Below are 51,012 nucleotides of genomic sequence, written 5' to 3' on the forward strand. Positions count from 1 at the left end.
GACTTAACTATCATAAACAAAATAAATTTTATAGTATGATCGTGGAAACTAAGTCAAACCCAAAGGAAATCTCGTTTTAATCTTCCTACAATATACTGAAATGAGAAAAGAACAGAGGATTTGAATGGAAAATTCAAGAAACAATAATTCCAAAATAATAAATTGATATGTCGTTAAATCAGCTCAAGAGTCCACACATCTATCTTTTATAAATTTGTTGATCATCGAAGTAAAATAAATATTATTTCATATTAAGCAAATAAATTTGATATCTCTTAAAGTTGAGGGAAATCAATAAGATTACAAGTACATTAATTAAGAAAAAACTCTCTAATCAATTTCTTACCACCAGGCGAATGTAATATTTGAAAGCATTTCATTCAATTGGCAATAGTCTTAGGCATAAAATTTATATATTTATTCTAAGCAAACGTTCAAAAGCTTGACAATATAACTTAGTTTATTCTTCCCTAATAAATCAAGATGAGAGTTGCAGCAATCAAATTAATTCTTTTTTCTTCTTACTCTAGTTCCTAACAACAATTACGGATTGAAAGAAAACTAGAAAGGCATACATGCCATCTTAAAACAATTCAATAAAGCTTTGAATGACAATCAATAGCATAATTCTGACCTTGTTTAACATGCCATCTCTTTGAATCAAATTCAGGAGTTTAGTTCATAATTGATGGAAAATTAAAAAAGCAGAGAGAAGAAAGAAATGTTTTTCGGACCCTGTTTCAATTGTGTTTTGCTTTATTCATCCTCTCCATTGGCTGCTGAATTTCTTTAGGATTATTAGGCTAATTAGAAGTCTTCATGACACTTAATTCTTTTTTTTTTTATTTGGTCCTTAAGGTTGGATAAATCTCTCAGAAATTTATTTGAAAATTTGACTCTATTGTTGTCAAAACTCTGTTGTAATTTCAACTTTGTTGCAACTTAGACTTTGTTTCTGACTTGGTTTCTTGCAATATTCGATCATCCTAGCTGTATTAATTCATTCATGGCATGTTAGAGGCTTGATATGTATCTTTTTTGGGTCCTAAGGCTTACCATTTTTATGTTAGACTTTTAGTTGTAGTGGGATGCTTGACACCGTTAGTTTTCTAATTAGAATATAAGACCCATCTCGTCCTTCAGGCTGCGTCTGGATTTTGGTCTTTAAACAATTTTATTTGACTTGGAGTACCTATGAAAGTTATTGTCCTAGATGTGTAGATAAATTGGAGCTTTTAAATCGTCTAATTTCGGTATCTAAAGCTCAAGATATTTTCATTTGAATATCTAGTATGTTAAAGTAGAAGAATTTTGTTGCGAGTATAATTCTAGTCCAAGTTTGCAGGTCTCATTAGAGATCTAAATGAGATCGGATTTTTGCCTATAATACCTTCCTGGAAAGCTTGACATGTGTACTTCAACTTAGATAAAAACCCATGTTCTCATTCGAGAACTCTAACATGGCAAAAAACCTGTCACAAGAAGTTACATCCAAAACATAAAATGCAGAATTTCTTATCTTTAGTAATTAATTCACAAAGTCTTTTAAGCATGCCAACTCATAAAAATAGCTTCCAATAAATTCAAATAAGCTCAAAATATATTAAAAATAATACTGTAGAAGGAGTAAAAACATATATATATATATATTTTACACTTATCATATACCTTTTAGGACCAGGACTATAATCGCAACGAAAATATTATTTTGGTTGGTTGCACCCCAAAGTGCGATGGAAATGTATTATGGTTAATAACTAGAAATGCAAGTTTCTTGTATATGAATTATATTGTTCAAAATAACAAATGCTTTCTACTTTTTGTGTCTCAATTCTTTCAAAGATAGGATAAGTTTATCATTCCTAGTGCGATAACATATTTACTTTGGAAATAATAAATGTCTTTTTAGTGCCATAACATATTTTATCTTGGAAGGGATCAACATGTTCTTTCTTGTTTAATTGTATTTTTCTCTGAGGATGGAATAAACACTACATCAGCAATGAGGATAGATACAATCTCCCTAGGGTGCAAGCCTCTCAAACCTTCCAAAGATGAGATGGATTTACCCTCTTTAGTGCAATAACATATTTACTTTGTAAGTAATGAATTTCATCCTGGTGTTATGACATATTTTACATTGGAAGAGATCAACATGTTCTCTTTAGTGCAGTTACACTTTTCTCTAAAAATGTGATAGACACTGCATCAACAACGAGGATGGATACGGTCTCCTGAATACGCAAGCCTCTCAAACTTCTAGAATAAGATGGATTTACTTTTTCTAGTGTGATAACACATTTACTTTGGAAGTAATGAACGTCTCCTTAGTGTTATGACATATTTTATCTTAGAAGGGATCAACATGCTCTCATAAATGCCATCACACTTTTCTTTAAGGATGAGATAGACACTGCATCAACAACAGGGATGGATACGATCTCTTCAGGGCACAATCCTATCAAATATTTCTAAGATGGGATGAATTTACTCTCTTTATTACGATAACATATTTACTTTGAAAGTAATGAACGTCTTCCTAGTTTTACAACACAGTTTACCTTGAAAGAAATTGACATGTTCTCCCTAATGCTACATCACATTTTAGCTTGAATGGGATAAACATTACATCGGTAATAAGTGAACACCTACAAATGATATCCCTTCTTAGTTCCTAGAAGGCAGAACCATCATAAACCTTACTAAGGTTAGATGATTTGTCGCTCACCATTATAAATGATCTTCTAAGTATAGGCGTTAGACCTAGAAATAATCCCTTTAGTATAAGCGTCAAACTAAGAAATGATCTTCTAAGTATAGGCATTAGACCTGTAAATGTTTAACTAAATATGGGCAATGAACCCAAACAAGAACTCTACACAAAGACTCTAAACTTGTGAAAAGCAATATGGAGATAAAAGAATTATATTATAAAAGAAATGATGTATACGACAGAAGAATACATATATACATATAAAAAGGATCTAAAAATCCAACTTAGGCTCCTAAGATAGCTACTCTTTTTGCTGGGTTACACTAAGACTGACTAGGAATATATATGTCAAATCAGGGACTAAGACTAGATGGAAGGTCGTATTAAAATCTGTTTGCATTCCCTTTGAAAGGTTAAAGAAATACAGGTTAGACATGACAAGGAAAATCTTGTCTCCCACCATCTTGGTCAAAGTTGTCAAACCCCTGAAAGATTATTTGAACTCCTTAGGAGAATTCCTTAAGGCCTCAAACTTTGAATGGAAACGTTGGGCTTCTTTCCTTACAGCAGTAAGCTCAACTCGTAGACTAACTTGGGAGGCCTTAGTTTCAAGAAGCTCCTGCATCAGGGGAACCACCTAGTTATAGGAGGCCTCAATCACTTTTTTCCTGGAACTCAACTCAAGGGTAAGGCTTTGTGCTTGGTCCTTCAGTGTGGTATAAACCACCTTAATGCTTCGTAATTTGGCCTCTATAATGAATTTTTCCTTTGCAATCATTCGAATGGGGAGTCAGGTTTGCTTCTTCCCTAGATAAGGAAAGATAACGACCCCTAGTTTCTATGTGGTTTATGACCCCTATTGTTATCTTCAAGGAGGTAGGGTCCTTAAGAGCAAAGAGTTTCCTAATAAGGATGAAGGAATCTCTCCTTCCCTTTTCACCTTTGTCTCCATTAGTGACACGAGACAAAGACCCCTAGGCAAACTCTTTATAAGAGGTTCTAATGACGTATCTCCTTCTTCTTCAGCTATTAGTCTTGTAGGGACAAATAAAGGTTAAATTTTGAAATGATGCGATAAAGAAACAAAATGGCAGAATGGTTTTATACTTACAAAACAACGTGGTAATATCCTTTAGCCATTTTGTCAATTTCATAGTTAGTGTGGGTCAAATTCAAAAGAGGGACCCTTTAGTAGAGGGGACAACCTTAGATTGGTTGCAATCTTTCTCAGCGATTGACTGTCCTAATATATCTTATGACTAACCATTTCCCCTTTAATTTATTGACAGGCATTGACTTCCTAGCTAACATGATTTTTAAATCACCATTGCTTCTATTAGCAAAGGTGAAGAACCATATCATGTTGTTGCTATAATCAGTGCTAGTGACCAATTGGTAGCAAACCATGAAAATATTTACCATGGGCTCAAGCCCAACCATTTTACATAATGTTTTGAAGGAGGACATGATTGTCCACCTGTTGGATGTAGCTGGTCTGAACCTAACTGATAGTAGCTAGACAAATCTCTCACAAATCCTTGGAGAGGAAATGAGTATCCCATCGTATGCATGTAAACGAGGGCAATAATTTCAAAATAACCCTAGGAGGTGCCTAGGGTTAGTTGGTTGATGCGATCATTAGGGTGAGGCACTTGGGCTACATACTTATCAGGTTAGTGACAAGCCATGAATCCTATGTTTGTAGCACATATGTTGTTGGGGACGTCGTCCTTAGAGTTTGAGGCAACTTTATTCTTTCTTCAAAGTCTCTAGTAGGGGCAGAAGATGGACTCCTATGAGGGGATATTCTCTTATCCTTCTCATTAGAGAAGGTCGCTAATGTGGCACCCACTCTTACTCTGGAACCTAATTTGAGGGACCCATATCCCTTGTTACTCCTTCCAGGTTTTGGTTGAAACATGAACTCCTTATCAATAGATGTGACACATTTTTTTTTTTTTGTAGATGGGTTTAATGTTCCTGTGCTCCATTAGTTTTGATTAAAAAAGAAAATTTTGGAAAGAGGTCTTATGGATGGCTATACGAGTTTTTTCTTAGATTAAAGAAGAGGTGACTTTATGTTTTTTTATGCGAGAGTAGTTTTTTCTTTCAGAAATCAAAAGAAAGTAAAAATGAAAGAAAAGTAAAATCAAGAGCGATTAAGGTTATAAAGAAAACATCATTTTATCTCCACCATTGCATAAAAAACCTTTCATATCACCATATATCTCAAGAAGACTACTTAAATACTACATTGAAAACCAATCATCTTTTCATTCCTCGAGTCAAACCTTCTTCTCGTAAAAAAAAGACACATGGACTTGAGGATCCCAACAGTGTCATAAGAGGTGCACACATTCTTATGGAAAAGATAAAAATGGTCCCATATACTGTTGATAAATGCTTTTCAAAATCTGTTTATAATACCTAATGATTTGGGGGGCTATTAATGGATCAACATTTATTATTTTTTGTTTATGTGGGACTATCTTTCAGAAGTATAGACAAATAGAGGGTTATAACCCACCATCTCTAGGCTTAACCAAGCACAATCTCATACATGTGTGGGTTTGAAGAGCTACTAGACCTATCATCTCTGGGCTTAACCAGGCTTTGAGCCTAGACGTGTATAGGTCTAGTGAGCTATTAGACCCACTAGCTCCCAATGTCTATAAGTATAGAAAGCTATCAGATCTATAGATGCTAGGCATATGCTCTCTTTAACTTTATAACCGTGGGTCAAAAATATTTTATCCTGACTAGTTAGAGATATTTCTATCCTGATAAGTCAGAAATATTTTTTACATTAACAAGACAAAGATATCTTATCCTAATACGTAAAAGACTTTTTATCTAGACAAGAAAAAGATATTTACTAATACGTCAGGAGAGATCTCATGGGTTATAAAAAAGAAGAAGAAAAAGATAACCTTCTATCAGGTTTAACTTTTTACTCTTTATGTTTCCATGACAGTTATTTTGCAGGTAATAAGCATGATTTACCAGCCACTTCGCCAAGAAATGATGGATCATATTACCAAAACCATGAGATTAACAATCTTTATCTTAGGCCTCAACTTGGCCTTGAAGCCTATAGGATAAAAACGGACTTCAACACACCTATGCCAGAATATTATTTTCAAGTTAAAAGTTTAAACACTAGTATTAGTAGTAATATAAATCAATTTTGGGATTTTAACCAATATTTTAAAAATCTAGGATGATAAAAATTCTTTGACATAGTATTAGAATTTTAAAATCTTATAAATTTTATTCTTCTAATTATAATTAAATGTAAGAAAATGTTAATTTCAAGCTTTTAAATTAAGATAGCGTTTTTGAAAAATGATTTTATATTACTCGCACAATTAAATTAATTGATGTTTGGTTATCAAAGCTACACTAAGATGTTAAAAAAACCATTTCAATTTAAAATTTATGTCTTTTAAAAGATGTTTCCAAAAATAATTTCTACTTTCATTTCTCTAAAAAATACATAAACTTCAATTATCTTTTTTATAGCCAAGCCAATATAAAAATACATTTTATCACTGGCTATCTAAACCAATAAAATTATTAAGTAATCATTCTTTGTTCATATATTTTTAATTATTATTATTAAACTTTGTTTGGTCGAGGAAGTTAATCCAATAATCCTTCGATACAAAAGCCTGACATCAAGACATGAGATAAGTTTTTTATTGAATTGGATTGTAAGTTGATTCGTTTGAATTCAGGTAATTTAGCAGGTCAACCTACAATCTAATTGATTTAATCAAATATAATTGAGAACATATGAGTAAACTCCAATAATATTGTTTTTTAATTTATTTTTGAAAACAAATTAATTCAGGTTTTTTTTTTTTTTTTGACTTCATGTCCAAACAACATCGTTTCTTTTAAAAGTCCAGAACAAATTGTTTTTGATAAAGATGCAGGTTGACTTGGGAATTGACCCAGTCACCCAGCCACCCGAGCCTTGAATCGGGTTAAATCTCAGGTAGGCCTCGGGTCTAACTCTGACACCTGTGCACCACATTCTCCAACACATTCCTTTCACCCCAAGATCCAAAGAAAAATGGATAGATAGATTCACCCAACACAAACGTCAATGTTTTTTTCGGTTTTTCTATTTCAAATCAAATCGTAAACAAACAGCTCCCCACGGTCACCGCAAGATAGAGAGAGAGGGGGTGAAGACTGCCAAATCAAAACGATAAGAGCAACAGTAGGAAATGGTGTCGTACATGGGTGTGTTGCTGTACGGAGTAGGAGGCATAGTGGTAGCAGGGATGGCTTTGCTTGTAGCCTTTCAAGAGAAGCTTGTCTACGTCCCGGTGTTACCCGGTCTCACTAAATCCTACCCGGTCACTCCTGCCCGACTCCGTCTCCTTTACGAGGACGTTTGGCTCCGATCCTCCGATGGCGTCCGCCTTCACGCGTGGTTCATTAAAGCACTCCCTGAAAGCCGAGGTCATCACTCCAATTATTTTCGGTCATTCATTTATTTCTTAAATCTCAGCTAGGGTTTAAATAGGCGAACATGAAATTGGAATTTAATTTAAAGTAAAGGATTATTATTTTTAAAAATTTAATTGGGATTAGGTTTAGTTTAAATTTGAACGTGTCATTTCTTTAGTTGCATTCATGATAGTATAAATTCCGAAGCTCAGAAATTAGTTTTGATGGTTTTGCAGGTCCGACTGTCCTGTTTTTCCAAGAGAATGCTGGAAAGTATCCTTACCATGATTTACCATCATATAAGTATTTGTCCTGTATTGGGTTAATTCAGCTTTAAGTTTTTTTTACTTATTGGCTCTCTGAAACTAGAGGCCTTAACAATTAACCTTCAGACATTGCCCATCGTCTTGAAATGGTCCGCATAATGATTCAGAGGTTGCAGTGCAATGTGTTCATGCTTTCATATCGAGGGTATGATTTTGCTAACCACTTTCTTTTTGTTTATATTTCTGTATTCTTGCTGCTTGTCTGATTGAAAACAAATGCTCCGTCATTTCTTTTATCTAAACAGTTATGGAGCAAGTGATGGATATCCTTCGCAGCATGGAATCACAAAAGATGCTCAGGTGTGCTGTTCTCTTGGCCCTGTTACCTTTATCTCCCAATGGTTACATGCGTAGACTATAGCTTTGTTCTCAGCCCTTATATGCTTTTCTTTCTTTGGGCAGGCTGCTTTGGATCATCTTTCACAGAGGACTGACATTGACACATCTAGAATAGTCGTGTTTGGGCGGTCACTTGGGGGTGCAGTTGGGGCTCTGCTCACAAAAAACAATCCTGATAAGGTATTGCTCCAGATAATTCGATTAGTACCATATGCTGTTTATTTTTGTAGTTTAAAATCTTGTTTATGTTTTTCCCTGAATAATGAACAAGCTTTTACTAATCATGTCATGTGGCTTCATGTATTTATGTAGTTTAAAATCACTCGTATTGTGCTTTTAGGTTCTCATAAATTTTGATGATACAGTCTCTTGGTATTCATCTTGTTGCAGATGCTATTGTGATGGCTAGGACAGTTCTTTATTCTTCTCCTTGTATTTTGCTTTCATCTTGCATTTCTTTCCAGTTTAAAATATGATAATCTTGATATGCTATACCTTCATTTTCTTTTTCTCCCAACTAGTCATTTCATCGACATGAAAGAAACCAAATAAAGAAGGTGATTTGTCCAAGCTCACTGCAATTCAATTAGCACACTTACGAGTTACTATTTATCTTTGTTACTGTTTATTGGAGTTATTGTAATTTATTCACATTCCATTTTGAGTATTAATTTGTTTTTCACCCCTTTTTTTCTTGTGTGTTTGTCATCATCTTTTATCTGGTCTATTCTTTCAGGTTGCTGCATTGATCCTGGAAAACACTTTTACATCCATTCTGGACATGGCTGGAGTTATACTGCCCTTCCTAAAGTGGTTTATTGGAGGCACGAGTTCAAAAGGGCCTAAACTTCTTAATTTTCTCGTACGTTCTCCATGGAGTACCATTGATGTTGTTGGCCAGGTGAGGTTAAATGTCAGTGGAATGTCAAGCTTTTCATTATTGACTATTTGTGAATGCAAAGCACTTGTGCATATGAAAACGAGTGGAAGACCATGTCAATCATTTGTTGCCACCCATAGGACATCATCTATATCTTCTATTATTCGAGAATATATATTTGGAGTTATAGGCTGGATGTGTCCCCTGCTTCTCTTTGGTTTGTGGAAGAATTAAAGTGCATGTTCCTATCCTGTATGATTTGCTTATACAACACAGGTTGTTGAAGTTGAACTAGCTATTTTCAGAATTGCGTTTCTGGAAATGGCAATTACAGTTCGGTGACTCTTTTCTATTTTTTTTTTTGTAATTTCCTCTTTCGATGTGTCACTGTTGGATTGACCTTCTTAATGCAGATTAAGCAGCCAATTCTTTTCCTTTCTGGATTGCAAGATGAAATGGTTCCTCCATTCCATATGCAAATGCTCTATGGTAAAGCAGCTGCTCATAATAGAGAATGCGTCTTTGTGGATTTTCCTAATGGCATGCATATGGACACTTGGCTTGCTGGTGGTGATCACTACTGGAGAACTACTCAGCAGTTTCTTGAAAAGCATGTTCCAGAGATAAAGGAACATGATTCATCCCATGATGACAAAGGTGATTCCTTTTCTTCTTGAAATCTTATGAAATTATGTCTGGAAAAAATCCCCTTTCATGTAATAGCTAAAGAAAAAACTGGTATCTGATTATATTTGATGGGATGGACTTTGCCCCTGGATCTGGGTTTTTCTAGTCTTCTTCTTCTACACCATTTGATGTTTACTTTTGCGCGACCCATGGTTTGGATTTTTAGCCTTCATGAGAGAGCCTGCACAATCTCTCTAGCTTTTCCTTTCTTGTTGCGCTTGATGACCATTACAGCTAATTTCTTGTAAACAAAAGATGATCTGTCAGTTTTCAAGCTTTATACTTTGATGGTCCAATAAGCTTGTATTCAATTGACAAGTCTTTTTTTCCGCCGCAGGCACTTTCATTGTATATGAAGACTCTGTTTACCTGAGAGAAACCACCTGATGCTTATCCTTTACAGCCTGTTTTATGTTGTGTTACCTCGTATTATACATTTCCATGTTATTATCATATCATACCCATCTTAGGATAGATGTGGAATAGCCAGCTCTAGAATCTGAGTTGTGGTGAAGATTCTTATCACTGCTGTGTTGGCCGAAGCTCAATACTCTCTACACACTTCTTGATGAAGATTTTTATATTTCTGCTTCCAGATATTGAGGGGAGGTGATTCATTTAGAATTTTGAGATGTTATAAATTGGCTCAGGGCAGCACCTCGAACTCAAAAGTATCGGTACCTCGACTCTGTTTTTTCCGTGAAGTTGCAGAGTAAAAGCACTTCGTGGGTTTGCTCACAGAATAGTGAAATCAGTCCAAGGCATTCTGGTTTTCTCAGAGAACTTTTGTTGGTCTCACAAGCCTCAGCAGATGTTCAGAAAATATGAATGCCCACTGGTATAGTGTACACCATCCTGATATACATCTCCTTAGCTAGCAAACTCCTCCGGCCTGCTGTGATTGTATGAAATAAGAAGTCTCAGAAAATTGAAATAAGTTATCGGAGCTCAGATGCCGGACTGGTTGTATGTTTCCACAAATCTAGGTGTTTTGAAGTTTCCTCAATGCTAGTTATTTATATTGTTTGGAGGCACCTCACCTATCTTAACCTGCGCACTTGATCACTAGTTTAAGGTTCTCAGCGGAAGGTCGATCTATAAAGAGCCAAGGAGACTAGTTTATTAATTGTAGTTTATCAATCTTTTATGAACTTTAATTATGGTTAATTAAGAACTTTTATGGCATCGCAATGCCCGGTTCTATTTTCCAGTTAATTAAAATAGTATTTATTTTTTAAAATTAATTTTTAACATAACATATTAAAACTATCCAAAAAAATTAATTAAAAAAATAAAAAAGTTTTAAACACATTTTTCAAATAAAAAACAAACGTACTCTGAAATTTGGAAGTCCACGGGGCAGGTTAGGCAGGTTAATATCATGGCAACTATAATTGAGTTGGTTGTCCGTGCCACATTAGGGTATATTTTATTTTTGACTTTAAAAGTATTTTTAAAAATATTTAAATTTTTTTATTTTAAATTAATATTTTTTAAAACATTTTAATGTGTTAATATTAAAAAATAATTTTAAAATTCCCCGGGCAGGTTAATAACACGGCAACTATAATAGAGTCAGCTGTAGGTGTTATAGTAATTTTTTTAAAATATATTAAAATAATAATTTTTATTTTTAAAAATTAATTTTTTGATATGGTATATAAAAAAAATAAAAACAGTAATTAATAAAAAAAAATTTAAAACGGAAAACAAAACTGTATGTTTTCTAAAAAGCAAACAAGCATGACACGTGTATGACAGGTACGTGATCTTCAATCACCGTAAAGCAAGATGGCTCTTGATTGAGATCTCGTACTCTTCTCCCTCTTTGATTCCCATCTTAATTCACAGGTGATAGAGAGAGAGAGAGAGAGAGGAGTCCTTCAAAGCACAGGGATTAGAAAACCACCCCAGCTCACTTCAGCATCCCCAATTTAATTCTGGATTTGGATTCAAGAAATCTGTGTGCTCTGAGGCTGTGTCTGTGAGCTGAGTGAGCCCCAACAACATCACATCATGGATCCTCCAGCCGAGGATCGAATGCGACGTGGATAACGAGAGTCTCTATCATCCACGTCAAACTTGTTTTTTTTTTAATTGATTTATAAATTTCCTCGACTCGTGGGTTGCAGAGAAAGGCAGACAGGATCTAGTTTATACTTTATATTGAACTCGGCTGGAGAATTCACCTCAATTAGATGTCTCAAAAGCTAGCTTAAAATCTGATTTGAAGGATGGAAGAACACCCTCTCAATCTCAGATGTTGATGATTGTCAAAGAAATATTAAAAACTACTACTTGAGTTGAAGGAAGGAAGCAAACAACAAATTAGGTGGGACTTGAGTTTTTTCTTTCTCTTAATCAGTGATAGGACCTCTACAGTTAGAGTGATGTTTTAAATCCTTTTTTAAAATATAAGGAATTCACCATCACTTGACCAGAAGTTTATTAGTCATTGGGACTAGTTTTTTTTTTTTTTGTGGCCTGTCCCTGTCTACACTCTCCTGCTTCTGCTACCAAGTACTGAGAAAAAGAAAAGAAAAAGAAAAGGAACTTCTTTTTTGGATTCTTCATAAATATAAATACCCCTCCAAAACAAGATAGATTTCCTTTATTATCTCTCTCTCTCTCTCTCTCTCTCTTTTATAATAATTAAATTATTTAGTATTTATCTTGGTCTATCTGCAGCACAATTTGTTTGTTTGAATTGTACGGGAAAATGGACGCAGGCGCCCAGTACAACCCCCGAACTGTAGAGGAGGTTTTCAGGGATCTTAAAGGCCGTAGAGCTGGAATGATCAAAGCCCTAACTACTGGTTCTGCTCTCTCTCTCTCTCTCTCAATTCTCTTTTCGGATTTTAATTTCGCATTGTGAGTTATGTTACGTCTGTTTGTGGTGGTTTTTCTTTTTTCTTTTTTTTGGCAGATGTAGAAGAATTTTATCAGCAGTGTGATCCTGGTTAGGGTTCTTTTATCTTTCTACCATGCTTTTTAATTTCTGTTCATTACTTGGTGGTGTTCTGTTGTTTGAATTTTTGTATATTAAAAACTCTATTAGGAGTAAAGTTCAACTGATTAATAAAAGCATTGCTATTTTTTTTTTTTAAATAAAAAAACTGGTTAGTGCGGCTTTAAGCTTAAAATCTTCTTCTTTTTTATACGATTGTTCTACTTCACTTATTTTCGGCTTCGCACTTGAGATTTAAGTTATTCTTTTCAAACAGTTATTGACGTTACTTGATTGTTAAGAAGGAGAAATACTACATGCATTTTCCATAAGCTACGTTTCAAGCCTCCACAATCTTGAGTTGGGGACAGAGAAGTGTTTTCTTCAAAAATTCAAGCAAACTTTGTTTAGGGATCCTTGAGCGAATCATTTTCTGTTGTGCATTGGAACATTTGGCATTGATCTGGGTGGATTCTTCTATTTGTGTCGAGATGAGTTCTATTTGCTGTATTTCTGTGAGTTTTTCAACTCCTACTTACACTCCACTTGTTTGTTATGATTCCAAATATCGATATGCTGGATTTTGTATTATTTATGGTTTCAGATTTTAAATCCAGTGGTTGTCTAAAACAAGTTGAAATTTATACTACCTTAGAAGTATGCTTGATTTGGTTTCAAACCACAGAAAAATTAACTTTGGACGTAGAACTCAAACGATCTTTTATATTTGTTCTTACGATTATCAAGCTTCTCTATTTTCATTCATTTGGTTCTGCTAATTAACTTTTCTTGACGTCTATAACAAAGTCAAGGGTGATAATTAGGAGCTTTATTTTTCTTACGTTTCAGTGTGGCGTTTCTGTATAATTTCTTGTATGCCTTCTATTTGCAGCTTAAGGAGGAACTGCACCTTATCACTTCCAATAGCATTTTCACCTTCCAGCATCTCTGATTGCATTTGATTTTTTTGAGATGCATGCTGATATTACTGTTTCTGTTGTGATCTTTGTTTGCCGAGTGATTTGGATAGCTTGCGAAAGAGAAAAATAGAGTTATAAACTTATTGCCTCTTATTTTATTTTTAATTATAGTTATAGTCTCTCACTTCATTTTAACAGTGGATGATGTTCAAATATACATGTAACTAACTAGTGTGCCCTACAGAAAAGGAGAATCTTTGCCTGTATGGGTTCCCTAATGAACAGTGGGAAGTCAATTTACCTGCTGAAGAAGTGCCTCCCGAACTCCCAGAGCCTGCACTTGGAATTAACTTTGCCAGAGATGGGATGCAAGAAAAAGATTGGCTCTCTCTAGTTGCTGTTCATAGTGACGCATGGTTGCTTGCTGTGGCTTTCTACTTTGGCTCTAGATTTGGTTTTGATAAAACTGATAGGCAAGTCCCCCCCCCCCTCCTGCTTCCAACTTTGGTGTTTCAATGTCTACGTAAAAGAATCTTTTGTTTTTTCTAGTTATTTAGTTTTCCAAAAAAGAAAAGAAAAGGGGGATCAGACGTCCATGCACTTTCATAGTCGTGCTCACAATGTCTGTTATGTTCTACATATTGTAATTTAACCGAAGCTTAGGATTTGGCTTTCTTGTTGGGAATTTAAATCACCCCAGATCCAGTTTATGGAGATTTTTAATAGCATTGTTCTCAGAGCCCACAATTTAATGTTTGTGACATCTTGAATAGAAGAGAAAAGGGTATGTAATTAAGAATGATCAGCTATTTGTTTTATGGTCTCATCTGATTTCAAGGTCTGATAGGTTGAGATATGCTCATATCATTTATCAAAATTCCAAAGTAATTATTTATTTGCAAGAAAATTGTTTGACATTTTTTTAATACAATTGATTTAAATTGTAGAATTTAGAAACTAAATTCTTAACAACCAAGTTAATGCTGCATGCCAATATCTTTTTTATACCGATGCCTCTACCTTTTTTAATAGCAGTATTGTGAAGTATAGATTTTTAACAGAGATTTGTTTCTTGATGCAGTTCTATATGAAAAGACATTTTCTCCTGTCACTTTAGTACAAGACGTATGAGCTTGTTGTGTGATAAAGTAGTTTGTGTTTTTAACTCTTTGATGGCCTCATCTTGGTGAGACTGCTCCTAAAAGCGATGAAACAACAGTTGCATTAACAAGATTTTTTTTCCTCTTGAAATTAGCTTACTCTGCTTGAAAGATTTTCATGGTGGAGCATAGAAACTTGCCTCTCTAGTGTTGTGTTTGTTTTCTTTTCTTTCATTCCTTCTTTGCAATACGTGGTTGCCAGCTGATGTGAATTTGTCTATCAACTTTCATTTCCCAATCATATAATGCAAGTTGTGACACAGGAAACGTCTTTTCACTATGATAAATGATCTCCCAACAATATTTGAGATTGTAACTGGAGCTGTGAAGAAACAAGCAAAGGAGAAATCATCCGTCTCAAATCATAGCAGCAACAAGTCCAAGTCAAACTCAAAAGGGGTAAAATTACTCTATTTTTTTTTCTTGATTGATTAAATGATTTGGGAATATCAGCTACACCATGTAATTCCTTCAACTGCTGAATTCAAATGGATATATTATTTTTAGCCTCTGATAAGAGGATTAACTAAAATTTAATCTTTGGTTCCCAACGTTACATTTTTTAAGAACTCAATTATGAAATTTAAAAGGTTCTGTTTAACAGTGACCAATTGTGCACTGGACTGATTTCTTTGCCATGTTTGATACATGTTTATTTTACATGACACCCCCATCCCCCTCCCCCACTTTATTTAAAAAAAAAAAACTTTTTGTGAAAGGTGCATGGACATTTCATTCTCAGTTCACAGTGTCACTAGGTTTGGTTTGGTATGTTCAAGGGTGGACCTACAGCATTAGCCGGGGAGCCATGACATCCCCAAAGTTAGAAAAAGTCTTCATTTTAGAAATCCTAAAAATGCAATATATACTTGAATTTAAGGTTTGTTTCATAAAAATATACAACCCCCCCCCCCCCAAAAAAAAAAAAAAAAAAAAACAAAACAAAACAAAAACAAAAACAAAAAAGAAAAATTGTTAATTTTATTTCCAAATGTATACTAATATATTTTATATTGAACACCCCATACCTAAAATCTAGTTCTGCCCCTGTCCGTATTATGTTTCTTGAATTCATGACGTCTTCACTACTTTTGTCAAACCCTGCCAAAAATATGGGTATACTAACATGTACAAGGGTTTATCCCTTTTTCATACGAAGCTTGCTTTCAAATCCTAATTTAGTTCAGATGGTTTTGTGCATATGGAAATCATCATGGTTCCTATTGGTAGTGAGTCTGCAATGGTCTGATGTAGTTGAAGATAATAGGTTGCAAGGGTATCACATCTGTTTTGTCTGAGCCAATGATTAAGATGTTAAAAAGGAAATGATATGATTGTGGACTAGCAACCCAATCCTGAATGCTTAAAAATATTATAGGAGCACGATTCGTTGTAAACACTAAGTTGTTTCCCACCATTGCAAAACTTGGTGTTTGTGTTTTTCCTAGAGACAAAATTGTCTTTTCCAATATGATTATTGATGTCATGATGTGATGTCAAATGCTAATTCTGGTCACTATTACATGCTAATTTGATGAATATGAAAACAGCGAGGATCAGAATCTGTCAAGTATTTGAAGGGGCAACCAAAGGATGAGGAGGAAGGACTGGATGAGGAGGAGGAGGAGGAGCACGGGGATACTCTGTGTGGGGCTTGTGGAGAGAACTATGCTGCAGATGAGTTCTGGATTTGTTGCGACATATGTGAAAAGTGGTTCCATGGCAAGTGCGTGAAGATCACTCCTGCCAGGGCTGAGCACATCAAGCAGTACAAATGCCCATCATGCAGCAACAAGAGAGCTAGACCTTGATATTAATATGGGTGTGGACCCTCACCTCTGCACTCATCTCATGCTCAACTCAGCTAACTCTTTAGCCAGTCAGGTTTTCTATGTTGTGCCATGTTACCACAGCATGTATGTATTCAGTACTTTGTTCTTGTGGACATGATGTTATTTTGTGTATTTAGAGTATTTGGTAGCTTAATTCACTGTTGATACCATATTGGGATCTATGTAATTTCCCGCGCGTAGGAAATCATATTCTGTGTCATAAAGGAAGAATGTTCTAATCATCCACATCCCCTTGCAAATTTTGGTAAAGCAAGAGTGGCTTTTTTTTTCTTTTTCTTTTTTAATTTGAAGTTTAAATTTCAGGGTATGACATTTCGCTTATGTGAAACCATGGTTTTCCTTGCAGGTAAATCAACTAAAGAAGACATTATATAGGAATTAAAATGAGAATTCTTATCCCACTGTCGATTCCTTAGCAAACAAAGCATTGAAGTGAGTAGATTTGCCAGATAAGGTCTGCAGCATAACAAAGCTCTTTCAAGTATGTGTTCGTCTATATATAGTATGTATGCATGCATGCATTTTTTATTTTTTGAGAAAAAAATAGAAATAAACAATCTGAAAAGGAAGAAGATCCAGCTTTCAACTTCCCAGAAAGCCAGCCATTCATCAATGAAAATTGTAGGGTGATGCAGGCTTCTTTCCAAAGAATGGAATGGTCTCACCATCAATCTCCATTGCCAAAGAACCAAAATAATATCTGTCTATTTCATAAAAAGCATGACTAGCAACATTTTTTTCTTTCCATCCTTTGTGTCTATTGGCAATTCAAATTTCTATCCTAAACTGTCTCGATTGTGTCATCGACAAACCGAGGTATTTTTCTGTCTTGATGATCGAATTCTTTGATATTATATGTGCAAACCTACTACAGAAGACTTGGTTCGAGATTTTAGCAACTGGGTTGACTGTGATAAGTTCGCTAGATTTTCACAGCTCGTGTCTCACCATGATAAGAACTTCAATCCCTATAATGGTGCTTGATGATGTGAGCTGTTTGATTCAAATACCTGTTGTAGTTGCAGGAGGTAAAATTGTTGAAATCAGATTTATTAGCAACTTCTTGTATCCGTAGCATGTCTGCAAGTTGCTCGCTGCTCACATGGGAAAAGAAGATATTTGCATTTCATGGAAAGAGAGAGTATAGCATGTTTTCGCTTCCCCTACTGATTAACAGTAAGGACAATGATTCGATTCTGTCAATTTCTTTGTACTTTTTTTTAACGAAGTTTTTCCATGCAACTCTTGAGAAATTAATACATGATTTTTTTTACATTTTATTTTATTTATGAGTAATTAAATTCTAATCATAACAAATAATTAAAAGACTGTTAATTTGCTATTAGTTTTTGTACTTGGAGTGGACAATTCATACATTTGATACGACTGCGTTATACATATCATCGCTCATCAACCCAATTTCATGTTTTTTTTCCCTAACCACTGAATTGGGTGTGGGATTGGATTATGACAGAATGGAATATTGAAAAAACATATTGTATGGGATTGGATTATGATAGAATGGGACAATAATAAAGTTAACCTCCATAATTTATTTTCTCATATTTTTCTTCTTATTCAATTATTTTTCTCTTTTTTACACTCATCACTCTTCTTTTCTATTTTTTAACTCGCTTGAATTTTTTTCTCATTTTAACTCAATTGAAAGAAATTAAAGTCTGGAGGTTAATTTGCAATTTTAAAAAGTTAATTTGATCAAATTAGAGGTTTAGTTGTATAAATATTGAACTTTGATATGTAATTAGAGACTTGATTGAAAAAATCCAAAATTAAGGACCAAGTTGAAAAAGAAAAGTGATTATAAGAGCTGAATTTAACAAAATCAAGGGTCAAATTAAAGAAAATTGAAAGTTTGATGATCAATTAAGGGTTTAAGTGCACAAATCAAAAACTAAGAACAAGGATTAAAATGGTGCTAAACTTTGGAGTTGATGATTAAGTTTAGTAAGGGTGAAATTACATGAAATTAAGAGTTAGAAAAGTAATTATGGTTGCAATTAAAAGTAAATGTAAGAATAGGAACTAAAATGAAATATGTTAGATCCCAAATTAACAACATCTTATCCCTAATGAGCCATCACTGTATTTCAAATTATGGGCTGATGCAGTTGGCACTTTCAAACAAATAAATATGGAGCTACAAACCTTTAAATTGAATAAGGTTTGATCCAAATAAAAGATGTGCACCCTCTTTATCAAGATTAGGTGGTCTTCTACGACAATTACGTCAGAGTTACTTTAACAAAGCTTTGAAAATGATCAACTCAATCATCGATAAATGTGATACTCATTTCACAACACCACTAATTTTTTTTAGTGTGTTCACACTTCAAGCCTTAACAACATGTTCTTATCAAAGGTTGGTCACATTTCTCTCAAGATCAAAAGGCCATAAACAAGCTCCTTGATTTCTAAGTTTGGAAAAACTTCAAAAACAAAGTTTGTTGCAAAACCACTATTGAAAAACCAGCATAGATATAAAGCTCACAGCTGTGAGATGTACTATAGAACCCTCTTATTTTTATCAAAGAGCTAAGCTTTGACCAATCTATATTTGAACCCATTAAAAACCATAGAAAAACTCTATAAATACCCCAACAAAACTCTATAAATACTCGTGGAAAATCATAGCAAGGGAGAGAAAGAGGAGAGGAAAAGATTGATAAAGGAACTCTAAAGTATGAAAGTTTAAGAGCCTAGCACAAAGATTTCAATAATTTTGAGAGAAAGTAACAAACTTAGAAAAGAAGAAACTAAAGCACAACAGCCATTGTTTGAGCTTGGAAGGTATAAAATATTCATTTATCTTGGTAGATGATGTCCACGAGGCATATCTCTAGCCTGATCTTTCATGTTTTATGGTGTTTTTGAATATTTGTTGCATTATATTGCTTTTAGCTTTGATTTTAATTAATGCACAAAATATTGTTTTTTTCTTTGTTCGATCACGTTTGGAGTTGTTTGTTAATGTTGTTGGATGTTTAGAATATGCTTAGATGTTTAGATTAAATGAAATATAGTGATTTGAAAATCTGATAGTAAGGTTATTTACGTTTTTTTCTAGTTTGTTAGTGTGTGTTCTTGGTTCCTGAGCATGGTTTTTATTCCAAGTGTTTAAAGAGTCAATTTTGAATCAAAATTTGATATTCTTATAAGTTGTTTTAAGTTGTCAGTTTTGAAATTTAGAACCTTTTGCATGATTTTGATGTTATTTGTTAGTGTTTTTTATTCAAACATGTTTGGTTATAGTTATGTAACTTGTTTGAATGAAGAAAGCATGTTTTAGAAAATATAAAATGCTAATTTTTTAGGCTTGACAGAGTGTTGGGTTTCTAGGTTCTTGAACAATGTTTTTGGAAAGAAAATTATTTTAGCTCTATGATTTGAATCAATTTTGGTTCAATTATTTGCATAAAATCCTTTAAACAACTTTATTAACTAATAATCTAGCATTTATTTGCATCAATAACATGTTTTTAGTAGGTTTTAATTCTAAGATTTTGGTTTTGAATCGAAACCTATTTTGATAACATTGAGTGATAATATGAAATGAAAAATTACACTAACCCTCCCAAAGTTTACTTGATTTTTCACTTTACCTCCATTGTTTCAAAATTATAGTTTGCATCATTGGTAAAAAAAAAAATTTAAAATAAAATAAAAATATAAATCTACCCTCATAATGTAATATAACACAAAAAAAAAACAAATCAGTTTTTTTTTCTCCCTTATTTTCCCCCTCCTTCTTCTCTTCTCTCTCTTCATCTATTCTTTCCCTCAAAACATCAGCAATCAACAATCAAAATTCATGCCTAAATCTCATTGAAACTAATAGTATATTTTGTTAATCAAAAGATAGAAATTGCATACAAATTCCTTGACAAAAATACGAGTATAATTTGTTCTTCTCTATTTTTGGGTTCGCTAGATAGGAAAACCAAAACACCCAATGAAGCCATGATTTCATAAAAGGTCTATTCTTGTAAGCCCAATAGAAGAAGAGGAGGAGGAGGAGGAGGAAAGTAGTGGGCTTGAATTGGGTTTCACAAATTGGCAAAGAATTTCTTCTTCTTCCTTGAATTTGTTTTTATTTTCATGAAGCGAAAAAGCGATATTGCTAAATCAAGATCGTTAGTTTTTTAAACTGCAGGCGTAAGAGATTAAATGCATTGCAAGGACCTTTGCTTCTTATTATGGAACCAATAAGATTTCTGTGGATTACTTTTAAATCCCATGCATCTTATGTATTTTTATTTTTTCTGGAGATGTTGATGTTTAAATTTTTTCCTCTGTCTGGTTCAGTTGCTTAGCCATAACATGTGCAAGAAATGTTAACAATTTCACTTCATTCAATCTAGGAAAACTGAGAAGAAAGTAAACAACCTCATACCTCCAAACGTGACCAATGGCAGAAAATTTAGATGACTTCGATGATTCCTCTGGAAATGGAGGAAAGAGGCCAGCTGCAAAGGGGCAGTAGGAAGCTATCAAAAGATCTGGTGTTCTTCCTCCACTGCATAATCTTTGTATTTGTCTGGGAACGATCATCCAAATTCATCACCTGGAAGGATAAAAGGAAATGAATATTTTAGAAGCTATTTAAGTTTAAGAAAACTGAGCAAAAGAAAAAATAAAGATAAATTGTTTTACTTCCCCTGCGTAGTGAGATATGGTAAAGCTAGTACGAGAAAGCTTAGGCTTGATTATAACCAAACATGAATAAACTTTAGTTTTGATAGAATTCTGCAAGCTTCATAAAATGTATGAGCAGTGATGTATCAAGTAGAATAAAAAGCTAGCTGCATACCTGGAGATTCATCGAGAAGTGCTATGATACCCCAGGTTTCTGCAAACGATTGAACAAGCAGTTAAAACTATGAGAGACCACGAAATAGGGAGTTGGACGATTCATATATGGATGAGAGAATATAGAGGGATGACTCAACTAGTAAGGTCTTAGGTTTGTGTTTTAATAGTCACAAGTTCGAGTTCTCTCAGAACTACTGAAAACTTATATGATTGTTAACTTTAGGGCACATAAAATTAATTGAGACACGCACAAACTAGTCAAATACCCATGTTAATAAAAAAAAAGTATATACATATATACTGCAATTGGACACAGGTCCACCGACTATCCAATGCTCTGTCAAGCATGATATTATTCAAATAAATGAAATTATAGAATGAAAGAGTGTAAAGCGACTGTAAAAGACCTTGTCAATCAGATCCAGAGCATCTTGGATATCAACAAATTCTGTGTAGCTCCAGTTGATTTCTTCTTGCAAATACAAGATGAGTCACCATATACCAAAACTCAGCAAGGCCAATAATGCAAATGGGTGGCCAATGGCTTTGTCAAAAAATTGTAAGCCCGAGTGAATTGCTGTTCTAGTTTTTCCTTTGTAAAGTTGATACAGAACTGCTCAAAACTACATAATGTGGCAGTCAGCTGTGCATGCATGTAAAAATACTACTACATAGCAAATAATACTTAAGGCTAAAGGCTCACCTGTTGAAATTGAAACTTAGAAAACCCTATACATCAAGAACTCCAATTAAAGATGGAGTTTGGATCTTGCCCAATAGAATTGTTAATTTCATCGACAAGTTTCTCTTGTCTATTCATATAACAGATGTAACTAGTGAGAAAACATTACAGAGAGCTATGTGGAAATCAAAGCACTCCAACACAGTTTTCTTGGTTTTTTGACAAACAAAGACGAGTAAAAGAGCATGGAAAAAAGCATTTTGAATGCTTTGTTCATCAAGGTCCAGAATAGCTGCATCATGCTTGCAGGTAAAATAAGTTAAAACAACACTTTCTTCAACAGAACATAAATTACGATGCACAAAGGCATGATTAATGACCCTACAAATTTATAAATGAGGAATACAGATACAGCAAAACAATCCGTAAAGTTTATCTTGCATTGCATGACTAACGCTGGTTGACCACACCTAAAGTAAATACAAGTACTCGAGCAGAATACATGGATCTCATATAGACTCAAGGGCCATTCAGTAAACTGTGTGCACTAAGGAAAACAACTCGATTCCAAGGATTTATATATCATATGGTTCAACATGAATCCCCTGGGTATTGTACCAAATCAGGATGAGATTTCCACAATTTCCAACGCCAATGGTGAGGTGAACCCCTTTGAACAGACTTCAATACATGCTCAACTCATAGCAACCTGATAGTTTAATTTGGAAAAAATCACATTCGGATTCCTTTTATGGGGTTCCTTCCATTTTGCACCAGTACCATGAAAACGAGATGAGACGCTCCATAAACTGTCACCACGCTGCACCTTTGTTGTCAGTGGGGGTGCTGATTTTGTAGAAACACCCTTGGATTTTATAGACGAATGCTGATTGCCCTTCCCCATTCCATTAGCAAGCAGCCAACGAGAACCAGATTGTTGCTGAGATGTGGTACCCCATAGTTTCTTCTTGCCCGGCTCAGACTTCAGACCAGCAACATGCACTTCTGTGATTTGGTACTGAGGAATTCCTTCTTCCTCCAGAGCCTTTTCGCTTGTCTGCTTCTCAACCTCCTGCTTCACCACTGACTCTGACTCGTCATCTTCTTCATCATTGTTTCTTAACTCTGAGACCTTGCAGTATATTTTTGGCTTTGGTGGGACAAACACTCTCTCCACTTGAATCAGAGCAAGCATTGGTGTACCTACAGGTTCATAATTTCTAAGAGGATCCCGAAGTTGCACCATCAGTGCTACAGTAAAGTTATTCCCCAGCAAACCACACTTTCTACCAGATCCCTTTCCACGTCCTCTCCCCCCTTTTGACCCTCCTCGAATCAAGTCCAAGGAGCTAGCATGATGGGCAGCAAGTATCTTAGAAGTTCGCTCACTAATTTGATCTTCATCACCAATATCACCGGAATCTAGCCGCATCCATTCATCAAGAGTCAGTGACAGACCCATTAATCCATCGATGTCATCTGCACTATCTTTTATGTCCAGCAGTTGCAATCCAGCAGTTCCTTCCAAACCGAGTGAGCCACTGATGTCAACACCCTTTCCCTGGAGGGAGGAAATTTCTCCAATAGATTGTGCTCTGATGTTCGAGGGTGCTTCCTCATCTGACATACCAGATTGTATTCTCAATCCCTCAATTGAGAGTGCTTCTATCTTATCCATAGCCAAAGGTGCAAGATCTTCTAGAGATACGTATTCTGAGCCTGTCTCACTACCCAATGAGCCTGAACTGAGCTTATTAGATCTGGGTGCAGAAGATCTGTCATTCACACTTATTTGCTCAAGAGATGCATCATCCATGGTGTATTCTTGCTGTAACAAACTTTGCCTGAACCAGGAAGAAACAATAAAGTGAATGCATAATTTGAAGAAATTTGAGAAAAAGAACAGCATGCCTTTCTAATTTCACAATGAGTGTTCAATCCAGCACAAACCTCACAGGTCCCTCCAGAGTGGCACCAGCTTCCCATGCTACTTGTTGCATTGTTTTCCCAGTGATATCTTCCAAAGGCATGAGCTTATTTGCTTGCATAGAAAGCTTTTCAATTCCAATTGAAGCCAATCGCTGCTGTATATCCACTATACCAGAACCCATTTCTGCTGGTACCACAACGGGACTAGAAACTTGCATGATCAAGTGCCCACTGTTTTTCGCTTTCTGGAAAATTGAAGGATTCATGGACCTCAAGAATCCACCGTTCTTTGTCTGCAGAAATGAACCCAGTCCTTCTCCAAGAGCAGGTAATTCAATCGGCTCTTCAGGAGGCAAATTGATAGGACTCCCAAAGCCACCAGAGCTCTTAGGTGGAGAACAATCAAAAGCCTTATCATTCAAGCCCCATTCACGCATTAAAGACTCAGTCTCCAAGTCTTCCAACATTCTGACCCTTGCTTTTCCACTGACAGACTGAGTTCCCATCAGCTCCTCCTCAGCAGCTTGGATAACTGATAACAGTTCAAAATCCTCAGAGAAGTTTCCCAACCCAGATGCAGTTGAGGCATCATAGTCACATTCTCTTTGGTCACCATAGTCCACATCAAAGTCAAACAGAGAACCACCGCCAGCTAAGGCATCCTTCTCAAATTGTCTTAACAAGCGTTCCCTAGGAGACTCAGGTTCACTCTCTGAACTCGAGCCAAATGGACTTTGCTCCATCCCTAGCATGTCCAGGAATTCATTTGCCACAGATTCAGTTAGATCATCCAAGCTAAGCGACCTCCCCCTACTAATAGTTTCATAATCAGTTTTTACTTCCGTGTAATCCTCCTTTTCTTCAGGGGAATCAAGCGCGTCACTTTCCAAAATGGAAATGCTTTTTAGTGCAGATTCCAATTCTTCCATCACAGACTCTTTTGAGCATATTTCATCCTTGAAATTGCAATCATGTGACCCAAGCTCGTCTTCATGATTGCTGTTTTCCGCATCATGCAGATGAAGCTTAGTGACCTCTTCACAAGCTACATGACAACCAGTATCCATTTTAACATCTACTGTAGAAACATCTGCAGACATTATGTTAACTTCCTCTGATGACAATTCTATCCCCTGGTCAATCACAGCAAATTCACTATTTTCACTCTCATTTTCTGTTCCTTTTTTTATCAAATCTGAATCACAGATGGAGGGTTGTTTAATTGGCTCAAGATTTTCAGTGAACACATCAAATTCGGGCTTATAACCTGAAGCATCCAACTTGTCTTCAAATTTCTGATGCAGGATATTTACAGGAATATCAAGTTCTGAACTTGATTCCGGCAACACCTCATGGAGATCTTTTACATCTTCTACAGAACGAGATGCAGAGCGGCGCTGCTGGTTAAAATTACCAGGAAGACTTCCAGTACGATGTACCATGCTTTTGCCATCACCTTGACAAAGTTTAGGTGCTGGTTTCACTGTTCTTGCATTATTCAGCTTCACCCTCAGCAGCTCATTAACATTCTGATTATTTCTGGGGAAGATGGGAGTATCACTAACCACTGTGTACCCAAAACTAACATTCATCTTAGCACCTTTAGCTTCTCCTGACAACTTATAACTTGTAGTCCATTTTCCCGAGCTCTTGTCCTCCTCTAATTCCTCCAATGTGAGAGGAAGCAGCCTCGTGAGGTCAACCCTATGCTTCCCCAAATCCAGGTCCATTGCCCCAAATAGAGCTGCATAGAGCAAAAAATGTTTAGCCTCGTACTTAGCTGAGTGGTGGGGTCCGCTCCTACTCCCATATACAACGCACGTATGCGTAAGCTTCTCCTCAAACTCTGTAATCCCTTCTAAAACCTTGACAGGGCTCGTCACCAGCTCGCCATCCCGTCTCTTCCAGTGAACACAAACACTTAAATTGTCAAAAGTGGAGGGAAACCCTTCGATGGAATGGACTTGAAGAGAGAAACAACAATTGAACTCACGGTTCCTTGCATTTGAAAACGCTTTTAAAGGCTTCCAATTCCAAATTGACTTCTTGTCCTTGCGAGACGGGTCTTCCCTACCATGTTTATTATCAAGCTTCGATTTAGGATCTACCAAATGGGTTTTTCCAGTTGATCTGGGTCGATTACTAGATGTAGAAACGGAGGCCGTTCTTGAAAGGTTTTTGTCAAGATAAAGGGCTTTGCTTATAGTTTCAATTTCACTCAACAACTTGCCATTACCTGAATCCTCTCTGATCTTTTTCCCGCCTTCAATTTTCGACAACATCATCTTCTCACAAATTCAAAAAAAAAAAAAAACAGATTATTAAACAAGAGAAACCCATGACCATGAAACATAAACTCATAAGACAAAAATCAAAAGAAATTAATTAAAATCAACCAGTTAATTTACCTTCCAGTTCATGGTAATTAAATTAAAAGAGAACGGGTCTTTCAAACAAAAACACAACAACAGAAGAAGATATATAAAGCATACCTTGGAATGGCAAAAACTCTTTAAATTCGGAACAAAACCTAAAACAGCGGGGTCAAAGATTAAAAAAAAATCGGATTAAAGAGAAAAAACCCAGAATAGATTAGGAAAGCAGAGAGAGAAAGAGAGCCCAGAGTGGATGTCTGTCTGAACTCCGTTTATATCGAAGGTTCCTCGCTAGGTAGTAATATTTTTCTTCTCCTCTTCTCTTTGAATTGCCCCTCCCTGCCTCCTCTTTTAATCCAAACTTGGCTTCTAACCATCTTCCAAGTAAATGTCATATATATATATTTATCATGTCAGTGAGTTGTTATTTACAATTTACATCGCTGTTAGAGCCCTTTCTTTAAAATAAATAATTCGATATTGTGTGAAGGCTTTCTACAGTAATAAATTTTACTTAAAATAAATTCTAAATAAAAATATTTTTATTATTTTTATGGGTTTTTGAGTTTTATAATTTTTTATATTTATATTTTTCTATTTCTTTAAAATGGTTCCAGTAAAGTCACTAATAACTCCTGAACGCTATAAAACATTCCATGTTTTTGTTAACTTGGTTTAAATAGTTTTATAAAAGTTTTTTTACTTGATAAATATTAAATTAATTTTAAAAAAATATTTAATAATTTAATGTATTATATCCAAAACAAAAAAAAAATTATTATTATTTTAATATATTTTCAATTAAAAAATATTTTTATAAAAATATTATATATTACATTATCAAATATACACTAAATCTATATTTCAATTTTTTTTAATGTGTTTGGATGACTATTTTTTTTATACAAGAAAATACTATGTTTTTATACTTATTTATACACACGTGGGATGCTTTTATGATATTTTTATAAATAATGCTAATTACTAATTAGACATAAATATACTATTTTTTTTCTTATAAAATATCAATAAAAAAAATCTAGACCTAATTCATATATATATATATATATATATATATATATATTTGTAAAAATCTATAAATATGATATTCTATCAATTCTTTTATAGATAGTTTTGCAAAAACATTTAAATTTAACTATTTATATTTAAACTGAATTCAATTATTTTATTTAATTTTTAAATTGTAAATTCAATTTTTGAAAATATAGTTCAAGATTTAGAAATTAAGTAAAAAATATATTCTTCTTCTTTTCAAATTCTTTTTCATTGGTTTTATTTTTTTCCTCCAAAATTGAACCTTACACGTATTTGTATTAAAGTGAACGTATATGATATAGCTATTTTATGTATCTAAGTATTACTATACAATTAATAAATTTTGTGGAGATTACGCATAGATGACGTGGGAATATGATAGCAAAAAAAAAAAAAAAAATGGCGTTAGATTGGAGCGTCTAATCAAGCGAAAAAAACGGAAATTTATGTTTTGTTTGGACATGGGAGCGTTTAGGAGGCGAGGCTTAGCTGTCCCATTTGCCATTCGGAAATGCTTTGCTTGCATCTACCAAATACTTTCAAAGCGGGAAAAATAAAATTATATATATATATATAGTAACATGTGATGGTTTTTTGTGCCTCACCTGTCATCATTTTGAATTTTCTTCTTCTTTTTTTCCGTATATTCCTTCCCTCCCTCCCTCCCTCGAGAATCACGTGAGATCTCTACTTTTCCAAGAAAGAAAAAAAAACCCTCAATTTAGTATCAAACTTAAAAACCTATTTCCAATTGCATCCCAAACCTATAAAGTTTATCAATTGCATCCTGAATACTTTTTACATTTCTCAATCATGCCCTTCTGTCAATTTCTTTAAGTCTGATTTTCATATTTTATGGACTAAGATAATGTTTACTTGAAAAGATAATGATGATAAAAAAAAAAAAAATGAACACTAACATTTTAGGTTAAAACCTTTTAAATGATGGGAATTATTTGGAGGTTTTTTAGGCCAACTATACGCATGCTAAAAGCACAACAAGGCATGACCTAAATTCTAGAAATCCCTATTAAGATTCTCATTCACTTTATTCCAATTCAAGATGAATTTTTTTATATAAATCATTCTAGTTTCTTTTTTATATATAAAAGTTATATACCAACCCATCATTGTTTTATTCATTTCATCTATCATAATTTAATTTATGACTAGTTCCAATATGATCGGGTCTATGGAGCCTTAAGAGTCTTTCCTTACATTTCTTTTTTCATGTTTCTAAGTATTACTATACAATGAATTAATTTTCAATTTAAGCTTGCTTCATTCTTTCTTTTAAATGAATAAATTTGATATAATTTTGTATATTGGAAGAATGTTGTAAACAACCAGTTAAAAATATAGTAGTATTAGTAAAGTATTGAGAAATTTAACTCGATAATAAAATGGGACATATATATATATATATATATATATATATATATATATATATATGAAATGAAATGAAATGAGTTTTATGGATGAAAACTTCAATGCAAAGTAAGTTTCAAACAACAATTAAGATGGGAAACCAAGAGCACATAAAAAATTTATTGGATTAAAATATAATGGCAATGCTATAAATATCAATTATGCATGACATATAAATAGCTTTTTGGCCTTTCATGGAAGCCAAGAGCTACCGAACTATAGAGAAGGAAGGAGGCAACAACTCCTTGATTTCTTGTTGATTTTCTTACACTAAAACACTTAAGAGAGGAAGATTTAAGTATTTAGAGAAGTTTTTAAGGATTTAAGGAGGGATTTCACGCTTTTAGGAAGGATTAAAAACTTTTAAAACTAGAGTTTGGAGCTTGAAAGAATTAGTGAAGGTCAGGAAGAATAAATGGAATCCTTGTTAAATCATCTTTGTTTTAGTGTAATTTAGAGGTAAGAAACAATTTTACCTTGATTGATTAAGGTTTTGTTAAATGATTTGAGAAGTGAGTCATTTTAATTTCATAATGAAAGTTTTGATTTTAGTATGTTATAAATATGGATTATTGTTTTTATGTTTAGATTATGTTCTTAGTTATGAATAAAAAATGGGTTAAGTGACAATTGAAAAAAAAATTGATAAAAAGAAGAAGAAGAAGAAGAAGAGAGAGGGCGTTCTTGTGTAAGGACGATTTCAAACATACTAGATAAAGGAAGACTTGGATTTGTTGGATCAATTAATATATGATTCATGATTAAAAAAAAAGGGAAGGATTTAATGAATGAGTGGTGAATTAATTCCAAAATTAAAGAAAATAACATACTCTTTTATTATTAGAGAGTTTCAGCATAGAGAATGAGCAAGGGGCTTGCACTTTATTTGATAAAACTGTTATGAAATTTGGTTAGACTCCTGTTTATTTATATGGAAAACGAGCAGGTAAGGTATCAACTATGGAAAATTGAATAAAATTCATGCTTCCTCTTTAGAAACATAACTCAACAATTTATCATTTAAAGAGAGGGTTGAAATGGTTAATTTAATTGATAACAAAATTTTATCAAAATTGTGCTAATTGAAATAAGTGAATTGTGGATAAGAGTCAAAATGAATGAAAAAGTGAAAGAAAGAAAAATCATATTTCCTTTATAGAAAGGTTTCACTAGACATTTTGAAAGAAATAAATTGAGATGTTTAAATTGGAAGGTAATTTATGCTTGAATGCATTAATAAGAGTAGCTAAGGTTTGATGGAAGTGAAAATTAAAAGAAAATTTTTGATTAACAAAAAATTAGCATAGAGGAAAGAGTTGAATTGTATTTGATTTCTTGTTTAAATAACTTAATATTAATGAAAAATGAGGGGGGGGGGAGATACTTTTATAACTTTCTTGATATTGGTTTAAAAGAAAAAAAATGGAATGAAATTCCAATGGTGTTCTTGTTGTGATGATGTTTGCATTCATGTGGTAGTAGAAGAGGCTGCAGGTTCGAGACAACAGTAGAGGACTATATCAAGAGCTCAAGCGCTAGATAGATGTTTTTTTTTCCACCATTTAAATTGTTAAAAGCTTTTAATGTTAAATAACTACAAATTTTTTTTAGATGTGTTGTTCATATGTGTGCGTGTGTGTATCAATTGACACATGAGCAACGAAAAAAAGATTTGTAAATTAATTAGTACCCTAAGTGGTATTAAAGGAATCAATTTATCTAGCAACTAAGAATTTGAAATTGACTTATACCCTCAGTGGTCTTAGAGATGTCAGTTTATCTAACAAACAGGAACTTGAAAATGACCAGTACCCCAAGTGGTACTAGAGTCACCAGATTATGTGATGACCAAGAATTTAAATTAACTAGCGAGGTACTAGAGGTGTCATTTTATCTAATGATCAAAAATTTAAATTAACTAGTAGCTTGAGTGGTACTACAGGTGTCAATTTATTTGACGATTGAAAATTAAATTTGACTAGTATCTTGAGTGGTACTAGAGACATCAATATGACTAATAACTGAGACTTTATATGATTAATTTCCTTAAAAAAGTTAGAGGCATCATAGCAATAGATGATTAAGATGATGTGTTAGGGATAATTGATTTAAATAAGATTAAAGAAATCAATGGTATTGTTTAGTCAGAATATTATTGGCTTGATTAAATTGCTTAAGTGTTGGTTAACGATGTTTGTGATTTAATAAAAATTAATTTCAATAAGTTATATTAATCGTTAGATAATGTTTCGTATATTGTAAATTAATTTGACTACAAGATATTAATAAGTTCAAGTTGTCCAATAGATTATTTTTGGTTTTGCTTTTGGTGGTAAACTTTAATGTTGTAATTAGAAATATCATAAACTTCTTATGTAATCTAATTTTTATAAAATATTTTGATATGTAAATAAAGACAATATTAAAAATGTATGTATTAACTTAAATTCTCTAGTTTCATTGAAATTTTATTGTATAATCTTCCTCTTTTATATTATAAATAGGAATGCATGAGTTTAATTTACTAATCTTTTATATCTTGATATGTTAATCTTTGCCAGATGAATTTGTTGTGATTATTATGTGGAATGTGAAATGAAAGGTCAATTTATTCTTGATTTTATTGAATATATTGAATATATGAATCATCCAGGATGTTGGATCTTGTGTATGTGTTGAAGAAGAAGATGATGATTAGGGCTTGATACAATAGGTATTAAAATACAATAAGATGATGACGAGGGCTTGATTAGAAGCACCGGAAACGCAGCAATAGCAAATAATTCTGCATCATGTTTCCCTTTACTTCTTCTTCTTCTATCTTTTTAATTTTCTTTTCTTTCTGCATATTTTAATTTTAATATAGTTTTAAATAAAAAAATCCTTTAAAAAACTGTTCAAACAAAATGCATAAAAAATACCAGAATTTGTTGTATACGGTACCCATAATGTTGTTATTTAGCTCTGTACTTCATGTCATGATCATCAATGCAGGGCCCACCTCTAAAATATTAAAAATAACGCGCCAACTGTTTGGTTTGAAATTTCGTATCATTCCTGACTTTAGCCATGCCACATCACATCTAGTAAAATAAGAAGCTTCTGAATCCATCTTCAAAGTCAAGAGCCATTTGAATGATATAAATTATCACTATCTTAGGTTAAGATTGATTGATTCGGCGAATTTGCATTTGATCTGTTAAAGCCAATAGGTGTCGACATCTGGCAGCTAAATTGTATTTTTATTTCTCGTGCTAAACACGTTTAATCGGTGATGAAATTGTAATTTGACATAATTTTAACGATTTTACTTAATATTAACCCGATTCTGAGTTTTATAAATGATTTAACACGTAAAGTCTATATTAACTTGTAAAATATATAAACAAGTTGAATCATGATTTTAACAACCTTGATTTTAGCTATTTTATTTCTTCTTCTCCTAGGGTACTTTAATAGGGAATATCATTTTAACAAATTATTTTGTATTTTACATGAAATAAGGAAAGAGAAGGGAAATCCAGTAAGCCGCTCGACCTCATGTGCTGGAGTTTAACAATACAATAAGTTTAAATATGGATCTGACAAGTTAATAGGTAAAATATTATTAGATTTAGCTAGACATTACATCCACGCATGTATGAATATAACAAGTTGCTTAACATACAATAAAAAGATTTTAAATTAGACCAAGAATAGATGATATTAATAAATGATTTTTTTATATTCTACTATATAATTTTGGATAATAAATCGATTTTATTCAATGTAATTGAATTCCGATAAACAAAAAAAAATAAAAATGGAAACTTTGTGTTAATTCCACATGATTTAAATCAATTTTAAACCTAAATTATAACCCAAATCGAATATTTTGAGTCCCCAAAATATAAACTTTATTTCTTGAAGCAAATCATCACCATAATACTACTTTTATCCCAAAAAGCTTAAAATGGGAAGAAATAACAAGCTTCGGCACTTGGAAAGAATATTACCATAACATTAAAAAAAATAAAAAAATTAGACTAATACAAAGCCTTAATGGCAGTGTCTCTGTACAATTTGAATCCTCTCAAAAGCCCATTACAACAATAACAGATCTTTCTTCAACCTGTGGACACTCTCCACCTCTTCAATACCAAACTCTTCGTGTATACAATCATCACAAATAAACATGGATTTAAAAGTTTTCATGCTTCTTAATCCAACCATTTAAATTGTTAAATTTTTTAAAATATTATTTATATTATTTTTTGATATATTTCTTTGAGTGAAAGTTTTTTAAACTTTAATTTACAAAGACTCATATTATTTTGTGCTTGATTTTTTTTTTTAATCAAATAAATGAAAATGATAAGATTCGAACTCGTGACCGTTTAATTATCAATGTTCTAATATCATGTCAAAGAACTATCTCAACCTAATAATTTAAACTATTTGATAAAATCCTAAATTATTATTTATTTTATTTTTCAAACAATGATCACTAAAATCTTAAGTTATTATTTATATTATTTTTTCAAACAATGATCACTCAAGATAATGATAATAAATAATAATGATTCATAGAAGGTTCCAGAACTATTTTAAAGTTTGAAAATTATTAAAACTAGAAATCCAAGGCCTAAACGACCATTACCTAAAACCTGCAATTACTACCGAAGACATAGCTTTCCCAGACATTCAGTATGATAACAGGTCTCAAATGGGTCAAGCAACCTACGATAGAACATCCACTAATGAATGGCACAAAGCGTAGTTATAAATGCAACAAGAAGATGAACTTTTGGTTGGAGAAGCTGTCCAATTCCAACCAAGAGCCTAAGAAACTCTTTCAAATTTAACATGCCCGATTATAAAATGACTTGAGATGGTATAATGATATGGTTTTCTCAAGAAATTTCACAAGAACTGCCTATAATTAATCAGTACCCTCATGGAAAGAAAGGTTTATTTCTGGATTGTTTGCCAAAAAAGTTAGAAGATCTATAAGAAACCAATTAAAATCATGATTCTGTACGACATACTAACATATGGAGACATTATTAACTACATAAATAATGAATCCTTAGCCTTGTGTGCTGATATATGAAGTTAAATAAGAAAACTCAATTTTAGAATAAAGAAACTATAAGAGAATTAGGGTTCTTTTTAAAAGAAATAATAATAATAATAATGATCATAAATAGTATAAGTCAAATCAAGGAAGATGAAATAAGAAAGGAAAATCTAGAGGAAACTCTTCTAAAAAATATATAATATGTTGGAAATGTACATATTCATGTTATTATGCGATAAAATGCCCATTAAAAAATAAAATTAGAAAATTACAAATAAAATATTTTATAAGAGAATAATTATTAGTTTAAATTCTTGTCTCTGAGTCGGAATCTCAACATGAACAATAACAAGAAGAATAAAATTATGAAACACAAGAAGATTGATCTGGAACCATATATTCAAAAAAATACAGAAGAAGATGAAGATAATAACATCGTACAAGCATGCGCTGGTATATGTTTGATAACAATAAACAAGTAATTGTTAGTTGAATTAATTAAGAAAATAGAAAAACAAGACTTAAAAAGGTTTTATTACCAAAAGCTTAAAGAACTTAGAAGAAGAAACTATAAAACCAAAACTATATAATCTAAAAAATATATTAAATTATATATATATATAATCCTGTTTATTTTTGCGTTTCAAAAGCTTTTTTTAAAAAATTTTAAATTTTATTTTATTTTTAAATTAATATTTTTTTTATGTTTTTAGATCATTTTGATGCAATGATATCAAAAATAATTTTTTAAAAAATAAAAAAAAATATTATTTTGATACATTTCTTAGTAAAAATACTTTGAAAAGCAACCACAACTACACTTCAAAACAAACTATAAGTAAATCAAAATGGTATCGAAGAAGGTTTATACCCACACAATATAATAAAAAACAATAGGAAAAATACATAAATGATTGACAAATTAAACCTATTAATAGGATAAAAAAAACTAACTGACAAATTTCAAGATAGTTTAAGAGATAAAAATTAATTAGAAAGATTTTTAGGATGTTTAAATTATATAGCAATTTTGTTTTTTAAGGATATGAGACAAATATGTGAACCTTTATTTTGTTTGGCGGTATGGTTGTAGTTGTTTTTCAAATAACTTTTCGTGCTAAAAATACATGTTAATGATATTTTTTATTTTTAAAAAATTTATTTTTTGATATTAGCACATCAAAATGATTTGAAATACTAAAAATATATTAATTTAAAGTTAATAAAAAAATTTAAATTTTTTCAAAAATATTTTTTTAAACACAAAACATAAACAGATCTCGATTAAAAAAAAACTGACATGCATGGTCTCATGAGCACACACTTATATTTTAAAAGGTAGAAAAACACGACAAAACTCTCTAGTAATAGAAACATATACGGTAGATATATGATATGGAAGTATACTTAAGCAAAAATTAGACAAGAAAAAACAACTAATTAGATAAAATATTTTATTTTTTTAATAAAATCAATCAATTTAAATCAGAATTATGATTAAATATATAAATATATAGAATAAGAAGTTGATGATTTTTCATAAAAATTTCTAACATATGCATTGACAATTTTTCATAATTATTTCAAATTCTGATATCGTTTGAAAATACAATTTTTTATACATAAAAAATGGATTTTAGTTAGAATCATTAGCAAAAATAATCGAATGATTTTATTGATACATTTAAGTAATTACATATTTTATAATTACTAAACTATATTATTTATTATCATAATTTTTTTTTAACAAAATCAATCAATTTAAATTAGAATTGCGAGTAAATGTATAAATATGCAGTATAAGAAGTTTTTTTCTTCAAGATCTACATGTTTCTAAATTTTTTTGTGATTTATTTATTTTTTATTTAATTAAATCAAAATATAAGAGGTTTATTCCATTTTTTTCCCCAATCCAATAAAACTAGATAATAATAATAATAAAAAAATGAGTTTAGAATATAGCTCTCCGTTCTCCATTTCATTTCTATTGTTTGTTTGCAACCTATATAAGTTTAAGGAAATGAGATAGTTTTATGTACATGAAAGAAAAAAAAAAGGAAAATAAAGATAAATAAAGTGATAAGATAATAAAATAATAAATTATTAATTTAGGTATAGAATCAATCATATCAATATCGGCCTAGTAAGGGAAGAGACTTGTTTTCTTTTTCTGCAGCTGAGTTTGATTATTTCTGTGTATGTCTGTCATCCTCGTAGTGTCTTACTTGTCTACTAGGCTTGCAAGGTGTTTAGTAGGCCCGGAGATTAATCGTGGTGCACGTAAGCTGGCCCGGACACCTCGAGTTATAAAAAAAAAAAAAAAAAAACAAATGGGTTCTTATGTTATATACTATATGATTTTGGATGATAAATTTATTTTATTCATAGTAGTTGAATTCCCTAAGGCTGTTGAACAAAAAGAAACGGAAGATTTGTGTGAATTCCTTAGGGGTTTAAATCGATTCTTAAATCTAAATTATAAGCCAAATCGATTTTTTCGAGTTTCCAAGAACTTGAACAAGTTCATTTGTTCCCTCTCAATTCAAATAAACACGCAAAGAGAAATTATGAGTATGTCCGTTTCTATTGGTATTTTTGTATATCTATCTAAGTTTTGTTTTATACGAGCGGATAATCAATGAAATATATTTATAATTAATTTTCTTTTAAAAAACCACAAATTTTATTGCCTGACTTTCCTTGCCAACGGAAACGTAAAAGCTTGGACGGATATGCTATTGTAATGCAGAATATTTATTTAAAAATATTTTTTTTTTATTTTAGATATCAGCACATTAAAATTATAAAAAAATACTAAAAAAAATACTAATTTAATATCTTTTCAAGATAAATATATTTTTAAAACGCACCATATATAATTGAAAATGCAATATCAAACAACAACTAATATTGATTATACTAGTAATGTATTTAAATGACAAAAAGATATTCTTTCATTTGTTCTAAAATAAAAGAACATGTGGAGTGTTATTTACATAAAGATAAATATATATATATATGTGTTGACGAAGTAGGAACAATAGCTATTCACTATCAATAAAGTTTAACCATGTCTAGAAGGAGTCCAGATCAATTAAAGTTAAAAACTGATTAACCAAGGGAGCTAGAAATCATGATCATCCAGGAAAGCTAAAAGACGCGAGCAAATAGTAAAAAAACAATTGACAATAAATATAAGAGTTCAACTACGAGATAGGAAATATATGATTGCGAAGAAAGAAGACGTGTTTATAAGAATAAGAATTGTATTGGGATTCGTGTTATGAACTTTTAATAAGTTATGAAAAATTTATCTAGAGTTAGGGATTGTATTTAATGTAGGATTTCATTTGTGTGATAATATAAAAGGGTCATCCAATTATTAAAAACAACAGCAAGTCTTGTAACACATTTCTTTATATGCAATTTACCTTCATCATACAAGTTATCTTTTACAAGTTATCATTTATTTATCTTTCCTTGCTTTTTTTTTTTTATTGTCTTTACAACTTTATCTTTCTTTTATTTCTTTATTATATTTTTTTCCCAATTTAGTTTAGCTACTAGATTATTAGGTTGTGCTACATTCCATGTCGAATCATTTTTTTTAAACGTAAAAAGGTGTCGCCAATGTGTATTCTAGAAGAAAAATAATTTACTTGTGAACCTAAAATATGATGCATATTGGACAATATCTATTTTAAATATTTAGATAAGGACATACTCCCTTTTTAATTTATTAAGATGATGAAATATTAGATCTACTCAAGCTAATCCTAGTTAACCTAAAAAGTTTATAACTCAGATCTTGAGACTGTGATAATCTCATAAAAAAAATAAAAATAAAAATAAGTTATGAAGTCGTATTCTCAATCAACATAATATTGAAGGACAAAAAAAAAATGGGTCAAGTCAATCCAGGTAATTATGTCAAAATCGCGACAAAGTTTGATTCCTTACCAATTCAATTTTAAAGGTAAAATTGAAAAAAAATCCATTAAAGATAAAAGAAAGGGCATGAATAAACCTGAGTTAATTCGTTAAATTCACGATCTAGATCATAAGACTGAAAACCCCCATCAAAAAGAGATAAAAAAAAAAAAAAACAATTATGAATTCGTATTCCCAAATCAACTCAATGTTGAAGGGTAATAAAAAAGAATAATTTAAAAAAAGAACCTAATAAAAGAACTGAATCAACTAGAGTGAACCTTCTTTATAAGATCGTGTTACCCTATAGAAGGCATATAAAAAAAAAAATTATAAAACCTAATTCCCAACCAACTTAATATTGAAAGATGAAATTGAAAAAAAAAATATTGATAAAAACAACCATCAAAAGAATCAAAATCAAATTTGACATAAAAAATTTTGAGAGGCCACTTTGGTACTTTAGAGAGTTCCGAATGTGAAAACCAAAGCAAGAAGAAAGAAATGAGAGATGAAAAAAAATAAGGAAAAGAACAATGGTTTACCTAAGCCAAATTAGAGAGCCTCCATCAACACAAGCAATTAGTGATGAAAGCTTCTGTTGTGAGGATTCCAATGGTACCAAGAAAGGAAATCTATGGAGATCAAAAGTCGTTGCACACATATTGCTACAATGCAATGACTTTTCATAAATGATGGCACGCTTTTTTCTTCTATATAAGCATCATTAACTCTTTCTCATTTTCATTCAAATCAATCCTTAAATTTAGCAAGTTTAGAATTAATCCCTAAGCTTTAATTATTTTAAATCAATAAAATTGATTTTTTTCTTTTACCAAACTAAGCATCAACCATATATTAAATTTTTGTCTTGACACTATGAGAATCTCATGCGAAGCCAATCGAAGCAAACCATCATTCCCAAATCAACTTAGTGTGAAAATGATGAAATTAAAAAAAAAAAAAAACTTGAGTCACAAAAAAAAATGTAAAATTACTATTGTAATCCATACTGCTACGTGTTTAGGGTTACAACATTTTTTTTCTACGGTAGTTTTGCTACATTTTTTAGTTTCTTTTAATATTATCTTTTTTTTTTTGAATTTGTTAAAATCAAGCATCTTCTCAACATTTTATTTGATTTTTGAGGTCAGTATTCACTTCATTTTGGATTCAATTTATGTGTTAGTAGTAGCCTATGTGCATTGACAATTTCAACGTCAGTCGTAGAACTGGATTGCGTTAATGATTTTTGGGTCTGTAACAACAAAGTTTTGTCAATGATTTCTGAGTTAACAACAGACTAAGTACACTAATGATTTCTTACGCCAGTCGTAGAAATGGATTGCTTACCAAATATTGGTCACCAGTGAATTAGTTTTCGTTGACAAATAATGTGTCACCAGCGAATCACTTTTTGCTGCCGAATTCTATATCACTAGTGAATCAGCTTCGCTGCCGCATCCTGTGTCATCAGTAAATCAATTTTTGCTATCAAATCTTGTGTCACCAACGAATCAGGTTTTGCTACTGATTTTCCATGATAAATTTCCATTTCAGAAATAACTTAAATGCTTGTAACGATTTCATGATATGATTATGTAGTATGTGGAACACTTGAATGCGAACATGTGTATTCTTGGAATATATATGGTGACGAGTTATGTGATTATCAAATGCAAATATACTGATTTATGATCATTTGATGTATCAGGTGATGCGACCGGGATCAACCCTTTGACCGAATGAGGACACCCCATAAGAGGAACAAGTAGGTGGCTTCCACTCCCTTCTAGTATAATGTTAATTTCCCGAAATGAATTCATAATGAAAGATAAGTTATCATGCTATAATGAATACCAAACTATTATAGAATGCTTGAACAAGTAGTACGAAGGATCTATTATTGTGTTGTAGTGTATATTAAACTGTCATGAAATGTTTGTATAAGTATTATGAATGATATAATATTTTGTTATGGAGAATATTAAACTGTTATGAAATGTTTGAATGAGTATTACAGAGAGTCTGTTATTGTATAATAATGAATGCTAACCATTGTGGAATGTTTGAACGAGCATTATGAAAGATCTAATATTGTGTTATAATGAATGTTCAACTGTCATGGAATGTTTGTATGAGTATTATGAAGGATCTATTATTTAGATATAGGGAATGCTAGATTGTTATAGATTGTTCGAATGAGTATTACGATTAGCTTCGGCTAATGGCATCCTAGAAGAGTGATCAAGTTATATTGATGATTAGCTTCAACTAATGACATCCTAGAATGATGACCGGGTTATGTTGATGATTACCTTCGACTAAATGTATCCTAGACGGACGACCAGGTGTGTATGTTATGATTAACTTTAGCTAATGACATCCAAGATGGATGACCGGGTTGGAAATTATGATTAGCTACAACTAACGGCATCCAAAATGAATGACCGAGTGTGTATATTATGATTAGCTACAACCAATGGCATCCGAGAGGGATAACTGGGTGTATATTGTGATTAGCTACAGCTAATGACATTTGAAATGGATGACTGGGTTGGAATAAGATGGATAAACATATTAGTGGTCTCGCAAAGGATGGCTGGAATAAAATGCAGCAAAATAACTACAACAAATGGATGACTGGGTTGGAATAAGATGGATAAACATATTAGTGGTCTCGCAAAGGATGGCTGGAATAAAATGCAACAAAATAACTACAACAAATAAATTAACTTCGGTCCTACCACACCTATGAGAAGGTTGATATAACTTCTCATACTCATCTAAGCCCTTGTAAAGTAGAACCGTAAAAGTTGGAGATGAATGGGTACCAAATCAAACATAAGAGGTACCCCAATCATGGGTGAAATAACAAGAAAGAATAGAGGCACACCCTTCGACCATATCAATGAGGGTGCCCTCGTCTTATGTAGATCCTGAACTTTTAGTTCAAATAGTCAAGAAAATAATTTTTTTAAAAAATATATATATTAAAAAATATTTTTTTATTTTTATATTAGCATATCAAAATTATCTGAAAATATTAAAATATTAATTTAAAATAAAAATTTTTAAAATATAAAAACAAAAAATTTATTAATCGCATTCTCTCACCTTAGCCATTGCACTCTAAGGCCTTATCCCCTCATCGAGACGCGAGACCACCTCCTCTCCTGTGCGAGTTTTGTATTCGTGTCAACAATCACGAAAGTGCCACGTAAGCAAATAGGGGTGACGTGGTAATTTTAATATAGAGAGTGAAGCAGGCCCGCACGTCATCAGCAGCCTCGAATATTCCAGAGATGACACGTCATCATCATGCATGGTCACCAAAACACAAAAAAAAAAAAAAAAAAAAAAAAAAAACGTCGCTGCTCGCTACCCTTAAAAATATCTCTCTTCAACTATTAATGAACTTATCATTAATTAAGGAAATAATGTTGATTCGTGTCTTTTCTAATCCTTAAGTGAAGGGGAAGGAAATCAGAAATAGAGATATTTGGTATTATGTTATCCATTGTTTTTTAAAATATTTTTTTATTTAAAAATATATTAAAATATTATTTTATTAAAAGCATCTTATCAAAACGATTTTAAAGAAAATAAAAAAAATACATTAGTCAACAAAAAACACTGTTACAATATTCCTCATGAAAACAAGAATATTACAGATATTTGTACTCAAAAGCCATTTTATCTTTTTTTGTACGGTCAAGCGTCATGAACCCTAACACGTGTAAACTTATCTAACAATTACCTATTCCATTCTGTTTTTTTTTTCTTTTCAAACAAGATTCAGCACTAAACGCTAAGGGGAGAAAAAAAAATAAAAAAAATTAATTAAAGTCAAAAAATAAGAAAAAATAACTTAAAAAATCAAAACAAATTATTAAAATTTGGAGAAAACTGATCAGTTCGATTTAATTTTGATTTTATAAATTTGAAACTGAAAAAATCGAACCGAATCAAAAAAAAAAAAAAACAAGTCATACCGGTTTGAACCAACTTTTGTTTTAAAAAACTGAACCAAAAGTGGTCGGTTTGAATCAGTTTCAATTCGATTTCGGTTTTTTTAAAAAAAATTTAATTTGATTACTTTTTCTTGATAAAAACTATCATCCTTGTTGAACATAATTTTTTTAAATTATAATTTAACCAGGAAGGAAAACTTGTCATTGTGTGCTCAGTAATCCATTAGGCCTCCTGCTAAACTGGGGAAAAAAGAAGAAGAGCAATGAAAACTTCTTGAAAAATTAATTTCCTTTAATTCCTCGTCAATTACATAAGTTAACATATTAAAATCTTAGATTCTCTTTAATATTTTGTAAGTTATAATTGTTTCTGCTTAGATTGATATATATGTCTAACTATTTAACTAAGATATCTTTCCTTTTTCCCTAGATAATAAAAAATGAAGAAATTTGTTTTATTAAGACATGGCGTCAAGAATTAAAATAAAAAATACCTTACTTACTTGAGTCTTAATTTGTTCACGAGCATAACTCACTTCACGAGCTAAGCTTTCAAGAGTTACAAATTTATTAATCAATCGCATTAAACATACAATATAAAAACAAAAGAAATATCTCATAAAAATATTATTAATAAAAAGATATAAATTTAACCCCGCTACTAATTAATAATAAAAATTAAAAAAGTGTAATTAACATTGAAAAAAACACCGTATCTTCAGATTCAAAGGGCACTTTTCACTTGAGCAATATAATTTTTCCCCTCCACTCAAAAACTTTAACACTAGTTTTTAAGGGCATTAAAGTCTTTTCACATGATTTATTAGTTGCTATTAAATTAATTGGAGAAAAATAAGTCTTTTCTCGTCTCAATTGTACAATGAAAATAACTAGATTGCCATTAAAAGGAAAAAAATGCCTCTTGAGGTATTTTTTTTTTATTATAATATTAGCTGAGGAACAATTTATATTTGACCAAATATAAAAAAAGTTAAGTAGCTTTTTTTTTTTTTCATCTTTTCACAATGGTTTTTCCGTTATTATCATGTCAACTCATAGACAATTTGGTTTTTGATTACATATAATAATAAAAAAATGCACGAGTATGGTACAGGGAGGCACTCATGCACTTTACGTGCAATGCTTTTAGATGTCCAAAAATGCCATTCTTTTGTGTTTTCTTCCATGTGGAGTGAAGAGTGTCGGTGTTGATTTTGATTTGTCACTTATCAGTCTTTGTCTTCTTCGTTTTTGTTTTTTCCCTCCCCTAAAAATTATAGCTTATCTCTTTTTGTTGTTGATATTTTGTTTTTTATTTTTTTTATTTTTGTTCTTTTCTATTTTGTAAAAGTTTTATTTGTTTTTAATTTCATCATTCAATCTCAATTTACCAAATATTATAATTTTCAATTCAGTCTTTATTCTTTTTATTTTTAATTTTTTTTCTTTGCCTTGTTATAAAAGTTTTATTGATTTTTAATTTCATTATTCAATCCAAATCCATGGTATTATATTTTTCAATTTCATCCTTATTATTTTTGATTTTTAATTTTTTTTCTTGCCCCTTTTGTAAGAGTTATTATTCTTTTCAATTTTACCCCTCAATCAAACATTTTTCTTTATTTTTTTTATGTTAATTGTGATCCTCATTATTTTAATTTTTTGGTTCTTTTGCTAAATTGACTTTTCTTTTCAATTTTACCTTTCAATCAAATTTAAAACTTATTTTGTATTTTAATTTTATTCCTTATTCTTTTAATTGTTATTCCGTTAATTCTTTTTGTATAATTGATTTTTTTTTCAATTTCATTCTTCAATATTTGATTAATTAGAAATTGAATTTCATGATTATTTTCAGATAAAGTGTTATAGATCTAATAACCTAGGTCATTGGTTTAAAAAGTAAACACAAGTTTTTTTTTTTTAAAAAAAGAAAAGGCTTTATAATCTCTCTTTATTTTTTTTAATCAAGTTATTTTCAATCTTATGATCTGAATTATAAGTTTAGCAGAATATCTCAAGTTGGCTCGGCCTTGATTACCAAGGTTATAAGTTTGCCATTCTAATTTGAGATAACCATAATTAATTTTTTTTATCATATTTCATTTTTCCGTATTCAATGAGATATAAATTGAGATATATTGTTTGTTCTTTTTTGATAACTTTTCTTCCAAATTATCTTAATCATTTTTTTTTTAATTTGATTCATGTATTATTATTTTCTATTTGTTTATCATCTAATTAAAATAAACTCAGCTTATTCAACTGATTATATAACCTAAGCCATATATATATATATATATATGTTTTTTGCGCAAAAAAATAAAATAGTGTAGCCTTCTAGCAAAACACAGGCAGCGAAAGTAGTATTGTCCTCTTTCTATATAGTACGAGGCAGGCAAGGCAGTGGGACATTCCAGCAAAAGTACGATCCTTAATTTACCCAAGATATAATTGTTCGAAGAATAATAATTGGTGATTAGTAGAAAGATGATCCCTAATCTCAAATATAAATTAGCATTAATAATTAGAGTAAAAGGCAGTAGTTTAAAAAAGAAAGATGCTTTTCTTATTAATATATTAATATTTTTTGAGATATTGTTTTAATATAAAAAAATCTAAGAAATATATATTTTTATTTAAAACACTTTAAAAATATCTTGCGAATCAACAAACCGTACTAAACAAGCCGTGTCTCCATATAACTAGCACACCTCCTTTCCTCTTCGCCTTTCTCTCTTATGTCTCTTTCCTTATTTTCAATACTAAAGAAAGAAAGAAACCAAATAGTAACAGAAAAATGTCGAACAACGAAGAGCATTTGGAGGAAATAAGCACAACAAATGGGGATTCATTTGAAAAGGTCAAACAGAGGCTCAAGGACCGATCTAAGGTAACATTCAAATCTCTGTTTTTCTTTTTGGTTTTAGTGATTCTGATTGTTTTGACGTTGTGGGCATACTTTGTTTTTGGTGTAGAAAGTGGCTCAAACGAAAGAGATCCTGTCTAAACAGGCTGTTAAGATTGCCAAACAAGCCGGGGAACATGAAAGTCTTATTAATAAGGTTCGCCCTTTTGTAAGCTTTATTTTATTCGTTCCATGGTTGGATTTTCATTGAAACTTGAAAGTCTTGTTTTTTCAATTCATATAAACATTGGTTGGTTTTGCTATAGAAAAGAAATTGTGTCTCCCTTTTGTCTTCTGTTGTGATGTATGGTATTTTTTATTATTATTATTATATGAGCATGTTCACAGCAAAAGATATCAACTTGATTTGCTTCTTCTTCTTCTTCTTTTTGTCGCTGTAGGTGACTCATCTTCTTGGTGTTCTTGGCTTCGGGGGGTTTTGCTTCCTTCTGGGAGCGAGTGAGTAATAATATACTGTCTGATTATGGAATTTGTTACTGTCAGTTGTTTTGAGAATTACTTTGTTGATTTGTTTGTTAAATGTTCAGGGCCACAAGATATTCCTTATGCGTACTGTTTCTTCTATATCACGTTTGTTCCTCTTCGGTGGATATACTATCGGTTCAAGAAATCGCATTATTATCTTCTGGTATGCTGCTCTCTTGTCTATTTTTTGTTACTTCTCACGGGTTCAAGAAGTTTTTATTAGTTAGCCGCTCTGTCAAGTTGTGTACGCTTGTTGAAGTAGTGTGATTTGCAGAGGTTTAAAAAAATTGAGATATCTAATCACAAAACCTTTGCCTTTTAAGTTTATTTCCCTACTAGGTTGACAAGAACTGACAAGTGATCAATTGACATCATTTTTTTTGGGTTTCAGGATTTTTGCTATTATGCCAATACCATATTCTTGGTTTACATCCTTTTATATCCAAAGAATGAAAAGCTTTTCATGGTTTGCTTCTCATTTGCTGAAGTAAGAGAATATGCTGGTGGTAACTCAAACCTTTTAATTGTTGGAGGTTTCACTTTGTCCTTCTCACTCATTTAAATGCTGCTGTAGGGACCAATGGCATGGGCATTGATTGTTTGGCGTTGCAGCTTGGTTTTTAGTTCTGTTGACAAACTTGTTAGTGCCCTAATACATCTTCTACCTGGTGAGATTGTCCTTCTCCTCTCTAGGTCAACTTGTTTAGAACACATCTTAAGGAAGTGAAACCATGCATATTGACGTGTTAATCAATATTGGAAAGTTAAAAATCACAAATATGGTATTTCACCTATCGCTGTAATAATATTTCCATCTATATTATCTCTTTTGAACTTCTGCTGCGTTCTGGGCTGGTAAAGATGGAAATACCAAACTGGGAGATGGTGGAGTGACCAATGTGACTCTTACAGCGTCCAAATTACTCATGCCAGTTTCATTATGCTTTGTCATCTCAAGTTTATAGATAAAAAAAAAAACTTATTAATTAGCGACTGGATCAATGTGCTCCATTTTGTCTCGATCTAGGAAAGGACTTGTCAAATTTTTTTTTAACCTATATGAAGTTTTGAAATCGCATCCCTCAACCATTTGATAAATCTAATGAACATGAGAAACTTCAAGCTCTGAACAGCTGTTATTTTTTCTTGGAAACCAGCATGGACTGGCTAATGGAGCCCTTTTAAATGAATTACCAAGTTTAATTTTTTTGATCAATCATCACTTGCTTTCCAGAATTGACAAGTATTTTTCCATTCAGGGTTGGTTTTTCTTCACTATTCGGTGGTGGAATCCTGCAACCTTTGAAGCCATGCATCAAGAAGAAACTTCCCGCAGAGTCTCATGGCCGTATGGAGTGGAAGACAAATCCTACCTGATGACATGGTTGTTCTGGGTGCCCTTGTTTGCTTATACCCTGTGGCAGGCTCTTTATTTTCTCATTGTCGATGTCCTACGTCGGCAGAGGCTCTTAAGAGATCCTGAAGTCATGACTTCTTACAGGTTCGGAGTTCTCTTTCAACATGCATATTTGCGCGCATTTGGTTTAACTATATTCGTCGGATTTTATTGTGCATACAATCGTAATTTGTTTTACTTTATGAACTTTCTTCTGATTGCTGTTTTTGGCTGACAGGGAACTGTCAAAAAAAGCCCAGAAAGCAAACAATATATGGTGGCGATTGAGTGGTTTGCTTGGGGACCAGAACCGCCTACTAATGTACACTCTGTTGCAAGCTATATTTACTGTGGCAACCATGGCACTCACAGTCCCCATCTTCTTGTCCTATGAATTGCATCTGGTTTTCCAAATACTCAAGATTTCAGCAGCTGCATGGAATGGAGGAAGCTTTCTACTAGAGGTAATGCCGAGGCAGGTGATTCTCAAAGAGAAGAAGAAATCAGAAATGCAGCCAGTACCTCCTGAGCAAGACCAATCATCACCTGTGATGGAAAATGCAATGGAGGCCGAAATCTCGGCTGAGGTGAACGAGGAATGAATCGGCAATAATCCCCTTATATAGGTTGTTGTCTCATCACGTAGGTTCGAAGGCTTTCAAGATTTCTGAACTTTTCTTTTCGTTTCTTGTTTTCTTTTTTTACTTTTTTTTGTATATTCACAGCGTAAATTTTGTGTTAGAAGTTAAAACCGACTCCTCATCCAACTGACGGTTTCTTCCATGTCTGGAAGTATAGTGTCACAGGTAGCTGTTGGAGGAAATCTTGTGGTTAGAGAGAGTACAGTAGCTTTCCATATTCTCACTTTGAATTTTTATATCACAATATGGTTTTTATTATGTTCATTTTAGGCCCAAGCTCATTCATTTTAATCTCTGGATGGAGTTCGCCTTTTTTTTTTTTTTTTTTTTTTTTTTTTTTAATTTTTAAGAAAGCTTTTAAAAATTATTTTATTAATTTTTCTCATGTTATGTATGATTCACAATCATCTAGATGTATTAAACATAACTGTATTGAACTTGATTTATGTTGCATATTAAGCACTAATGGATTTAGATAAAATTCTTTAAATGATGAAACATTTAGTTTCATATTATATTTAACCAAACATGCTATTGTATCAATGACCAAAAATGATGATATAAATTTCATTTCTGGAAAGTTTCTTTTACAATCAATTGATAACTAAGAATTTAATAATTATTTTGTAGTACTAGTTATCGTAATCATCATCTTGCTATATAGTATCATGGTGCGTATAATGAACATGTTAAAAATAAAACATATTAAGCAATAAGGATGATAGTTATATTTTGTAACACAATATTAACCATTTAACATACAACAATAATATTTTTTATATATATACATGCAACTTACAAGCCTTTTAGCTTCTTAACATAATTTTACCCTTATTTACTATACACATTACCTCTACCAACTATTGGTAGTAACATAACATCTTAACATATTTATTCTTGCGTTTAAATGATTAGTTATTCACATAACTCTAGAATTCAATATAAAGCACAAAGTCTCCAATCTTTTGGCTTGCCCTTTTTATAAGGTATAGGTCTATAACATTGTTTCTTACACTAATACCAATAAGTATCCTCAAGCATAAAAGTCTTCACTCTGAGACCTCTTTTAATCACCTTTTAGAGGTCCGATAACATAATCAACAAGTAATCCTTGTTCAACAACATCTATGCTGAAGATGTATACCTAGCATCTTCCTGGTCTCCACTCATGCAGTTAATTATTACTCAATAACTATCCTCCACACTTGTGGCCGATACAAGAAGATTGAAATCAAGCTCTCATTCTTTAAAATAACCATTTAGAGTTTCACTGTTGTGGTTGAATCCTCGACATAAAATACACATCCAACATGTCATTTGAGGGACCTCAACCTTAACCCCATTCATGTGGCTGGCTTCCATGAATATAACCCATGTATACATGTATTTTTAATACCTATTTACAAGCTAAGCCCCTTCTTAGGGTTAACTTCCATACAAAATTTCATTCAACTTGACCATTATCATATATATCAATCCCAACCCCTCTCATATGGCTGGCTACCATACCGCAACACAATTCTCGTTATACATGTCACAATATGATTTCATCAGTCTTTTACCAATGCATTACAACAAAACATGTAACTCATCATCAATGTACTTCTTAAAGAATTAAAACTTACATATAATACTAAAAAATTAAAAGGATAAAATGACAAGCACCTACCTGATTCCCTCACCAGTTTAGTCTTGCTTGTTTCGAGTCCTGTAACTAGAGCCTCAAATGCATCACACAAAGTTATACATCACATACACTTTTTAAATATTAAAATTTTCTTCTAAATATTTTCAACAATTTAAGTATTTATTGCATATGAATTTATCCCTTACATTTTCACACCTTATGCTTAAGGTTTCTAGCACTCAAACTTTTCTAAGCATAACAATATCTTCATGCAAGCTAGTTACATGCACACATGCATTATGTTTTTCTTTCTACATACTTTTCCATGTTAATTAACCTCTGGGGCTTTCCCAATCAGCACCCTTACATCCCGCAATACGGCTATCACAAAAGCTCTATTTTAGGCAATTTTGGCCATCAAAGAGTTTTTAAACTTTTCCAAATTAAAAGTGCTACTTCATCCCTTATTTTCACCTTCTAAGGGTGCCTAAGCATATCCTAATTAATCACTTTTAGGGCTTTTATAGCAGCCCAAAGTTCTATGAAAAAAATAAAAAACTCTCCCCATTCGGTTCTCCTTTCTCTCAAATTTGGGGTTGTCTTTTCTTTTTATTAGAGTTAGGGGTGTTCAAAAAAACCGATAAACCGAGTAAACCGATAAAACCGACAAAAAATTAACCGAAAAAACCGAACTGAAAAATAAAACCAATTAAACCAATTAGATTATGTAGAAAAAACCCCGGTTTGGTTCAGTTTTCGGTTTTGTAGTGCAGAAACCGGGTTAACCGGACCGGACCGGTTCAAAAAAAGGGTCCCTAGGCTAGGCTAGTATAAATAGAAAAAGTTGCACCAACACATCCCTCTCTTCTCTCCAGTTTACTCTCCCCCACATACTTTCTAAACCCTAGCCGCCACCCATGTTTCACCATCTTCATCTTAGCACAGCCCCTCATCTTCATCTCTCATCTCTCAACCTTTCTCACATCTCTCAACCTTTTTCACAGCCCCCCATCTTTATCTTCATCTCTCAACCTTTCTCACAGCCCCCCCTCCTCAGCCAACATCTTCATCTCTCGTCTCTCTCAACCTTTTAAGGCTTTAAGCACAACCCCCCCTCCTCCCACAAAGTAGATCTAGTGAACGAACCATCCTTATTTCTCATCTCTCCATTTTTTTGTTCTTTTCTTTAAGCATAGTCGACTAAGCTCATGGATTAACAACCAAACAGCAACCCCCCTCTCTTCACTCTTTATCTCTTAATTTTTTTTGTTTCTTTTTACTTTTTTTTAAAATTTTATGTAAAGATCTATTATGTATTTCATTTCCTATATTTATTTACAAGATTGTTGATTTGCTATAGTATGCTCATGTTGCGATTACTGTAATGGATGTTGTGAGAATTATTTATTTACAATTTCTCTTTGGTTTTATCTATTTTTGGTGGGGTATTCTTCAGTGGCTGGCAATTTATGCACGATGTAATGCTTAACTGGAAGGCAGTTGGGATGGATCCTATACCCATGTTTTGATAAAAAAATATCCATCTACGAGCAAGACTTCACCTGTTAAGTGCTTCTAATGATATTCTTGAAAACCTACAATTGTGTTGCTAATCTGTAATAGTTTTGTAATTCTCAAGTTGGCACGACATTTTTTCATCATATATGGGCTTCTTCATTACATTAAGTTATGGCAAAAATCTGTAAATTCAAAGCTGTAAAAGCTCAATTTAATGTAAGCTTTAAAAAAATCCAAAAAAAAATAGGATTAGGTTTCCCGGTTTTTTGCCAAAAAAAAACCGGATTTAACGAACCGGGCCTGGTTCGGTTTGAGCCGATTTTCGGTCCGGTTCGGTTAATATGTTTACAAAATTACTATAATTCGGTTCGGTTGGTTTTTTTAGTATAAACCGAACCGAACCGAACTAAACCGTGAACACCCCTAATAAGAGTGTTGAATCAGCGATTAACACACATATTATAGCTAGATTTGCAGTCATGGTTCACCTAAAATGGATCACCATCTTAACCCCCAAATCTCTCAATACACCCTACACAATTCTTTCAAAACATACAACTTCAAACCCAACAAACAATATCATACAATCATATACAAAATAACACATCAAATTATCATAATCATCTTAGCTGAAATTAATCCCTTGGTTTTTTTTTTTTTTTTGAAGAGTTTCTTTGATTCCCTTTACTACTTACAAATAAGTAAGCTTTACAACATATTTATAATGATTTTCTTAAAAGCCATTCAAGAATCCAATAACTTAGTTTTTTCTTTCACATTACATTCAAGAATCAACTTCTCCATAATCAACTATTATTAAAAATTAAAAATTAAAAAATCAAGAAATTCAATACAACAATGCACTCTCCCATTGGTGGTCATTTTGG

The 51,012-nt window shown here is 32.2% G+C and overlaps 4 protein-coding genes across 4 annotated transcripts; 3 read left to right on the plus strand and 1 right to left on the minus strand.

The window, feature by feature from the left end:
- The first annotated feature begins 6,747 nt into the window (after positions 1-6,747).
- Positions 6,748-10,440, plus strand: LOC118036553 (alpha/beta hydrolase domain-containing protein WAV2). The gene is made up of 8 exons (XM_073409633.1): positions 6,748-7,186; positions 7,411-7,446; positions 7,567-7,645; positions 7,746-7,800; positions 7,903-8,019; positions 8,576-8,740; positions 9,133-9,376; positions 9,744-10,440. Exons 1-8 carry the CDS (start codon positions 6,949-6,951, stop codon positions 9,791-9,793), a joined length of 984 nt encoding a protein of 327 aa, XP_073265734.1. The 5' UTR covers positions 6,748-6,948; the 3' UTR covers positions 9,794-10,440.
- An 835-nt stretch (positions 10,441-11,275) lies between these two features.
- LOC118036554 (PHD finger protein ALFIN-LIKE 4) lies at positions 11,276-16,511 on the plus strand. Its single transcript, XM_035042269.2, has 6 exons — positions 11,276-11,738; positions 12,095-12,222; positions 12,333-12,365; positions 13,518-13,746; positions 14,697-14,832; positions 15,984-16,511. Exons 2-6 carry the CDS (start codon positions 12,126-12,128, stop codon positions 16,242-16,244), a joined length of 756 nt encoding a protein of 251 aa, XP_034898160.1. The 5' UTR covers positions 11,276-11,738; positions 12,095-12,125; the 3' UTR covers positions 16,245-16,511.
- Positions 16,512-22,129: 5,618 nt separating this feature from the next.
- On the minus strand, positions 22,130-26,487 carry LOC118036555 (protein PLASTID MOVEMENT IMPAIRED 1-RELATED 1). The gene is made up of 3 exons (XM_035042271.2): positions 26,220-26,487; positions 23,749-26,012; positions 22,130-23,642 (listed from the first exon to the last, which is right to left on the minus strand). Exons 2-3 carry the CDS (start codon positions 26,010-26,012, stop codon positions 22,493-22,495), a joined length of 3,414 nt encoding a protein of 1,137 aa, XP_034898162.1. The 5' UTR covers positions 26,220-26,487; the 3' UTR covers positions 22,130-22,492.
- Positions 26,488-44,251: 17,764 nt separating this feature from the next.
- On the plus strand, positions 44,252-47,244 carry LOC118036556 (glycerophosphocholine acyltransferase 1). Its single transcript, XM_035042273.2, has 8 exons — positions 44,252-44,442; positions 44,528-44,614; positions 44,859-44,916; positions 45,006-45,106; positions 45,335-45,430; positions 45,518-45,619; positions 46,203-46,444; positions 46,578-47,244. The coding sequence occupies exons 1-8, from the start codon at positions 44,350-44,352 to the stop codon at positions 46,939-46,941; spliced, it is 1,143 nt and encodes a 380-aa protein (XP_034898164.1). The 5' UTR covers positions 44,252-44,349; the 3' UTR covers positions 46,942-47,244.
- Positions 47,245-51,012: the final 3,768 nt, after the last annotated feature.

This window comes from Populus alba, chromosome 6 (assembly GCF_005239225.2).
Source record: "Populus alba chromosome 6, ASM523922v2, whole genome shotgun sequence".
NCBI lineage: Eukaryota > Viridiplantae > Streptophyta > Magnoliopsida > Malpighiales > Salicaceae > Populus > Populus alba.

Coding starts and splice junctions, on each gene's coding strand:
- LOC118036553 (XM_073409633.1), top strand. CDS start 6,949: ATGGTGTCGTACATGGGTGTGTTGCTGTACGGAGTAGGAGGCATAGTG. Junction 7,187..7,410: donor AGCACTCCCTGAAAGCCGAG/GTCATCACTCCA, acceptor ATGGTTTTGCAG/GTCCGACTGTCCTGTTTTTC. Junction 8,020..8,575: donor CAAAAAACAATCCTGATAAG/GTATTGCTCCAG, acceptor CTATTCTTTCAG/GTTGCTGCATTGATCCTGGA.
- LOC118036554 (XM_035042269.2), top strand. CDS start 12,126: ATGGACGCAGGCGCCCAGTACAACCCCCGAACTGTAGAGGAGGTTTTC. Junction 13,747..14,696: donor GGTTTTGATAAAACTGATAG/GCAAGTCCCCCC, acceptor GTTGTGACACAG/GAAACGTCTTTTCACTATGA. Junction 14,833..15,983: donor CCAAGTCAAACTCAAAAGGG/GTAAAATTACTC, acceptor ATATGAAAACAG/CGAGGATCAGAATCTGTCAA.
- LOC118036555 (XM_035042271.2), bottom strand. CDS start 26,012: ATGATGTTGTCGAAAATTGAAGGCGGGAAAAAGATCAGAGAGGATTCA. Junction 23,643..23,748: donor ACTCTGGAGGGACCTGTGAG/GTTTGTGCTGGA, acceptor TTCCTGGTTCAG/GCAAAGTTTGTTACAGCAAG.
- LOC118036556 (XM_035042273.2), top strand. CDS start 44,350: ATGTCGAACAACGAAGAGCATTTGGAGGAAATAAGCACAACAAATGGG. Junction 45,107..45,334: donor AATCGCATTATTATCTTCTG/GTATGCTGCTCT, acceptor TTTGGGTTTCAG/GATTTTTGCTATTATGCCAA. Junction 45,431..45,517: donor TTTGCTTCTCATTTGCTGAA/GTAAGAGAATAT, acceptor ATGCTGCTGTAG/GGACCAATGGCATGGGCATT.